The following is a 72,089-nucleotide window of genomic DNA, read 5'->3' as shown; positions in this document are numbered from 1 at the left end:
CCAAATCCTGTTTCATAAATGGAATTTGTTTTAGTTATTCTACTTTTCGAAAACAACAAAAAAACAATCCAATATGTATATTTCCTCTTAACAAATAACAAATACTCTGGAAACTTTGATTACCGTATATATCCTTTTATTTTTCTGGTCTTGTTTTTCATACGCACAAGTATAAAACAGTAAAATCTGTCAAATGTCAGGCAGAAGGTCAGGAAGTCAAATTTAAATAGTGCTCTAAAGAGGTGAAGGAACAACAGGGCAATCTAAGGGGAAGCTCTCTAGTGACACTTGCTGGACAGGTGGGGAACAGCAGAAAAGTCAAGTAAAAGTAAACCACTCTGCTTGTGATTTATTTCCTGTTTTTAGATGTGAGTTTTTTGCGGCAGCAGCAGGACATTTACATTGGCATCTAAAAAAATAAATAAATAAATAAAAACTCCAGTGCTTTCATTTACAAAGCTTCAACAATTTTATTTTCCAAGGAAGACGTTCGTCCGATTGAAGGGGCGAAAACATACGCCGTGTGTAGCAAACAGGTAGTTGTGGAATGTAAAAGTTAGGATCTGTTTGCATGTGGTCGAAAATTTGCACTGCTTTGTCTGTCAGTGAGTGTCACAAGGCGACAGCGCTCCCATTCCTCCGTCTGTGAAAACTGTCAAAGGAGCGTAAAATTATCCCGCGGAGGCATTGACAGGTTCGGGCTGCATTCGCGTGAGTTCGAAGCCTGCAGAAAACATTTTGGATGAGGTAAATAATTGGGCTTTCACTCTGGGAATTTGAGTGTCATTATATCTTTTGAATTCTTGTCAAAGCCACTTGTTGCTGTGTGTGTTTGTGTGTGTGTGTGTGTGTTGAGAACATCTGTTTATCGCAGTGCATTTTTGCTTTCAGACTAAACGTGTACGCCCGCTTGTCACATCACACTTGTAAACTACATGTAATCTCCTCCCCGTTGTGAATATGATGGCGGTTTTGCTCCTTTTGTGCGCCCATCACATCTTATTCTCACACTGATGTGCGGATGTCGTGTGTGTGTCTGTTCAGTTTGAAGTTGCGTGGCCTTGTTTAAGCCTCACTTTGTGTGTCCTCAAGTGAAAGACATTGCACGTTTCTTTGTGTCGCCGCTTGCTGTGTGCCCAATTCTGACGCGTCTTTCTTCACTCCTACGTTTTGCCCAATTCTCCCGTTCTCTCTCTCGTGTCAAACTTACACTACCAGTCAAAAGTTTGGACACACTTTGTGTCCTAACTTTTGACTGGTGGTTTGTACAGTGATTTGTGTCTTTCAAGAAGCGGTTTTGCTTTTCCTTCCTCCGTCATTACAATCCAACGCGTTGCAAACGTGACCCCATTCTTTGGAGCTTGCGTGTTGACATGTTTGCCGTCGACAAAAAAAAAAATTGGCTCTCGGTGTTGTGACATTTCTGACAGTCTGACTGAACGTGCGAGTGGTTTTGTGACTATTTGCCTGTCGTCTGACTGCGTGACTGATTCGTGGACGGACTGAATGACTGGCTAGTTTTCAGACGGCGTGACGGACTGATTGACGGACTCGACAGAGGGATTGACTGGATGTGGTCTTGTCAGACGCGTGGCGTCTACAGCCTGACCAGGTAGACAAGTTAATGTTGCAATCTCAGCCTTCACTTAAAAGAAGGATGTCTACATAAGTCAGAGGTGTTTGATGTGAGGAGTTGGAAAAGCAAGGTCCAAAAAAAAACATAATAAAAACCACCACTTGTATAGTTAAAGGCTTAATCTGCCAAATCTGCCAAATACTTCTTTTGAATGTTTTTTTAACTGGGTGCAACCTTTATAAAACAAAAAAATAAAAAATGTCTCTTTTTGTCAAAAAATGGAGAAAAAAATCGTCGAAGGTCTTTCCCACTGTCCTACCGCATCAACGGGACGACTGGTAAAAAATGGAGAAGAATTCACATCAATTCAGCGTCCAGAGTTTTAACAAACCCAGACGAGAAAGAAAAGATTAAGGCACGGGTAAGAGTGGTTCGCTGGATACTTATGGACTCGAATAGTTTCCCTTTTCAGTAGTGCAGTGCAATGCCAAATGTTTAAAGCCATGTCTGTGTCTTCCGTGTCTCTGATCTCCTCATGCTTTTGCTCATTTTTTCTGACCATACTTCCTAACCTGCGCTAAGGGCAGGTTAATGATCGCCAATAATGATCCAGCTATACGTCAGAATGACCCGATGACAATAGTTTGTCTTCACAGGACCACTCTCTGGAGCAAACTCTGACCTCTGGGATAAAATTAATTAATAAATTAAATATGAAATGGAAATAATAGAAAATAATGCTTAGTGAAAGGAATATATTTCTACATAATATAACAGTCAGCTTGTTGTTTTGTTTTTTTTGTTTAGGTTACACGCACAAAATCGGTTTAAGAACAACTCATCTCATCTGCACTAGAGTCGTGGGGATTGCTGAAGCCCATGCGAGTGATGGGGTTCACCCTGGACAGGTCACCAATCTTATTGTTGGGCTAACACAGAGGCAAACAGCTATTCGCACTCACAGTCACGGCCAATTCAGAATCACCAATCAACCTCACGAGCATGTATTTGGAGGGTGGGAGGGATCTGGAGTACCTGGAGAAAACCCACGCAGACACAGGGGGTAGATGCAGACTACACACAGAAAGGCCCAAGGAGTCAAATATGGACATTTACATTGGGAGGCATCAGTACTAACCAGTACCAGAACTACTCAGCATAAAAAAAGTATAAAAAAAACAACACAAGGTGTTGACCTGGTCTCCAAATTCACTAGATCCCAAACTGATCAACTGGGATGGAACAGGTCTGATCCACAAAGGCCCCAAAGGCCCCATAGGACCCGAAGGCCCATGTCCATTCTCTGATGACTGTTTGGGAGGCGCAAGGGAGACCTACACAGCATTAGCAAGTGGTCATAATGTTATGCCTGATCTGCATATCGTGCAAGGCTTCAAGCTATGCAGCATGTTCTCCTGTTGTTTATTGATCTCACTGGCAGGAGTCAGCCCATGTAGCCGTGTTATAACGGTTCTAGTATTGGACAGATGGTTCCTCCAATCACCTGCTAACTACTGCTTTAAAGTACCTGCCTTCAGCCAAACTGTTTCCAAGGATGACTTTCCAGATGGACTAAACCGCTCCGCAGACTAGAAAACACTGCGTGCGTTGGAGCAAACCCCCCCGAGTGCCCTCAGACTTCGAAATTAAAGTTCGCTAAGCCTCGGCTGCTGCACGGAGGTGCATCAAAACGTAAGTGTGCCGCACCCATTTCAAATCAATGAGGAGAGTGCAGTGAAAGTCAGATTTGCGGAGTTTATGCGTCAATCACAGAAAGAACTAAGTGAGAAAAAAATAGTTTTTAGCGCCTTGAAAGGCTCGCGTTAGAGCTGTTTGTGACACCCGGGCTCACCCAGGTCAAAGCAGCAGGAGTAACACCTTCACTTAAGCCAAAGAAAGCTAGCAATCAACTTCATCGTCTCCCCTCACCTCTACAGTCAAAGTCAAGCTGCTTCTCCCATCCTTTTATCCTCACCCACCCTCCCTCCCTCCCTCCCATCATCTCCCCTCGCTCTCCGAAGCCCCATCCTCTTGACTCTTTATACTTTATTCCCTATACCTTATTTATTTTCTCACTGCACTCTCCCCTTTATTGAGTCTGTTGTATCCTTTATTCATTCAATCATCTGCCCATTTTTTCTATTTTTATGTTTCCGCTCCAGTCTCCGTGGTTCACGTGGTTATTTTTTCCAGTCACTCTCTTACACTCTTCACCAGACTTCTGCTTTTAGTGGAGGACTGGGAGAGACAGAGAAGGTCACTGTAGAGATAAGTGCAGCGTGCATCAGTCTGGCATCTTTCCCCCCCAGATTGGTTTCATCTTGCCCTCCATTCACACCGATGCATAATTCATCCCTCTCTCTTTGCCTTTAATTGTTGATTTTCATTGGCCCGCCTTCATTCTTGGCGGAGTCGGCTTCTTTTCCGCTCTCTCTTTCGACCGGTTTTCTTTTTAAATCACTTCTGATCTTATACTTTTAAGTTTTTCCTTCCCTTTAAGTGCCTTCACATTGTTTTCTCAGCTGGAAGTTGTTCGGTTGCAGATAACTTGTATTAACTGCTGTTGTTTATCTACTCTCGCCTGCAGGATACGTTTTTAATTACAATGCTTTAACCGAATATATACAAAATTAATTCCCACGGCCTCAGCTGCACTTTCTGCACGTCCCGCAACAACTTATGGAGCTTTAAAAGCTACTGAACTGTCAGTGTAAGTTGATGGCAGTCCATCCATTTTAATGAAAATGGATTTGTCGTCACATTTAAAAACCCCCATAGCTGCCATACCTAGTTCCTCTTTGGAGGAACACAATAACACAATAAACGGGTGAGCTTGGTAATCAGATGGACTGCACATGACGATGGACAACGATTCAATGGCTCCAGTGGGTTCAACCATCACCATCTTCCAGTTAATTTAAAAAGGGCAGAGAGATGGAGGGTGAGAGTGGAGCTGAGGTGGTTGGGTGTCACTCAAAGCAAACGCCTCCTTAATTACGGATAACGTTAAGCCTTAATATAATTTAAAGGTTTGCAGGTTAATTAGACTTTGAGACATATATTTGGAAGGCATAACATTATGACCGCCTTCCTAAGAGGTCTCCCTGGTGTCTCTAAAACTGCTGAGACAGTTGTTACTAAGGGTTGATAAAGGTGTCCCGCAAGGATCCACATTGGGCCCCTTGCCGTCTACTCTATAGATATACGTATGTATATATATTTATAAAACTAAGATTAAAATCACCTTATGAATATTGTGTGGGTCTCCCTTGTGGGTGTCCCTGTGGTGGAGAATATTGTTGACTTTGGGTCCTATGGGTTGAGAGGAGGGGCCTCTGTGGATTAAAATCGCTGCATCCTGCGGGGGATGGCTGCTCCCATCAAGCAGTGTCTTTGCTATGGGGTGAAGGTGGCAACATCCACGTGAACGACGGGTCCAAGCAGAACATTGAATAGTCTCAAGATGGTCAATTTTATTTACTTCTCCTGCCAGTGGTCATAATGTTATGCATGATCGGTGTATACTGGGCATTTTAACATGGAGGTCTATGGGGAAAGGCCGAGATTGATTCACTTTTGGAGGCAGACTAAAGCAGTCATTCGAGGACCTGCAGTTTTTTTATCTTCATCTATCATAGTTACTCTGAGCATCTTCAAGTATGACAGTAAACTCTTCGTCTCTTCTCCTACGCGTGGTCCGACCTCAGATTTATACTCTGTCCCGACACTCCCATAACTCTCATCCACCGCACTCTAATTCTGAGCTAAACTCTGTTCATCACAACACTAATGTTTGGTTCTGTTGTAAAAACAAAAGTGACACGAGCACTTTCTCATCCGCGGAAGCCGCAACTGTACGGTATACGCACATTACGCACACACATCGCAACTATAAATGTTTCACCTCCTGAATTGGTTCAAACAAATGAGTGTAAATAAGGCCATTTAGGTGTAAGTGCGGTACTTCATCATTTTCCTGCCGCAATAATTATTGGACTCCTATTTTCTTTTCTTTTTTTTTTTTGCTCATTTCCACTCAGTGCAGAACGGCTGGCTGCTTGAATTATGCATGTTTGTTTGCTGGTTTCATTACAGAAGCAGATGTCTCCGTTGGAATAATGGTGGATTTTAGAGTGTTATTATGTTCTCTCGCTCTCTCCTCTGCTCTCTGGTTGGAGAGATGATGAGCACTTTGGGCCTTTCGGCTCGGTGTGAATGAAATCTTCAGACGCTGCCGCATGTGTTCTCAAACGTGCCGAGCGGCAGTGAAGGGGTCACGGGTGGGTCTGCTGCCGTGAACTTTATCCATCATGCGTGAGTGCGGAGCCATAACGCTGTTTCATCCAGACTTTAATATCTGCATTGTCGTCCTCATTTCTCTAACAACGGGAAGAAGGCTGAAAACGCAATTACTGTACATCATGCAACTCCGAATCCCACACGCTATTTTCCCGGCACCCACGAGCATTACGCAAACTAACCGCTTTCACACACAAATCATGCGACTTCCTCTAGTATATTAGTCTTTGCATTGCCGAGTAGCTCATTTACATCCTAGTTTACTGGCCCTGCAGGTTTCGCCCACTTCCCTCAAACTGATGCAATACAGCCTCTGTGACTTTTTAAATCTCACTCGAACTCCTTCAAACCTTGTAAAGCCTTCACCCAAAGACATCGCTGCGTGCGTGTTGTGCGAATAAATCGCCTGTAGATAGAATGTACAAAAATCTCTTCGCATCCCAATCGGCTCAAAGCAGAAATACGCCTCTCAAACTTATCTGCTTTTCTTATCTCCATCTGCAGTCGGCAACTCTGAGTTGCCTCAGAGCTCGAGCGAACTTCTTGAACCTGACCGCTTCATCGCCATCATCATCGTCATCGTCCTCGGGCATGAGCTTGTGTTATCTTATCGAAAGGTGTGAATGCACAATTTATAAACCTTAACCCTGGGAATAAAAGCAAAATTATACGCTGTGATCCTAAAAGATTGTGTTGCAGAAGAAAAAACTGATCACATCTGCTTGGTTTCCTTTCCCCTTAGAGCTGGTCAGGTTCCCATTCCAGCACCTGCTCCTTGTCTTTTTGAAAAGTGTCTGACTTGAAGTAGTAGAAAGAATCGTCCGAGGTCAAACTGAGGCTGCAGCCCAGTCTCATGGGAGCTCTCATTGAAAACTGTCAAGTGATTCTCTCTGTTGAAAAAGAACACGGCCACATTCAAACCCACGCCGCATATTTGAAAGTGTCCACTTTGACTCAAACACTGATCCTTTCCTAAAGCCAGTTTTCAGGAGAAAATAAGAGACCGATCACAAACGTCGCAGCCGTTTAAAGGCTAAACAATCAAACTAATTATATCCAACAATATTCTCCCATCAGCTCTACCTGTGTTTGACAGAAAGTCCATTAAGACAGTTAGCATGGCTCTGCCTTAAGCCGTAGAAGGCGCTGCATCCCAACTAGTGTCTGTTTACAGTGTCAATTAGAATTAGGAAGTTAAGCCCATGCACCAGCTAAAGACACTTACCTCACCGCCGCAAGGCCAGTCGGTGTGAGGAGGGATTTAAAACCAAAAGATGGTAGAATTTTAGATTTTTAATCCTGAAAAATGCAGCGTTATTTACTGCATAATATATCCTACATATTTATTTTTTGTATTCTTCCATTGATCTCACAAGCGAAACCTAATTTCACAAGAGTGCTGCTGCTTGGAACACACTGAAAACAGTTTAAGCTAAAACAAAGCCGGGTTAAGCTGCAGTGTGAGAGTGGTGTTCAAAACGTGTGCAAACTGTCCCCTGAAATGCACAGTCAGCAGTTTGAGGCTGACGGGCAGCAGACATTATACCCAGCGGGACCTGGATCGGGTCAGCTCCTCCACCCCGCGGTCTTCCCTCGCGCTTGGGTCAGGGACTTCTCCAGCTGCCGACTCCTCAGTTGTTGGAGGCCAAGGGGGGCGCCCTGGAGACCTGTAATGAGCTGCAGAGTCAGCGCCGGCTGCACACACCAAAGTAGGGAGATGTGGACGCGTGCTGATGCGCACCCACGTTTGAGGCATGAACAAACACATCATGCTCATCATTATGTCTGAGCAAAAAGACATGCACATGGATGACCTTAAGAAAACACCATGCATGCATGTTTGTGCACAAGTGGTGAAGAGCGGCAACAATGATGAAGCAGGCCCCACTAGACCTCCTGTTCTGCTTTTTTTATTCTACATATCAATAATCTGCTCCCTTTTAAGTTACCACTAGCAAAGGAAAGACTTCAAATATATATTTGCCAATTTGCTGAAACCAAGCACAGTTGTTATGCTCATCCACCACCTCTCTCCCTTTCCTTCTTTCTGTGACACAGTGACACCTGCTGACCAGATGAGGAACTACATACAGGGGTTTTTCAGGTCAGGGACCCCCTATCTACTATATGGGTTCTATATTAAACTCAGCCTAGTGCTGTTTATAAATATACAGTCCCTTATCTCCTTACATATATGTATACACAGACTCAGTTCATGGAGAAATCACACTTTACAGAAAGCAGTTAAAACGAAGACAACTGGATTTGTTGAGTTCTCATAAAACGCCATGTGACGGTTGTTTAGTTTCCGCACTGTAGGACTGTGCATCCCTTCATCCACTGGACTGCATAAACTCCTGCACAAACCGGATGTTCACTTGCTGTTTCATGTGTTTTTTGTCCTTCGTCCTCCCCTCCTGTCTCCGTGGGTACGCTCTGCCCTCGATGCCGTTGTGACGACCCCCACCCACCAGGTGACTTTCAAATGTTCACAACCCACGGATGTTCTGCTAAAACCCTGCTTGGATGAGTGGTGAAGGCTTCAAAGAAACTAACCAGGCTGTGCTCCTTCCTGCAGGTGACAGGGCAGGCAGGGTGAGGGCATAAATGAAGAGCATCAGGTGTGTGTCTTTGTGAATTGCTGACCAGAGGTCTGTGAAATGTCAACTCTGGAAAAACTTCAGTGAAGAGATATTACTGGTATTCACTTAGAAAGACAGAAGGAAAAATAAAATCAGACATACACAGTTACCATTCATGTAGCTACTCGCGTATCTATTGACGGAGAAACTGCACGTACAGATAAAATGCAATGAGTAAATAATTTCCGTTGTAGAGCACCGGGCACATTTTAAAGGTAGAGCTTGCAATACAGGTATTAGACAGAGCCAGAGCTTAGCATGGCTGCATGATACACATAATGACACAGGCATGAAGCTAAACAGTTAATAGCTTACCAACATGTTTTACATGTACTTTTAAATATGTTAACTATTTCAAGTGAATAAACATTACTGTACTTGTGCTGGGTAATTTTCATTTCGCGTTGGTCCTATAAAAGATGCGAAGTGAATAAAATATAAATATACGGCCCAAAATGTTTGTGGGATTGCGAGAAACTTTTTCTCTGAACGAATAAGTTGCAATAAATGATGCACTACTGGGTTAGTTTGGCTAAAATTTTCTACTCACTTATGTATTTATTTTTTTAATTCAGAGACTTGATCAAAAAGTGAATGTGGATATAAATAAAACAAAATTAAAGTTTGTTTTTCTTTTTATGCAAACTTTTTGCGATGTTTTGCAGAGATTTCTTGAAATAAGACTTTGATAGTCTTGATGGAAACTCTTGAAACCCACTATTAAAAAATAAAATTTGGTGTAAGATGGTTAAGAAACTAAAATTAAATGTATATGCTGAAATAAATAAAAGAGACTAACTGAAACAGTAACTACAAAGAAATTTATCGAAAAAGTTGACACTTGACCATGCATCAACATTATATTAACTACCTAAAATGACAGAAACCATCCTCCAAAGAAAACAATATTTGACATGTATTTTAGTGTTTTAGTTTGGCCCAAGTCCCGTCCACCAATATGGAGGAGGTGGAGCTTATGACCTATACTGCAGCCAGACACCAGGGGGAGCTGTACTTGCTTTGACTCCACCATCCATTATTATACTGTCTATGACATAAGTCTTCAACAGTGGGTCCGTAACCCCTAGGGGGTCTGCAGGGGTACTGCAGGCAGGTCGCAAAATCTTTGGTTGATTAGACATTTTTTTTATATTTTATATATTTTTTCCCCCCACAAATTTAAAGAGAGCCTGTTCAGTCCCGAGGTGAAATCTCATGTATGTTTATGTCAGGTATGTTTATGCTTACGGCAGTTGCACGGCCACCTACTGTTGCACATGTTTGAAATAAAAAAATATATATATTTGAATATCTTAATATTGAATGCAAAATTACAATAATCATGTACATTTATGAATAGCACTAAGCCGAGTTTAATATAGAACAAATATAGCAGGTAAGGGGTCCCTATTTAACCCCATATGACAGTAATGTACGACTGATATAGTTGATATAGCTGTTACCAAAAGACAGAAATGTTAAACGTGACAATTAGCTACAACAGTGCACACAAAAAGAAACGTGGGAGGAGTTGTAACGATAACAGCCCTGGAAAACCAACTCATCATCTGACCGAAAGAGGTTTCAAACATTATTAGAGCACCTGAAAACCCTCGGAGAACAAAAGCTTGTCTCCTGAATTCACTTATACCACACTTAGCTGCTCTCTATAACGCACCACTTTCCATTGATTTGTACTCTGCTTTCAGTGCCATCCAGAGCCATCGGATGATTAAGCTCCTTCAAGCACTTCAGAGTTTTCTGCGGTTTCCTTTAGCGCACACCGATAACACAGTGTCAGCCGCCAAAGCCACCGTCATTACCAGGACTCTGCACTGCCCGTTTCTTTTCACTCTCACTGCCCGTCAGCCGCACACCCTTCTGACACGTAGTAATGCATGTCAGCGGTCGATCTCTTACCTCACTAAAAAGGTGCCATTTTCTTGGCCATGCAAATATCAGCTCGTGTCAGTCAGGCTGTTTTCTTGCATTTTCTTTTTCTTTTTTGACCCCTTTCTGATTGACATATAATTTAAAACTCTAAAAGTGTACAAAAGCTCCACCAGTTAACCAAGCATCAAGGAGGTTTTAGGGGAGAAATCCTGTCCACGATCTGTTTAGAGCTACTCCTTACTCAGAAGGAAAGGCTGCTTTAATAAAAAATAAAAATAAATAAAGTCTACCAAGTTGCATTAAGTGCATATTATTCAAGAGGTGATGGATGCGTTTGTGGCCTAAGGAGGAGGCAGATGAGTCTTTGTTGAACACGTGCAGTTCAAATCTTTGGGCGTAGTAAGCAGAAGTTTCCACGTTGATAACCTTTGTTGTGTATTTCTGTTCCGGGTAGGTAAAAATGTCAAGTCAGCACCGTCTGAAGATGGATGACGGTCGGCTTTGGTGCATTTATTCGCTCCTGCCTTATCGTTGCAAGGAGCCCGCGGGGTGGCGACGTCTCACAGCGTGGCGGAGAACTGGGACAGAACCTATGAGCGTGTCATTCGTCTTCATAGTGAGTTGCTATTGTTGCTATTGTTGCTATTTCTGGCTGCGTCGGTGGTCGGTCTGGATGAGAGCGAGATCAACGCAGGATAAAAACTCACAGACAAGAGGCTCCGTCTGTCTGTCTGTCCACAAATCAGTCCCCCGTCCATCTGACTGTCTACTTATCTACCAGTCATCTGTCTGTCTGTGTATCTATCTCCATCTGTATCATTTGTCTATGACGCGGCTGTAAATGTGTCAGTTGATTAAACACGAGGTCAAGAAGTCAACCGCCGCCTCTCGCCTCTCCACGAGGCCCACTCATCCACTCACGGCGCGTCGGCATCAGCAGCCACGAGGAGAGACAATTTACTATAATCGCATCTCTGCAAGGACCATTTACTGCAATCATATAGCGGAGTTAGCTTTAGCTAATGTCGCAATCCCTCGTGGCTGTGAGAGGACGCTTTTCTGTGCCTGTGTGTCGTTAAATGTTAGTGTGTGGAGATGTGAGTGTGAGGCTTCCATCAGTTATGCCCAGGAATATTTAGACAGCGACACGATCTTTATGAGTTGGGCTCTGCAATACGACACAATGCAAGCTCACCCAATACAGTGGAAGAGCAGCCTTAACTCAGGTTTAATTCAAGTGGTTCAACAAAACTATCCTCTGAATTGTTAAGGAATAGCAACCAGTAATTAACCTCAAAAGTAATTGGACAAATTAACGTTACCATGAATAAAATGTTCATTTATTTCCAGTGTTGAGAATCTTTTACAGGCAATGACTGCCTGAAGTTTAGGACGCATGGACATCACCAAACGCTGGGTTTCCTCCTTTGTGATGCTTTGCCAGGCCTTTACTGCAGCTGTCTTCAGTCATTTCTGGTTTGTGGGTTTTTCCACTGTAAGTTTTTTCTTAAGCAAGTGAGATGCTTACTCGATTGGCTTGCGATCTGGTGATTGACGCAGACATTCCACTTTTTTGTCTTGAAAAACTCCTGGGTTGCTTCTGCTGATGTTTCAGGTCACTGTGCATCTGTACTGGGAAGTGCCGTCCAATTAACCTGGATGAAAGTGATCAGAAAATACATCTCTATACGCTTTGGAATTCATACAGTTGCTTCTTTCTTCCGGCACATCATCAGTAAACACTAATGACCCAGTGCCGTACTGCCTCCACCATGTTTTACAGAAGATGTGGTGTTCTTTGGATCATCAGCTGTTCCGAGCCTTTTGCATACTTTCTTTGTCCCATCACTCTCATACAGGTTGATCTTAGTTTCATCTATCCAAAGAATGCTGTTCCAGGACTTTTACAAAGTCTATTTTTGAGGTTGATTAATGGTTTGCACCTTGTGGTGAACCCTCTGTATTTGCTCTCACACAGTCTTTTGTTCATTGTAGACTTGGATGCTGATACGCCTACTTCCTGGAGAGTGTTCTTCTCTTGGTCGGATGTTGTGAAGGGGTTATTCTTCACCCTTTACCTGCTTATATAATGAAGGATTAATGAGGGAATAGGCCGTAGCTTTTGAGTCAACTGTCCAGTTACCTTTGGTCCCTTGGGAAAGAGGCGGCTACATATTTAAGAGATTTAATTCCTAAACTCTTCCTCCATTTGGTTGTAAATACCCACAAATTGCAGCCCAGAGTCTGCACTTTAATCCCATATTATAGATATTATATAATAATATTATATTATAAAACTGTATCTTTAACGTGTTTTAATATACAGCTATTTCCCCTCTTTTTTATCCACATACAATTATTACTATGAATGCTTAATAAGATCTCCACCTAATGGAAGATTAATTACATTCTCAGTCAAAAGAAATGGTGCAAAAACAACAAAAAAGTAAGAGGCAGAATTGAGAAAGAGGGCAATTCTGGGGGATAAAAGGAAGAAGAAAAGGAAAATTGAGGGATGCTATAGATAAAAGAAATGATTGACACCAAGAAATGAGAATATACAGTCAGACAAAGTATATATAATTAAAAGCATCAGTGATTTTTTTTTTTTTTTGCTCCATTCCCTTACGGTTAAAAACTTTTTTAAATTTCGCCTGTTTTGATGCTATTCTGTGCAAGACCACCAGATGGCAGCAAGCGCATCTACGATTTTATCCAGACTACAGCTTTGCAGGAATCATCACCTCTCCTGTGATGTGCTGAAGTTCATACTCTACATCATGGGAGTACAGTGGAAACATAAATCCATACGTTACATGCTGAATAATTGCTATGACTCTTTTTTCCCCTGCAAAGTCAGTAAAAGACTCCTCTGGCCACACTTCACGAAGACAGTTTTACAGTTCGGTAATTACAGCTAGAGGCTAACAGACTAATAAAAAGATCCACCATCCCACTGATTTATTTGGAGGAATAACGTCTGCAGACGAAACCACGGGGAAGTCGAAAAGTGTGAATAATTCACACGAGCGCGTGAGAATGAAAGTGTTTACTCTCCGGAACTTCTGAACCACGATCAAACTGAACCAAACTGAACGCTTCTATAATTCATTAGGCGCCCGTGCTCGTGGGCTTGTCTTTGTCGGTTTTGTTTAGCACGTGTGAACGCAACTCGTGGGGTGTCCGTGTGTGTCTCCTACTCGTCTTCGTTTGGCGCTTGTGTGTGTTTGTATAATTTATTCCGCGCACAACCCGCAGTGGAATCCATGAAATCTTCATGGCCCCTGCACGTTCCTCCTTTGCCGACTTCACGCCCTACTACACTCAAGACTCTTCCCTGCGCGAGCGCTGCGCGTCCTGCTGCGCCCTCGCTCTCTCTTATTTGTGTTTCATGTGTGTACTCGCCCGGCGCGTGCCCCTTAACACCCCTCTGTGTCTGCGCCGTGCCGCGTTTCCGCGCGTGACTACATCCGCGAGAGCACCTCTCCCGCGTTATCTCCACCCACACACGCCGACTCGCGGGGTCTCTGCGGACCACGCGCACAATAGACATGATAATTACATGTGAAGTGTTGCCCCGCGCCTTCCAGCCGATTAAAGCGGTGCCACAAGTTGCCGTGGCGGTGTTCTCAAGGTCACGCAGCGTGATGCGGAATGTTGAACTTGCAAAGCCCGTCAGATGCTGAGCGTTTACTGTGCGACTGGCTCTGCTCGCATCCGGCAGACAAACGGAAGAATCCAACGTTTCTGTTAATTAAAACGCGCCCATGCGTGACTCGCTGGACACGTGCAGCCTGCAAAGAAGACGCTAAAAGTTGATGAGAGATCCTCGCCTCTCCTTCAATCCGCTGCTACATCCCTTTGAGCAAATCACATTTATTATTTTTACTCCCTTTCGCCACAGGGATTATTAAACAGCCGCTGCATCCAAATTAGCTGCCGCGCACATGTTAAACTTTTTTCTTTCAAGTCACGTCAAGGTCAGATGAAGATGCTGGCACGAGAGGCTCAGTCTTCTGCACCCGCCGCCCCCCTGGTGAAACTTGGCCACGTGTGATGTGTGTGTACGGTGTGCGAGCGCGTTTGTGTTTGCGTGCTCCCCCTGACTGAAATTGGCTCCAGTCACCTATTTGATGTAGAAGGTCACCGGCTAGATGTCCACCGCGTCTGCCAAATCACGCTCCCCTCTCTCGGCCTCTCCCACAGTCCACATATGGTTCTTGGTCTGGGAAAACACACACACACACACACACACACACAGAAAGACAAATGAAGATAGACTGCAGGTGGTGTAAGTCATGTGAGTATCCGTGTGGAAGGTACACGTGTGCAAGCCTCCTAATAGACCCCTTCATGACATACATCACTGTGACGTCACGGCGTTAGCTGGAGGCAAACCAGAGGGGAGCTTGAGGCGAACATGGTCACTTGAAAAAATAAATGATGTCTTGCTGTATTTTTTGGTGCCAAAACCGAAAAACTTGAAATTTTATGGCATACCAGCCACTGCCAGTCGTAGACAACTTTGGTTTGGCTTTGGTGATTAAAAGAAAGGATTAGAGTGAGACAATCAACAACACGCACCCTTCACATCAGATAAGATTAATATGCAATGCATCATCAGTTTCAGCCTGGAAAATGTTATGGCTTAGACTAAATTGTGACTGAAATTACATTAAGCTAATCATTCGTTAGGGGATTCTTTTTACATGTTAATGCTAATGCTAACTGCCGGCTAACACAACATTAGTTGTGTGTTTCAGGGGTGTCCAAGTAGAAGTTACATTTACTACGTTACCCTTCGCAGTGGTTCCACTTACTTACTTCTTGTAAGTGTCTTTGTTGAAGAGGCTTCACTTGATAAAGACAGACCAGATTTTGTCCCCTCTCAGTCCTCCTTTGGTCAAATTGTCCACCCAGTGAGTGGGAAGTGTAGGGATCGTGAATATTGTCCCATCAGACAGTCACCTTTCTAAAATAACACTCACAGAGAGTAGGTGTATTTGTATATTTTCTAAAATATGCGTTTTCCTCATCCATTCGTGCCAAAACAGTACATTGAAATATGCTAACTGGTGTTTACAGGCTACAGTGTTTGAGGTGTTTTGCATCCAGTTAAGCCCTGCCCCTCAAAAAACGTCACATTGTTTACAAACCGTGAAGGGGTTTATGTCTAAATTTATTTCACCTTTGCAGATAAGTGTCTACTCAACTTCCAGTCATGTTGTTTGGCTATATGTGCGTTCTGTCATGTCGGTTAGATTTTCCCACAAGGGTGCAGTATGTGGTGATATGAGTCTCCAGCGGCGAAGAGTGGGTCCATTTACAGTACTCAAAGCGCTTGAGAGATAATATGCTCATTTCATTTAGTCCCGAGAGTCTCTTGAATTATTGACCGAGCCACTGGACATACTTACTCAAGGGTTGTGGGTATGTGTGTGCGCGTGCATTTAATCACCATTGTCACATATCCTTGAATATACCATTAGCAGTCTGTTCGTCAGGTGTACGACCTCAGCCCTTTCACATGAACTATTTTAAGTTCATTTTTACAGTGGTCGAAATTCAGATTCTTTACTCAAGTAGTAAAGGTACAGCAGTGTAAAACCACTGCTTGCAAGTAACAGCCAAGCATAAAAAATCCTTACTGTACATAAAAGTCAACAGGAACATAGAATTAAAGCGCTGGTTTAACATTAGCACGTTAGCATTGTAGCTGCTGCAGTTTAGGCTAGTTTAAACTGCTTTATGTGCAGTTTTTTTTTTTAAACAGAGACAGCTGATAACTCTGAGTGTGGAAAGGAGAAAAGTTCTGCACAACTGTGTTTCAGTTTGGGGATTCTTCCTGTGCTTTTTGATTGATTTAGAAACCTTTAGTGAAAAGAAGCCACATAAAAGGGGAAAATCACAATTTAGCGGAGCTGTTGTCAGCTCAGTGACATCTGAAATGTGACCCTGACTAAACACTACTTTTTGTAAATAGCTGGAAAAGTAGGAAACTTTTTAATCTTAAACAATATGTTGTAATTTTATATATTGGAAGCACGTAGAATAATGAAACTGTCAGAATTTTTTTTTCATCATATCTGCCTGTTTGCTGACTCACGTTGTAATCTCTCTGTTTTCAGATTAGTTAATCCCCTGCATTAGTATCTACCCCCTCCGGGTAGGATTACTGCGGACTTGATCACTTCTGTATATGGTCGCAATACTTTTTAGAAGTCTGTCATTATCTAGAAATCACAGTAAGATACTGGGACACACAGACATGTTGTATAGATATATAGTTGAAGGCACAGTTAAGCTAAAGCTTAGGCTAATTAAAGTGCATTAACCTCAAGGTCTCAGCAAATTTTACATTAATCTCTACAATTCAAGTGTTTCATTCAGAAGTGGCGCTTGCAGCCGGCCACAATCTCTGACAAAAGAGGAACTTTACAGAGGAACTTTTTACAGAGTTAACTTTCCAAAACTATTAACAGTTAAAATGCAGCAAGTGTGTTAAGTTTAATGGTTAGTCTGGAGACGTTGGTTTAACATAAATAAAAATGTGCCTGCGGGGAAATAAATTGATTTATTAATGCAGCTTTTCGGTTGACCTGCAGATCACATGAAGATATCTCAGACTTTTCCCTGAGAGTTTATGATCTTCCCCCCAATGACAATTTCGATCCTGCTGAAATATATTAGACTGGATGGTATGTGTCTGAGTGCTAATATCACAGCGCCGCCTGTGCGTAAAAATTAAACACTGGCTAATGTGTTTATTTGTACGTATTGTCGGGCGTGGCAGGCTCTTCTGCCGGGGGGGCTCTAGCCGTAGTCTGCTCCGGGGCTGCAGGATGCTCCATGATGGATGAGGAGTGACAGATCGGGGTTAGCCGCCAGGGGAGTCCATTTTCTTCCAGTGCACGGTCATACACGAGGAGGGGAAAAAAAAGGCGAAGGAGGAGAAAGAGACAGAGAGAGAGAGGAGACCGATTTCCACCCCTCCTCTTTCCCTCTCTTTCACTCTCTCTCTCTACTCCCGTGCATCACACCCTAGTGGGCTTTACCCGGACTGCACCGCATTGACGCTGCTGCTGCCGACCCAGCCCAAAGAACTAATACACCAGCACGCACACACACGCACACATACGGGGGATCTGTTTCACGCCAATGCCCGCTGCTGGAAACTGGATGCTGTGCAGATTGCGTGCGTGGATGTGCAACAAATACCTCTCTTTCGCTTCTGCCACAGCCCGGAATCGGACACTGATTCTCTGTCCTGCGTGGTGATGTGAAGACTTTGAAGACGGGAGTGACGGAGAGGATTATTGCAGCTGCAGCGCAGAGTGCACAACAAGACGCCGGGATATTACTCCCCAAGTTTGCGGGGCTCGCGACGCGAATGTGGCTTTACACTTGCAAGCCTGCGCTCTCTCCACTGCGCTGCGTGCAACATGGGTGTTGACTGAAGGGGAAGAGTGTCTCGGCGCTGCCACTGAGGTATGAGGATGCACTCGTGAGCATTAAAAAAAACTGCGCTCAGTAATTCCCGGACCATGCAGATTTTGCCGCCTAGGACGTTGTTTGTGTTGTTGGCCCACACGCACGTACTACTGTCTCTGAGAGATAATGGGGAAAGTAAAGAGGACAACAGCAGCAGCTCGCACTCTGGAAGGACTTTCCACGGGTCGCTCCGGGAGAGTCATCAAAACAAAGCCCGGGACCGCGCGCTCTTGCCGGGGTACGCCACAGGTGCGTCCTCGGCGGAACTGCATGCGCAGCGGGCAATTATCCGAGGGTTCCTTAACTCCACTCACCCCTGGAAGAGGGTAATTGGGGGAGAATTGAAGCGCATTGGACACAACAAACGCGACTTCAATAGGACTGTGACACCCATGGAGGATCCCAACGCCGTCTCACATTGGGACCTGACGCGCCACCACAATAAGAGGATAAAGTTGAATGGCGGTCTTAGTAGTACGGGGACGCCAGCAGGTGGACACTACAATGTGGATAAGCCCCCTTCAATGGGTCGGGGAGATGGAGGAGGGGGGCAAGAGGAGGGCGACAGGCACAAGAGAGGCACAAAAGACGAGCAGAAGAAAGCCTGGAAGAGGGGGAGAAACCGGCCGAACAAAAGCTCATTGGTGTTGGCTCAACCTCACGCATCGCCGTGGGAACCCATCCCCAAGCCGCTGGCCCTCACCTCCACCGACCTGCCCTTTGACCTCTTCACCAGGAGGACCGAGTTTTTCACTTTCCGAGAGGAGAACCCGTGGGACGCCACGCCGATCACGCCCCCGAGCTCGCAGGACTTCGGGGACGAGATCAAGAACCCTTTTTACCCGGTGACAAGTGAGACTTACGGTGCGTACGCGATCACGTGCGTGTCCGGGGTCATTTTCCTGGTGGGGATAGCGGGAAACATCGCCATCCTGTGCATCGTGTGCCAGAACTACTACATGAAGAGCATCTCCAACTCTCTGCTGGCCAATCTGGCAGTATGGGATTTTGTGCTCATCTTCTTCTGCCTACCCATGGTGGTTTTCCATGAACTGACAAAGTCCTGGCTGCTGGGAGAATTCACCTGCAAAGTGGTTCCCTATGTGGAGGTAAATCTAAAGCTGTCCTTTCATTCATTCTACTCTGTATGGCTTGGGGACAATCGTTTCATATTGGAGCGAGTTCGAAGCAGTGCCTGTAGCACCGTCTTCTGCAGAGATTACAGTCACGTACCTTGTCTGAATGTGATCGCGCCTCTATAGTGACAACACCTTCTGGTCTTTGGGTTGTGACAGTAAGGTTTCACACTGTCGTTACATGCGCGTGGAGCTGTGAGTTGCGTTTCAGTCTTAAAGCCCAGCAGGCCGGAAAGCGCGCAGCCACAGCTCCGGCATGTCAGCCAGTCAATATCAAGGCCACTCTGTTTGTCACTTGTTCACCTGCTGCAACTGGAGAGAGTCTCACCTCGCCCTCGAGGCATCTGACACGCACATACGTACACAAACAGACACCAGGATGTTTGACAGTAACTCGCACAACACCGCTTCTCTTTCATTTTCATTACACACACAGCTGGTAAAATGTTAGCATGCAGGCGCTCCTCGTCTTGCTTTTTTATTTTCATTTGAATGCTAATGTTCTCGAGTGGAAGAGGTGATGCTAAACAGGCGGTTTAGACCACGTCGATACCGTCCCTTTGTGCGCTTACTGCAATTACACCAGTGTCAGGTGAATGTCTTTTGTGCGATACAGGGGCTTCCAGCTCACAGGTCTTAAGCTTGTTTTGAATTGGCCATTGTCCCAACCTGTCTCAAGGAGGGACTAAGAGAAGAGAGAGCCTGTGGGTTAAATACATTTGAACTGACAGCAGAGAAGTTATCTGAGATACCTAAGTAAGAAATACATTTTAAAGATTAAATATTTTTTTAATTATTACAGCAGCAGATTTTGTAAATTAGTAGCATACAGAAGTAAAGATTTGAACAGGTTTCAGTGGGTAAGTAGACTCATTTCACATAGGGTATATTGGTATAGTTCTTATTTCATAATGTTGATGTTACCGTAGAAACGGAAAGAAAAAGAAGACTACACGTAAGGAGAAACGAGGTCAGACTTTCACCAGCTCATAAACCGGGGACCAGAGACTACAGAGCCTGCAGACATCATGAAGTAATCATTTGAACAGGTTAACTGTATGCTGTCATCCTTATATTGTCTTCTTGAAGTGTTTTGCATGATTAGTTTTCATTGTTGAATTCAAGGCGCAGAGTTATAAATCAAAATACAATAGAAAAAGTGCCACTTCAGACAGATGTGGCGGCCCGTTTCTCCATTTTGCACTTGAACAAACCCCAAAGACTGCGGCCCACTGCGAGCTGCCGAATACGCTGATCAGGCGTAACATTATGACCACCTTCCTGACATTGTTACCGAACAGTTGTGACTCATCGGGGCGTCTTGTGGTGTCTGGAAACAGATTCTTGTTAGTGGAGATCTCTGGGTCCTATGGCTTGAGGGGAGGGTGTATCCACAGATGCTTGATCAGTTTGGGATCTAGTGAATTTGGAGACCAGGTCAACACCTTGTGCTGTTCTTCATGTTTTTTATTGAGTTGGTTTGTGTGTGTGCCTGTGTCAGGCTGAATCCTAGAGTGTCATTGCTATGGGGTGCGGGTTCCTGGTCCGGTCTAGGTGGGTGGTACCTGTCTAAGTAACACCCACACGTTTACGTTTCCCAGCAGAACACTGAGTTTTCACAATATGGTCGATGTTACTCACTTCTCCTGTCCGTGGTTTTAATGTTGTGGCCGATCGGCGTATGTTCTCCACCTGCATGAAAGGGAAATACCTCTTTACGCCAGCAGGCGGCTCTAGTCTGTGTTTGTCATTCATGAGGGGAAACTGGAGGAGCTGCTATTAGCTGGAAGGCAAGGCAGCTAGAAAGAGCCCACTGACCAAGACTAGGGCCACAGATACTGATGACAGCCTTTCAGATTGGTGACAGCCTTCAGGCGTATAAGTCCACCACTTAGCAAAGCCTGGTTGTTTGAAATGCAGGTGTGTTGCCTCTCAGTTGAAGAATCCTTTGGAGGAACTGTGGGGTCAGGGCCTAACAGCTAAATCTTGCCCGTCTCATCACTGAGACAAAGTTTCAGTCGATAGTCAGCATTATTAACGCAAAGGTCCCCCGACAATTTCATCTGCGTGCATTTATTTGACGCAGCCTATTATTACAAATCAGTACTAAGTAGAGATTACGTTGCACCCTTCACGGCGGTAGCATATATTACACAGTATATGTGCTGCTATTAGTTATTGCTCTGCTTTACAGTACATTGCAATCACCCCATGGCTGCATATGCTTTAATTACAGAGGGATCGGAGGGAAACAGAACCCCTACCTGTGTTATTGCTTATGAGTGACCGTGGGATATTATTTAATAACCTGACTAACACACTTCCGGTGCATAGACCATGTGGCTATTTTTAATACAGAGAATGTGTTTGTGAAGTAGTGGTACACACTCGCCTCCATATTATTTCATGCGAAGCTGCATTTTATAGAGCGTATCTGAGAGGACATGTGTGCAGCGTCCTGTCTGTGTCTATAAGGCCCTCAGTGTGTGCGTGTGTGTGCACAAAACAGGCCGTGAGTAATGCAGCCCGTGGCTCGCTGTGGAACATTCAGTCAAACAAACACACACACACACACACACCCTATGGAGTGACTTCATTCCCCACTTAACCCAAATCATTTCACAGGGGATATTAGCATTTGAAATAAAGACCCCGGGTCGCATGTGCGTGCACACAACATCCAAGCCCGACATCAGGTGCGTATGCATAATCAAAACGATGGCATAGATAATGCATGTATGTCCTCCGAGTCTGAGAAGCCTCCCCTGGCGCTGCCTTCAGTAGGCCTTGTTTCATTCGGTGTTTACTGGAGTACAGAGGTTCCCAAACCACAAAGAGATAGCGGCTGTCGGCGTGAGATGTGAGCAAACGCTTAAAATAAATAAATAAAGAAATAAAGAGGAAGTAGAGCTAACGCCAGGCTGCATTAGTCCAGACGTGCTCTAGTTTTGTAGCGCTGTTAGCGCAGACGACCCCTCTTGGCAGTGAGCGGCAAAGTCAGGCAAAAGTAATGGGCAGCGATTGCACCTGGCAGTTGATTGGGATGAGGCTTGAAACTAGGCTAAAATAACAAGTAACTGGCACAGCAAGCGTTTTGAAAAGCCAGAGGGGGGAATTAATCATTTGTCAAGGTCCATTCAAACCGTAACGTCTTTAATACTCATTAACCTAGTAAAAAAAAAAAGAAAAAGATGATTATGAATCTTCTGAAAACAGCATTACAAGATGTAACCTACAACAATTGTAGATGCATCTCTTTCAAGCTCGTTACTTTTGAACATACAACATATTTATAATGACAATACTATATACACTGCTGTATAATGGGTTAATGGAAAAAGTGTGCAGAATTTGTGTATATGAGCAACTTTGAAAAGAAGTAATTAGATCTGTGTTTGCCTTGCAATTACTGCACATCTATTTACATGTGCAACAGCCTAACTGCCAGTCCTGTTACTAGACAGACGTGAATGCGTTCACGCTTTCTCTTTTTCTTTTTTTTCTTTTTAAACTCATCTACAGCTAATTGGCAGTCATCATCGTCATGGGACATAAATCTAGCAACTCCCTAAAGAGATATTCTCGTTAGTCTCATTAGTGTTATATTGGCAATTCCAGTAACAGCAACTGTATAGGTTGAACCGTTATAGTCTGCATTGATTGACAGTATATATGCATTTTTAGATAGTAATGCTTTTAGATGTCAACACTTCGTAGCTTAAAGTGTCTTTATTTGAACATTTTAGCTCAATCTATTCAAATGTCCCTTTTTTTTTTATAGAAATGAGCTCGGTTTCTAAAAATCTATACGGTCAATAGCGTACTTTAGTTTGTGCCTCGTACATTTGGCCTCCTCTGTGTGCGCTGTACAATACCCTATAGTGAGAGACTGTAGGCTGTCTTTGCTATGGTACAGTGGGCTTCAGCATGCAGGGAGAAAGGGAGCGAGAGAGAATCGGTTTATTGAAGTAGTGGAGGAAACGGGGAAAGAGAGCAGGGCTGAACATAACCTCAGAGGACCAGACCTAGACCGATGTGTAGCATCTGAATTGGTGTTAATGGTAGGATGCTAACACACACTTTTAAGTAGTTAAATATAGGACTAATCTACATGTTTTTTCAGAAACCTACGGGAGTCGCCATGACAGAATTCTAGTATTCAGGTTCAACTTGTGGGTTTATTGGAAACCGTTTGAATCAACAGCTATAATGAGAATGTCCATGCCCTGAGCCCTACGCCCTGCACTCCATGTTAACATGGAGTGCAACGAGGAACGAAAGCTAGCGTCACTTGCAGCTTTAAAACTAAAATATCCTCTGAAGAGAGTGTGTGTTTGCTCCTACCATTTTGCCAATAAACATCCAACAGAAATGCACCGCGCTCCAGAGAATTCACCTTAAAATGATTCACTGTTTTGACGTTACAGGTCTTAATCTCAGATAAACTTGTAACTGTATGGACATTAATATCATAAATGACAGTTGTACTACATTTACTATTGCCATTTTATGTATACTTTCTGCTTGTGGTCCACTCCATTTCAGAGGCCAATATTGTACTGCCAATGTCAATGTAGCTATCAGCCATAGCTTCAATCTAACCAGTCCGTGAGAAATGGTGGTCGAGGCCCTGGCACAGAACTATCCCCATGACTTTTTAAAAACATCCTGTGCTATCCAAAGCTAAATGCCAACATTTACCGCGATGTTGACAGCTACTTAAACTGTAGAAATGTAGCCCTACCGACTTACGCTATGAATCATGGGTAACATTCAGAATTTAGGAAAAACATGAACATGAGGCAAACAAAAATGAATTCGACTGACAAGAAGAGCACCGACTAGCATTTGGGTGGCATTTTAACAGAGCGAGCCAGACTGATGAGCACACAAGTATAAGTTGCTCGCACCGGCGTAGTCTAGGTGCATAGGTTACACCGTCCAGTCCCGCAGAACTTATATGAGCCTTAACTAGGGATGGGCATCAATTTTATTGATATTTTATTGATTTTTGGTTTAGAGAAAGTAGGCGTTTATGGTTTTATTGAGTTTCTAAAGGAGAGATAAGAGCTTGTGTAAGAAACAAATAGGAAATTGGTCACTGGATCCTCACTAGCACTGTTCTGCTGAGACTTAGCGATAACTGCACTCGTTGACCGGAGATTGTCCAACACACGGTACTTTTGGTATTTAATACCATGCGTACTATCAACACATGTTTCAGTATGGTGGTGGTGTTGCCACCCTGAGCTTCAAATTATGGTGCCATGGAAGTTGCACATTGCAGTGTTACAGTCCTTTCTGGTGAAGTAAAGTCACAATCCAAAACTAGACTTGTAGAACCTCTTCAAGACATTTCCTCGTAGTAGCTTCTTGAGGTTTTTCAGAACTGAAGAAGCTACTCGGATGAGTGGCAAAACATCTTCAAGAAATTCTGCAAGTACAGTTGCCTTATTTCAACGATTCACGATTCAACGATTATTTCAATTTTCATGATGAAAATCTTCACAGACAAAGTGAAGTCACACTTTCGTTTCAGTCTTTCCGCCATCGCGTCTTCTTTGTCGTCACGTAATGTCAATGACGTGCTTCGCCGACTTGGATTATTCTTCTTACTGTGTTTTGCAAACAACATTTAGCCGCATTACCACCACCATCTGGACTAGGACGTAAAGATTTGTCACGAAAAGAATTGATAAGTGGAATCGATAAGCATGAAGGCTAACGATATCGATTAATCGGTTCTTTCAGAGAGCCGGTTCTCAATGCCCATCCCTAGCCTCAACCCTTTACAGATATCGCCTTGTATCCAGAAAGCAGATGAAAATAGGTCAGGTCTGTCACTGTGTACAGTTTTATGTATCCATCCCTGTGTCCGTTTGACTTTTTGTTCGAATATCTATCTAACAATCTCGCCTCTAGACAAACACATACACACAAAGTCAGTAGGGTGTGCTGATCCTCCAGATGGGTGGGATGGCCTTCTCTCTACTGATCAGTGCCCACGGCTGTTCTCCCTCTTTCACCCCATTTCTCTCTCTCTCTTCTCGCTCTCTCTCTGCATCAGCTAGCTGTGATTAGAAACAGGCCTCAGGGGGAAGACACACACACACACACACACACACACACACACACACACACACTATCTTGCAGACAGTATAAAAGCATTCAGGCACACCCACAGACCCGATTGTCCTTATACACTGAATGCACTCATACAGTTACAGTGTGTGCCGTGAAGCAACACAAATTAAGTACATAAACACACTCTGGATCTCGTGCCCTCTTAATTCCCAGCCTATCCATTAGGCACGCCAATGATAGTTAATTGGTATATGTGTAAATTATTCAGGGTATGTAATTAGTAGCTCTACATTATGCATCATGGTGAGTCCATTCAATCAGCTCTTTGTCCGTGCATGAGTAGATATTGTGTATCACACAACAGCATCAAACAAAGATTGGGGTTGCTTTCGGATGCAATTAACCAAATTGATAATTAGGCATGTAAATATGAAATATTCATCAGGTGAAATGCGGAAGAACAGTTTATCGGTTTTAGATCAACATGTCAGCATCGGAGTCAGCTTTAGAAGAGGAAAATAATGCGAGAGCTGTTGTAGTTTGTATCCAGCACTAGAAGGCATGAATCAATGACCTGGAATGGGACTTTTCCAGCGTGGCACTGAGCACTGAGAGCAGAATAAAATGTTTAATGTCCAGGGGAAATCTGCCACGGGTCAGGGTGTAATTTAATGGAGGAGAAATTTATTGTCTGGAAAAGAAACAGCCTTTTACACTGTAAAAGGCTGAGACAAGAAAGCAATCACACAGAGCATTGTTATAAATGTAATGAAAGAAAGAAAGGAGCACTTATAGCAGTTGCGAATTCCACGGATCTTTGTGCAGATACAAGAGGAGTATTGATCTCGTCATCTGACTCAAGAAAGAAAATGTCAGTCATTGAAGGATTTAAGAATTGGAAAAGGAAATTGGTGAAATGAAAGCCCCATCTTCCGAGGAAGCTTTAAGGTTTATCCTTAAACAAATCTCTTCTTCTCCACAGATGCAGTTTATCTTTAAACTGCTACTTTAAGAACTTTTCTTTTTTTTTTTTCTTTTTTTTTACCACAAGGCCACGGAGTAACTGCAACCTGCTTAAAAATGGGCGAACACTCATAAGGAGACAAGAGATCTCAGCTTCATGATGACATGATTGAGGCGACGACCACGACCATGTGCGACTGATGCCAACAGTTGATTGAGACACAATGCAAAAACATTGAGGAATTCCCTAAAAGTTAAACACAAAGAAACACCGTCCACAACTGTAGTTCCAGTCACCAAATACGTTCACGATGCTGATAGCAGGTTTGAAGAGCTAACTAATATATTTTACTCTGCTTGTTTCAGTTGGAAACGTTTGACGTGGGAAACATACAAAAGGGTTACCATGGCAACCAAAGCCTGGAACAGCTAACGCTGTAAAACGGTGGATGATGAGAGAACTTTATGTCATTTGATGACAACTAAGCCATGTGCGCAATAACTGAGTGACCCCATCCACAGAGCAAGGTCTCAAGATTTACATTGGAACCACAAGAGGAGCATGCGTCGAGAATGTTTTTGCTAATCGACAACAGAATAGGTTTTCAAACAAAAGAAATACACATGCAGACACACATGCGCTCACAAATGGGCTTGCATTCTAACCCTCATCACTTCTCCGCCTCTCTTGGACGTGGAGCCCGGCTGACGGATGGCTGCTGTCAGAGGCAGGGTCTCTGGTTAGAGTTATGGTCTGCTGGAGCCTGCACTGGGTCACACACTCAGCCTAGACAGAGAGCTGCAGCTGGAGTAACCCTTTGTCTCCCAGGCTCGTCGCTGTAAGCAACAGTGTACGTGTGTGGCTGCGTTTGTGCATTGTTGGGTTTGGACAGGGGTCTATTCATCACCTGATAACACCCATTACCCCCTGACGGTGTCTGCAGTCACAGGACGACTGCACATGGTCCACCAGCCCTTGTTAAAACCCAATTAATAACTCGAGCCTTTGTGCCGCCATCTCACTGAACCTTTAATCGAGAGGTTAATGGGCCGTTATTAAAAACAGCATCAAGGGAGAACGTCTTTCTCACCTGCTGCGCCGATAGACTCCCAGACTTCGAGGCACCCAGAAGCCAGCCTTTTCATGTTTGGGGTTTTATTTTCTGAGCTTTTGAAGTCCAAGGTTAATGGGAAATGGGTGATATATAACGGACAAAAGTTACTTTACATTATCCATTCATGTGGTTTTGACATACATACTTGATAACAAATGAGTAGTCAATAGATAATAATAGTTAGATAGATAATCCATAACAATGTGTAATGAAGTAATGCTCTACACACATTTTAGCTTTGTAGCGTGTTGGTGCCATGTTGGTTGTTTGGGGTTTTTTTTAAGGTAACCAAATGTCCCGTTTTGTCCCTCAGCTAAAGCTGTCTCTAAAAATGTCCCCAATTTTAGCTTTATGAATGAAAAAAATAAAGAAAAATGTTGCACGCAGACTACAGTTATTATGGTAGCCAGTCGTGCTCGTGTTGGTGTTGCAGACATAGCAGTTATATATGGATAAATATGTCAAAACAAATGAAACCCTAATTGTTCCTGTTTCTTCATTTTATCTTGGCAATATTAGTCTTTCATCCCTGGGTCCATGCAAACCTGTTTTACTACTAGTGTGGGATTACTCTACAATATTTACTCATCATCACAGTAAAATAGTCCATCTTTAGTCAATCTACTGCATTAAATTCTCTCTCAACCAGTAGAAAATGTTGTGAACACGTGATTATGTACAGAAAAAAAAAACAATACCGTGATATACATTTTGGGTCATACTGCCCAGCCCTAAGTTAATCATATAATGTGTTAATTTGTGACATTCAATTGTGCTGGTAGAGGGGTTTTCTATCTGTTTCTACAGAGAGTTGCTACATGAGAAGGGTAGCAGTCTTCTCATATAACTAAATTAAATTCCCAAAATGTCCAACCAGTCCATTAAAGGGAATTTAGAGGCACGGAAACCTCTAAAAGTCTGTCTGGTTTACTTTGAGGTTTCCGGATTATTGCATTACTGTTTTAAATAATAAGATTTCCTGGCCCGAAGATAACAGGTCTGCGTTTATGGCTGCAGGTAAAGTGAACATGACAGGGTCAAGGCTGAGAAAAAAAAAAAAAGAAAAAAAAAATGCCACATTACCATAGTTAATCATACTGAAGATGTTGTAGTTGTTTCATCATCTCGTCACTTTAGGCTGTCTCTGGGGGCTGCGTTCACTTTCTTTTCCATTCTTCTTCTGTCTGTTATTTCACCCCCTCATTTGCATAACCCCCGTCCACAAACACAGCTCCATTCCCCCACCAGCCATGACTCTTTGACTCGCTCTCTCTCTCATCTGCCCTCCGGTACAAAGCAATGCTTGTTCGCCCTGCCCTTTCTCTCCGCCCTGACACGCTGATCAAAGCTGGGGTTTCCTGGTCCTCCATGACAGCCTTTAAAGCCATCACGGCCCTGTTGTTTAAACCATGAAATATTCACCAGGCTCAAGCACCTGTCCGTGTGTAGTGAATGGGTATTCGTGTGAGCCAAAAGTGGGTCACGTATAGAGCTGATATGATGCTTCATTAACTATTAAAAATAAGAAGAAATGCCTTGTTTTCAGGGGATGTAGGACCAGTCAATATGAACGTAATTGTGATTTGCAAGGCTTTCAAAAACACCTTGTTGTTCGGTGTTGAAACACTTGACGTGCTGTAGCCTTTTAAGTGCACACTGCATGGGGGCAATAGCAGGCAGCAATTTCACTGAATCTTCTTTACACTGACAGGTGAGTCAGAGAATGCTTTGTATATGTCGGCGACATGTGGCATTTGGGCCTTTTTTTTGTTTGTATTGTGTTCACACCAGGGATGAGCAAAGGCTGTCAAACTCCCATTTAAACTTAAGTGCCGTAACAACTCCAGACTGACGATCATCTTGTCGTGGATAGTAAACAAAACACAAAATGGAAGGAGAGATGGAAAGGTGGTTTGGTGCGGCTGCTGGAGTAATGTGGGCATTATACTGAACCATTACAGTAAAGAGGGAGCTAAGTTGTAAGTGGCAACGCGTTCAGTTTACCAGTCAGACTTAATCTCACCAAGGATCAGTTACTTTGACTTAATGAAGGCGGGTACAACAAGCTGAAAACTGGTTCCTCCATAGGTTGGCTTGGTGTAGCCTCAGAAATAGGGAAGGAATGTTCAAAAGCACCTTAAAGAAGAGCTGCTGCAGCTTCGTGTTGAAAGGTCCATTTGAGGCTTAAGCCCGTTTCACATCGCACGAAAAACCCGGCAGTCGACCCAGGATTTTATAGACTTGACTTCGATATGTGAACAGGAATGCTGCGTCGACCCATTAATTTACACCATGATGTTGATGTACCTGCCTGTCACATTCTGATTTTGTCACTGAACGGCCTGTCAGACTGTGCCATTGTAGAAGCTCCAGGGCTGCGAGCAGCTCAAAAACAGAGCAAAGTTTTCATCTCCGCCTATAAGAGACCGATCTCTGAAGGCCAGAGATTTTTGTCCATTTTTTTTATTCAAACAAATCATATGTGTTGTCACACGATTGTTAATGGAAGCGCATGGGTGAGTTAGTCCTAGCCAAGCTGTTCAGCATCTGTGGAGAAGAAGAGATTTGGCGCACTTAAATGTGTAATGATGAGATTGTCGACATGATTACGTATGAGGGGGAGGAAAAAACAGGCACGCAGCTCTCACAGTGGGTCAGCCCGGGACTGCTGGCAATGTGAAAGCGCACCAAAGGCAGGTCGACCCAGGTCTGAAAATCCTGTGTCAACGTGGTATTTTTGATGTGAAAGGGGTATTACTGGGTGCCTCCTGCTGGGAGGAGGTCCCAGAGTAGACCCAGAATACGCTGGAGAGATAATAAATCTCCAAAGGCTTAGGAAAACAATGGGGTTCCTCACAAGGAATTAGAATGTGTTTACCAAGTTCAAGTGGAACCCTGTCTTTGGATAAGTAGATGGAAAAAGTGGAATTGTAAAATATCTACCAAGTACAGAAGTACTGAATATTGAATAACATAAAACAGATTTTGAATAAATCACTTACGGAGATGTGGCTGTGTAGGTCTCCCTTATGCCTCCAAACCAGTTGTAACTCATCAGAGAATAGACATGGGCCTTCTGGGGGCGTCCTGTGGTGTCAGGCAACATAATGTTGTCAGTGGGGGTCTTTGGGTCTATTAGCTTGAGGGGAGGGGCTTCTGTGGATCAGGCTTGTTCGAATGGATCCCACAGATATGGAATTTAGTGAATTTGGAGGCTTTTGTGTTGTAACCATTTTTGTGTGTCTGTGTTAGGCTGCATCCTACTAGGGGGTGGCTGCTGTCATGAAGGAATGTCATTGCTATAGGGTGGGGGGTGTCTGATCCGGTCTTTACATGTCTAAATAACATCCACACGAATACCAGGTCTAAAAAGACAGTCAGTGTTATTTACTAAGTGGTCGTAATGTTATGCCTGATCAGTGTATCACCTAATTCTAAACAATTAATTTTTTCGGTTCTGGCTGCATTTCAAAACCACTCACTGCAAACACAGCTTGGCGCCAGGTTATAAACCGTCTTGGTCCAAAAGTGCAGTCACATTGATCACAGTTACTGGTCAGAGCGCTACAGCCTGTGGGTGGTTTGTCTCCTCCACTTACCCCCTCGCAGTTCCGTATCGTCACCCTTCATTAGCCTGCTTAGGACCTCCGTGTGCATCAGGGTCAGTGCGTGTGTGTGTGTGTGTGGGTCAGGCCTGCATACACTGAACCGTGTGTTTGTACATCTATATCTGTCTCGGAAGTATGTGTTTACAGCTCTAAGGCCGTGGCTCACTGGGGCCATCTGGGAAGCGGGTTGCTGTAATTAAATTGGAAATGAAAGGAGGAAGGGAAGAATAAAGAGAAACAGAGGAGAGTGGAAAAAATGAGAAAGTAAACTGGAGTCAGGGAGAAAAATGTGGGCAAGGTGAGGCCAGATGGGGGAATAGGAGGGATCGGGGGAGGTTTGAGCAGATGTGGTGCTGGAAGGAACCGGTTCATGTCAGGACAGAAAGACAATCGCACACACGCTCATAGGCAACACGCTCCAGCTGCAGAGCAACATTTTGTCGAGCGTCCACCGTTAGTCCAACAAATGCTGAGGAAATTTGTCCACACGCCGACAATTTGTAGACTTTTGTATTTGGAGAATGTGACGGCAGTGCCAGGTAATTAGCCGAAACATGGTTTTGAGAGAGGGATTAACGGGAAAAATGTTGAGGGACTTTGTTAATTAGTAAGGCTGTCATTGAACAGGAGGTGTGAAAATATATCTGAATGAGTGAAGGAAGCGATGACAGCTTTTAATCCGCCCTCTGCGCTTTCATGTGTCTCTCACTCGCAGTAACGCACATTCAGGGATACTACAGAGTGTTAATAGCAGCTTAGGGGCTTCCATTGTGCTTCTGCTGCTCCACCATTTGTAAGTGTCAGGTGGACCTAAAGGCCGGAGCCATCTCTGTGTGTCCGGCTGTTAATGTATGTGGCAGTGGGAGACGCGAGCTACTAGAAAGACATTTATTTTTGAGAGTTACAAAAGGATTTACTCGTTTATTTCAGCCCTTTTGAAAAGTAACGACACTTTCTGCATTGTAGTTAACGCAGTTAATTTCTGTGATGCTTTATAGCTTTCTTTACAACTTTTAATACTGTCATAGAAGTGTTTTAATTGCTCGAAACTACCTCCAGCTGTAAGCACTTTGTCTTCTGTAATTCAGCCATTTGTATGCCGAAGAATAGTTTTAAGATATGAACAGTTCATGTGAGGCAACGTGGTGCCTCTGCAGTCCATGAAGACTCATCCCTTTACATTCAGTGCACTTAATGACTTCAGTTATGTTATTTTTTTTATGATCCATGTTAAGAACTTCCCTTTTCTCTTCACTCAGGTGGCCTCCCTGGGCGTGACCACGTTCACCCTGTGCGCCCTGTGCATTGACCGCTTCCGTGCCGCGACCAACGTCCAGATGTACTACGAGATGATCGAGAACTGCACGTCCACCACTGCCAAGCTAGCCGTCATCTGGATCGGCGCCCTCCTCTTGGCCCTCCCGGAGCTCCTCATTCGACAGCTGGTGACGGAGGACACGGGCATCCCGGACGAGCCTCCGGTCGAACGCTGCATTATCAGGATATCCACCTCGCTCCCCGACATGCTCTACGTTCTGGGCCTGACGTACGAGGGAGCTCGGCTGTGGTGGTGCTTCGGCTGCTACTTCTGCCTGCCGACCCTCTTCACCATCGGCTGCTCGCTGGTCACGGCGCGCAAGATCCGCCGAGCCGAGCAGGCCAGCGTGCGCAGCAACAAGAAGCAGATCCGGTTAGAGAGCCAGATGAACTGCACCGTCGTGGCGCTGGCGATCGTCTACGGTGCGTGCGTGGTGCCCGAGAACATCTGCAACATAGTTTCGGCCTACATGGCGGCCGGCGTTCCCGAGCACACCATGTCAGTCCTCCATCTCCTCTCCCAGCTGCTGCTCTTCTGCCGGGCCGCCGTGACGCCAGCGCTGCTGCTTCTGCTTTGCCGCCCGCTGGGCAGGGCCTTCCTGGACTGCTGCTGTTGCTGCTGCTGCAACCACGCTCCCTCCTCGGCCACGGCCAGTGACGATAACGAACACGAGTGCACCACCGAGCTGGAGCTGTCGCCGTTCAGCACCATCCGCAGGGAGCTGAGTAACTACACACCTGCTGGCTCCAACTGCTAAACTGACGTTCCTCATCAGGGAAGGAGGTTTCGCTAGCCCGCTATCTGCCCGTGGCTAGTATGTCTCAGATCCGGCTAGGAGAGATTTGCCTTACCCAGTCCTCTCGAATTTTTACATGGGTGCATGAAGAAGGGCAACACTGAGAAATCATATTCACCCAGTGGTCCTCAACTTACCAGTAACTATATAACCATTATTTTCCAGTACAGCTAACACTCACGCCCTGGGGTGCTCTTCAAACAGGGTCACAACATGTTTTTAGCAATCCTGCCTGAAACCCTTAAAACTTACAAACCTCCCTCCTGTAGGCCTTGTATGCCTAAATATCTTTTGGCAGCGAATGAACTCTTAACCTGTCGAATGCCTGGTCCTCTCAAGAGAGAAGAAAATTAACCAGATTCTAAAAAAAAAAAACTAAAGGCAACAACATTTATTCTGTAAAGTGATCATACAGAGCATTAGTTGGCCAACAGTTTGTGACGATAAACCACCACTAATTACATTTATGTATGGGGGAACTCTGTACTATAAAGCTTAAGGGACAAATGATCAATCAAGTTCCAAATGTATCACTGTATCAATGGGGCCTAATCAATCCTAAAGTGCACCTTGTCTAATGACTCAGTTTTAGCACCCAGCTAAACATGTAGGCTGACACTGCCTATAGAGGTACACCACTAAGTTTACAGACTACATCTGCTGTAAATGTACAGCTCGTCTAATGGTGCACATATGGGACCAAGGCTTACGATAATTAAAGCTAGCGCAGGGCATCTTGGTTGTAATATCAGTTTGTAAAAGGCAAACAAAGAGAAGAGAGGGGGACTGCATTGGAGAATCCAAATGTACACTTACACTGTATATTGAAAAACATCCAATTGACTCAGATGTAACTGGGCTGGTCTCAGAGTACAACAAACACGGACATGTGTGGAATTAAAGGGTTTGGAAAAGGGACAAATTGAAATCAAATTGGAGGCGAACGAAGGGGAGTGGAATCGAATCAGACTATACGGATCAAATTGAATGGAGGTGATGGATCTCAACACCGTGGAATAAAACTGAAAAGGGACGGACTCAGCACGGACTGAAGTATCTGCACTACACTGTTGTATCATGTTACGCCTTACACATTGGGCTGTATATATACTGTACACTTTATTTGGTGCTCTTATGATGAATGCGCTGTAAACAACAAATCCATAGGTTCGACTTAGAATCACAAGGAACTGAGCTGCGTACTTTGTTTTGGGTCAAGAAGACGACAGATTACAGTTACATGTGAGTATGTGGAATACGTGAACAATGGCAGTGGTAGAAGATAACAACAAAACACTGAAGAGTTTCACTGAGCTGTTTTGGAAAATTTCTCCTAAATCTTTAGACGTATGCAAGAGTTGCTTGACAGAAGCGTGGTGGCACTTTATTTTACAGTACAGTCGTGACTTCTGTTTACTTGATCACTGATAAATACGGAAATGTTCGTTACTGTAACTAACGTTGTACAGTTCAGTAGATGCAATAATTAACTTTTATCCACATTTTATTTATATGTTGGTACAGAAATATAATTTCCGGTAGTCAGTTCTATTATGCGGCATTTACAGGGCAATAATTATCAATCATTTATTTAACAATGAAGCCACATTATTAACCTATTTTTTAAAATAGTGCCAATACTGCATAAACAAAGTGTAAATACTAGATAACTGCTAGAGGATTGTAAATATACAAGGGATTATAGATTTGTACCAATAAACACTCGAAAAATCATATTTATTTTATTTTATTTATTTACGCTCTCTGAACTGTAAAACAAAGTGCTACAATTAACCTTAAGGCAAGACCATGAAGGACCATTCGCTAAACCCCTCCCCTCGACCAGTGATTGTTCAGTCATACTTTAGCTATCGCGGCTAAGCGCAACAGATTTGTCAACTTTTGTACTGCTGCTTGGTACTTAGCATTTAAACACAGCTGACATTTAATAAAATAAAATAAAATAAAATAAAACAAATACACAAGCCCCGAAGTGCAAATTTGTTTGCATCTTTGCCCAACTAGCTTCTTCCCTACAGGGTACATGCTATGCTAATGTTAACTGCTTTCTTTGATATTTTATCTGGAAAGTTTACACAACCCCAAACATTGTTACTCGAGATACTGTTTAGCGAAATGCAAGTCCTCATTTTGAAAACTTTTCTCTAATAAGCGTAAAAGTGAAAACAAACAAGAATACAAACAAGTAGCCTTTGCAAGCTAAGCAGCCAAGAACGTTAATATTAGAAAATAAACAGATGCAGTTTTCCCTGAACATGTAGCTTTAGCTTTTATTTAGCGTGGTCATACTGCATGTAGCTTTTAAGCTCATATTTAAGACGGAGGACTATCATCGAGTCAGCTGAGGACAGCATTTTCAACCAACGTGAGCTACTACCATTAGCTTCGTTAGCTAGCTAAAGCTGGGTAGTGGCTAGCTATAAATGGATAGCTTGTTTTTTCCTACCTATGTCTGAAATCAAGGACTATTTTGATGGTAAATCTGCCACCATTATTGCTACAAACTGTACGTATGTGTCATGTCATACTAAAAAAACACGACAAGTGTAGCATCTATAACTATTGAGGGCGGGGCCTAGCAAACAGTCAGTTTTACAGTGTAAAAAAAAAACTCTTGACCTCAACAGAGAGAGGAAGTCCCGTCACTTTGGGTGGACGACCATGTGACTTTATTTCAAAAAGGACATTATATATATAATTCAGGTATAAAACTGAAAGATGTGGCACCTTCAAAACTACCTAACTTCAGAAGTTAGCGAGAGCCACTGAATTTTAAGATAGGTAGCTCAAACATAGAAGTGTGTTTCAACTATTTTAATACATTTTTCTTCCTATTTCACAAAGAACCAAGTGAAATGTGCCAAGGTTATGGCAATGTAGGCTACAATGTGCAAGATTACAGTGTAGCTCCACAGTTTCACGTAAAAAAACTGAATTTAAATCGCCAAAATCGAGGAGCAATTCAATGTATGAAACACATATATTTGGCTGTCATACATTCTTCTTTTTACTGAAATAAGGTTCCACATTGTCCACCAGAAGGGATTTCATCTCTCTATTAAACTTTGCAGTTTCATTACTTGAGCTTTTAAGGAGAACCAATGAAATGTTATTCACAGTGTATAAATTTACAAGTGTATTGTACTGTAAATCTGTTTTCTTAATCCTACTAATCAGACCTGGGTCAAATCAAGTTTCAAATCATTAATTCTCTTCAGACTTCAGTCTAAAAAATTCTTAAAAATGAAAATGACTAAACACTCATTATATAAGCTCTCACAGGAGATTTTTAGTTAAGGTTAGAAGGTGCAGTCGCTTATGGCTAAAAATATTTTTTTGTGTGTGAAATTTCAAAATATCAATGTTTTTAAGATTTAAATGCAGGATTAATAATGGTGAACCTGGTTTTGACCCAGGTGTGATGTTCATCGGTATACTGTATATTGCGATGAATCTTTTGCATATGATTCTGCACTGCCAAACACCCTCTCTTTCTGTCTGTCTCTTGTGCTCTTGTGGTAGTAGCACTATCTCTGGGTGTCTCTCTCAGCATGGTGGTCAGTTTACATTTAGACCCATCGCTACAGGAGGAATATTACTTCCAGAGAACAGGAATCAGCTGTGGCCCCTTTTGCATCTAATGAACTCTGGTAGAACCTGGTGGGTGTAGCCTCTGGTTGGCGTTGCCTGTAGTTCAAGTTAATAGAGGATATGAGGAGGAGGTCTGCAACACAATCCCCTGCAGCCTGTTTGACATCTTGTTTTATTATCATCGCTGTCAGCGTATTGTTGGCAAATATGTAAACCTGTCCAGGGATCTTAGTTTTGCGGACTTGCACAGTTTTTCACCTGGAAAAACTTGGGCTTTTTATATGTAATCCAGTCAGTGAGTTCATCTAAAGCCTTCCTTCTGATGATGATGGGACCTCCGTGTAAACTGACCTCTAAATCTGATTTTTTGCATATTTCTGGAAGTATAGCTCATAAATGGCTCAGTGTGTAGTAACGTGGTTGAATCTATTGATGAAGTGATTCTTGTAAATCAGTCAGTGAGACGTTTATTCTGAACTTTGTGAGTATCCTCTTCACTCTGAGCGAAATGTGTCTGTATTTGATACCTGAAAATGTAAGCACACAACCACTATTGTCTCTAAGTCTAGTCACTGGTTTCTAAATAGCTTTTTATATAGCCAAAAAACTGTCCCTTTGTTTATCAAAGACCTTTATCTTGAAAACTGTATATTAAAATCCTAAATGTACCATTACTGTGGTGTTGATTTACTAGATGTATTAAGGTTATTACCTTTGGACTGGTTACAAGATCACCTCTTTCCCAATGTCAGCAGGGAGCAGCTCCAATGCCTCCGCAGCCCGGTTTCATGATGAGAGTAAAGTTACGTGCAGGTGGGCCATCATCTTTCACTGTTTCACGTCAATCAATCGCTGAATTGAAGAACTCTTTTAATCTAAACAAAAGAAAAATTAATCCACTCTCGTCTCCATGCCAGCGAGTTGTTGCCATGGATATAACTATTGTTAAAGGGATACTGCAGTAATTAAATATTGCTTTTGAGAGACTTGGCAAAGGCAGAATAGCTATACTCAATGCAGCAGAGGTTGGTAGATACTGAATATTTGCATATGTAAAGACATCTAATCTTACAATTTAAAGGTGCAGTGCAGAACTTTTGATTCCCCCTTGTGGCAGTGAGAGTAATTACACAAGCACTGTTACGTCTTCTGTCCACAGTCCTGCAGCCGCATTCCCATCTCGTCTTTCAGTGCTCTGCGATGCAAAGCAACACGCCATCAATTGCATATTTGCTGAGACTATAATCCTTCCTTTACTCCTTTACCAGAGATTAAATTCATAGAACCATAGCTACAAATCATTAGCCTAATAGCGTAATAAGTCATATTTGAATGTTTTTGGAAATCAAGAAAAAACACAATTATTTGCAAGCACATTGTATTTTTTATTGATATTGTAACAGTGTGTCAAAAAATGACTCAGGCAATTATGCTAAGATTACTTATAGACTACCCAGTGCAGCTATTCTCAGGGGCTCCTTGACAACCTCTGTTTTATGTGCACAATTCATTCAACAAAAAATTTCAAAATGACAGAATACTGGGTCATTTTAAACATCACATTCAAATAAATATTATTTGAATGAACCAATATTCGGTATATGTGAGGATGGTAACAAAATGTACACAAAACAGGTGTTCGTAGTTGACATCAGAAATGATCTTTGTCAATACACTGCTCATACCACTTAAGTCACATGGACTGATGGACAACACAGTAAGAGGACAGTGTTGATGACCTGCCAACCCCTGTCATATCATGTCTGTCATTCAGTCTTAAGAAGGAAATAATGAGTTATGATACATAAATGTGATGAGATGGGAGATCTGTCATAAATACAGGACAACTAGACACACTAGACAGTGATACCGCAGAGTATTTTTAAACGTGGGGTCAAATATGTGATACAGAATGTGCTAATTGTGCACTGTGCAAAAAACAAAGTGCACAATCTTAACTACAGAAGATTTCTTTGCACATGATATAAACACTGTTAAACCTGTTTCTCTTTGGGAATAAGTCTCAGAGCATGTCTTTGTGTCCTAATTTTCATAAGATCCTTTTACTACAGACACAGTATAGAAAAAAAAGTGTCTTCATTTTTCTTCGTGTAACCAGGGACTGTTTAAAATATTCATCAGTGATGTATCGCCGCTCTCTGTTCTCCCAACACATCCTACACACCCTCTCCCTGTCGTTCTCTTCCCTCCTTTGCCTTTCCTTTGTCTGTTGCATCCAAAGTGTTATACAACGATGACGATAGCAGCCGACGTCCTGGGTCTGTGTTTGCGATAAGAACAGAACTGTTTATGCCTCCTGTAACAGAATTAGCTGTCGCGTTGAAACACTGTGCAGATGCCAGAAAAGCTCCCTCAACCACCAAAGACGTCTTACTCAGCCCCCCAGAGGACGGAGCTCACTCCCACTGCTGTGAGGAGGTGGCGGCCTCTTTCATTTTCCCTTTCAGCCTTTACACAGGCTCCCATGGAGGCAGAAGGTGAGGCCTGAAGAGATGTAGGAAAGGTGAGAGAAAAAGAAGGAAGGGAGGGAGAGGAGAGATGTCACAGACTTAGTCTCTAAAAACAGCATTTGTGCTGCGACTCCTTGAACTGACATTCAAAGGGAAGAAAGCGGTGAAAAGCATCACTTACCCGTACAAATCTGACTGGAATAAATTATTCTCTTGGTGCACACACAAATTATTAAAATGACTCATGCACTTTTACGTTATTTTAAAATGAATTTGTTTTTTTATTGTTTGTGTTTTTTTTCCATCTCCACATTTTGCACTTTGAATCAAATTCTCCAACAATCTGTAATTTATCTTTCAAGGCAGAATGAGCGAGGGCCCAATTACTAAGTGTTTGATGGAAAATGAAGAATTGTTCACTTTGAAATGTGCCACAATTCAGGCTTTTATGTGTTGTCTCTCCATCTCTGTCTATTGCCTCCCTGCTGTCATAGAAGAAGCACTGCTTGTGTGTGTGTGTGTGTGTGTTACAGGGGATCTCGTCCCAGAAAAGCTGACAGGCGATGTGCCACTCATCGCTGTAATTTCCCAAAAACAGTTGGCCTCCTGCCAGTGCACTTGCTCTCGCTCAATCAGCCTCAATCAGCAACATACTTGCTACAGTGTGTGCTGTGGGTGGGTGTGGGCGTGAGCGGGTGTCTGGCTGTTTATCCGTCTTTAGCTTGTTTCATTGTGAGATCGTCTTCAAACGCCACTTTCTCCCCTCAATTCCTTTTGTGGAAAAGTCTTTTCGTGATCAAACGCCAACAAGTTCTGATGCAGTTTTAATCTCCTTCATTGTGCTTCTTCTATTTTGGGCTCTGATGGACCAATTCTAGGTCTTGATTATACAACAGTGTACAGCAGCGTAGTTGCATTGCTCAGCTTGATGGGACAGCTGTGTGACCCCCAACTTTGGTGACACAAGATTATACACAGATCAGGATCATGTATAACATTATGACCATCTTCCTAACATTGTGTTGGTCTTCCTTGTGCATTCAAAACAGTTGTGACTCGTCAGAGAATGGACACGGACCTGAGGGTGTCCTGTGGTGTCTGGCAACACAATGTCTTCCAAAGAGGGTCCTCTTTAGATCAGGCTTGCTCCAGTATATCCCACAGATACTTGATCAGTTTGGGATCTAGTGAATTTGGAGGTAATGTTTTTTTTTTTCATGTTTTTTTGAGTTGTTCCTTAACCGTTTGTGTGTGTGTGTGTGTGTGTGTGTGTTAGGTTGCATCCTGCTGAGGATGGATGCTGCCATCAAGGGGTGTCATTGCTATGGGATGGTGGAGCCTTGAGGTGAGCGATACATATCATATATTTTTTGAGGGGCGGGGCTTAGCCGGAGGCAAAATACCCCAAACACTGTAGCTTGTAAACACCAGTTAGCATATTTCAACTTACTGTTTTGTCAAGAATGGACGAGGAAAACACATATTCAGAGAATATATGAATACACTCACTCTCCAAGACCGTTAGTGTTATTTTAAAAAGTTGACTCACTACATTCACTGTCCCCTACACTCTCACTCACTAGATGGACAATTTGACCAAAGGAAACAGAGAGGACGAAGTCTGGTCTGTCTTTACCAAGTGAAGCCTCTCCAACAAAGATATTACAAGTACTGTAAGTGGTACTGCTGTGGAGGGTAACGTAGCAAATGCAATTAATGCCTGGACACCCATGAAACACACAACTAACATTGCATTAGCTAGCACAGCATTAGCATCTAACACTTAATGTGATTTCAGAATTTCACAATTTAGTCTAACACATAAGGTTATCCAGGTTTAAACTGATGGTTGTCCTTCTCCAATCCTTTCTTTTTTGCGCATTCAAAGTCGTCGTTGAAAATGAAACTGTTCGCCTTAAGCTTCCCTGTTTTGCCTCCAGCTAAGGTTGCGACGTCATTGTGACATAGGCCATGCAGTGTCTAGTTTCATTGGAACATTGGATTGTCCCAACAATTAATGTCATTTATCACTCTTGTCAGTAATGTTGTTGCTGTTCAGTGAATATACTGCACCGTCACCACCAACACATTCTCTCAGCAAAATTAGCCAATATGAGTCAAGCGATTAAATTTCAGTATGACAGAATTTAAATATCATCAGTGACACCGATGTCAGTACATCGCTGACGTGGTCACCACCCTTTTCTTCCAGTAAGTGACAAGCTCTGTTTACTTGGCCTTGGGTGACATCAGACGCCATCTGATATGATGACCAAATAATTACATTGTCAATTCATCGACATGTGCTGAGATGCATATATTGAACCTATTGGCGAAGATGTAGTCAACAGATAGCTAGCAGAATAAATCTAATGGAATACACCTCCTGGTGCTAAGAGGATGTGGGTGGAGAAAAAATGGCTACCAGTGATTCTGACAAGATGTACGTATCTATCCCGGTTTGTTTGAGCAGAACGCAGAGACTATTTTGAGAGCAGCGATTCTTCATCTTCTTCTAGCAGCAGGTCTTGGTGTTTCATCAGACACCCTCCTACCTTGCAAGTGTAATTGGGCATTCATTACAGACAGAAAGTTTCAGCCAAGCAATCTGCCTGGGCCAAGTTGCGTTTTTGTTTTGTTTTGTGTTTTTTTATGGCTGTGGGGTTTGTTTGTTTTTTAACGGTTTCTAAAGTAACCCAGGAATTACCATCTTTTCTAACTTTTCTGTTCCCCCTTTTCTATTTTGTGAAAAGACCAACCATTCAGGTGCAACGCTTGAATCACTAATGCAAATTCTTACAAGGATAGTTAAGCTACAGCTTACTTCTAAATGTATTATTTAAGTGATGTGGTATTACAGTATTAAAGTACCAATGGTGAGTATATTTATATTAACAACAGCTGGTAAGTATGCTGGAACATTTAGCTGCTAAGGCAAGTGAGCTTTTTCTCAGTGGATGTGGGGGAGACCAAAAAAACGCTGCTCCAGTTTTATAACAGCTTTTTTTATACTGAGTTAATAACATTTTAGTGTTAATTATATAAATGTATTATCTTACACAAGTAAAGGCACAATTCACGTTAGCTGCATGTTTGCATTCAGAGGCAGACGGACATAGGATCACATATGGTAAATCAGACAGTTAGCAGGTACACATGTGTATGCCTTGGTTTATGTGCACACACACAAACACACACAACAACACAGTAAGTGGAGCTTTAAACTACTATTTCATTGCACCATTTCCCTTGAAGATACCTTTGTGTTGCAAATATATTTAGTGTGTCCATTGGGCTCAATAATAACTATCCTCTCCATTTGCCTCACATCGTCCCTTGCTATACCTTTCCATCTCCAGCCGTCCCTGTCTCATCTTCTCTGAGCTCCATCCTGCCCTCTCATACATTTTAATGGCAGCAGTGTGATCCGGCCGGTCAAAAAAAAAAAACATTCAAATGTGACTGCTGCCGTTGAATAAATACATAATTTAGCAACACAAGTCAACTGCTGTTCAGCGTTGTGGAAAAGACAAGATAAATATTTCACTTTTTGAAGAGTGGGCAAGATGAGATTTAGTGAGATGAGATGCTGTGTTGTGTGCGGTTATAACTGTAATTTAGGAAGTGTTTCTGGTAGAGTCATTGCACGTTCATAGTCAATTTTAAATGCTGCTGGCGGACACTGTTAGATGACTGTTCATCACAGGCCTCATGCATATAAATCTGCCAAGCAGATTGGAGAAAATTGCTTTGACAAATATAAACATTGAGCATATGACTGCTGATATTACACTATTAATTTAGTTACTGCAATACCTACATGTCTAAAAACTCAGATCGTATGGAGGAATAGACAGTAGGTTAGTTTGACCCTGATGGCAGAGTAGCCCAGATGTCCTTCGTCCTTCTCCTCCTCTTGGGGTATTCCAAGGCATCCCCGGGCCAGATGCTGACATACACAGTATAATTCCTAAAATGTGTTCTGGCTTTGCTCCGAGTACGTGCTTTGAATACTTCCATGGAGAAGTGTTCAGAGGCATCATGACGTTATGCACAAACCACCTTAAAGGGCTCTATTTAAAACAAATGTGTAGTTGTTCTACTACAGGCTCTGTCCATATCAAAAGTGAAACAATTATGAAGTCCACTAATCTGTATTACAAATGTGATTTTTGTTATACGTGTGTGTGTGTGTGTGTGTACACATATATATATATATAATATTTTATTTGCATTTATAAAGTGCAGAACTTTGGTATTTTCTGTTCAAATACAGGGAGGTGAGTAAATGACACGCAGGTAGCATGTGACTGTTCCTATCTCTATGTACATCACAATAGTATCTGTAGACATTTTTTTTGTATGTTCTCACTTTCTGTCTTGGTAATGCATATCATGTATGTGTAATTAGTATGGAATACCCATCTATGAAACATTACCAGTAGTCAATATGCAAGGAACCAAGGGAATGGTTAATTTAAGCTACTATTAAGGTCATATATTCAAGTTACACACATATTCAAGTCAGTGTGTCAGCTGAGAACCTGACTCTGCTTATGATGTATGCAATTCATATCCACCTCAGGTCTTGTATTGATTTTGTTAATCAATTTTTTCCACCGGTTTGACTGTGATAAGGTCAACAATTCAACTGTGCTTCTTCTGGTGCTTGTATTGAGCGCTACCTAGCAAATATTAGCATGATAACATGCTAAGCTAATATGTATGATGGGGTAATTATGACTTTCTGAATCATCATCATCAGCATGACACCGACACGGTTGCCAACACCCTGAAAAATAAATAAGGGACACCGGTTATTATCTTGGATTCTCTGATAAACAGACACACAGCTGCATGGGCACAACATTGGCAATGAAGAAAATTGTTGAAAAGTGTGATTTTCTTTCACTGTAGCCTACCTTGTCTTCAGCCACCTGGGCTACACAAAAACTGACCCACTCACTTATTTTCCAGGCCTAAAAAGTACATTACTCTTGGTCTACTACTTAAACAATTAATAGTCTAATAATGAAACTAACTTTTCATGTTTCTGAGTGGTGGCTTTACATTTACAAATATGCGTAGAATTATTGGATTCTCCTGTAAAGAGGCACACAGCTGTACTGGTATAACATAGGCAACAACAAAATTATGTAATTTTTACAAGTGTGTCATTTCTGTACATTGTTACGGAGGCCCTGAAGGGTCATACATATATACAAACGTTTTATTCCACCCATTTTCTCGTGATAACGAGATATTTTTCTTCGTTTTCCCGTGATAACGAGATAATTTTTCTTCCGTTTTCTCGTGATGAGATATTTTTCTTCGTTTCCCCATGATAACGAGATCATTTTTCTTCCGTTTTCTCGTGATAACGAGATATTTTTCTTCGTTTCCCGTGATAACGAGATTATTTTTCTTCCGTTTTCCCGTGATAACGAGATATTTTTCTTCGTTTTCCCGTGATAACGAGATCATTTTTCTTCCGTTTTCTCGTGATAACGAGATATTTTTCTTCGTTTCCCGTGATAACAAGATCATTTTTCTTCCGTTTTCTCGTGATAATGAGATCTTTTTCTCCGAGATCTCAAGAAAAGAAAATGATAGTCTAGTACATTAAATCATTGCAGGGAACGTCATTTAGTATCGCAATGTAGAATTATTGGATTCTTCTGTAAAGAGGCACACGGCTGCACTGGTATAACATAGGCAACATACAAAATGATGTCATTTTTACAAGTGTGTCATTTCTGTACATTGTTACAGAGGCCCTCATACATATATACAAACGTTTTATTCCACCCGTTTTCCCGTGATAACGAGATAATTTTTCTTCCGTTTTCTCGTGATAACGAGATATTTTTCTTCGTTTTCCCGTGATAACGAGATCATTTTTCTTCCGTTTTCTCGTGATAACGAGATATTTTTCTTCGTTTTCCCGTGATAACGAGATCATTTTTCTTCCGTTTTCTCGTGATAACGAGATATTTTTCTTCGTTTCCCGTGATAACGAGATAATTTTCTTCGTTTTCCCGTGATAACGAGATCATTTTTCTTCCGTTTTCTCGTGATAACGAGATATTTTTCTTCGTTTCCCGTGATAACGAGATCATTTTTCTTCCGTTTTCTCGTGATAACGAGATATTTTTCTTCGTTTTCCCGTGATAACGAGATCATTTTTCTTCCGTTTTCTCGTGATAACGAGATATTTTTCTTCGTTTTCCCGTGATAACGAGATCATTTTTCTTCCGTTTTCTCGTGATAACGAGATATTTTTCTTCGTTTTCCCGTGATAACGAGATCATTTTTCTTCCGTTTTCTCGTGATAATGAGATCTTTTTCTCCGAGATACTTAATTCGAGATCTCGAGAAAAGAAAATGATAGTCTAGTACATTAAATCATTGCAGGGAACGTCATTTAGTATCGCAATGTCAGAAGAGCAGGAGAATATCGATCACCACATCACATATCTCTATTTGTGTCCAGTTTCTCCTGAGTGAGAGGAGCAGACACACTGCACGCAAATGAATTATGACGTTATTAAGAGAAAACGGTGGAAAAAATATCTCGTTATCATGAGAAAACTAAAATGTATGTATGTATGACCCTTTAGGACTTCTGTACATTGTCCCGAACCGCCCACATAAAAATAAAATAAATAAATAAATAAATAGAAATAAAATTAAAAAACTGACTAACACATTTTTCCAGGGCCAAGACGCAGCAGAGCCTTAGGCTAGCCTACAACATGGGGATTTGAACCCAGGAGAATATCGACTATGAGTTACTATGAGTCATCAGCACTATCCACCTTGCACACATTATCATCCTCTTTCTCCAACCACATGTTGTCTTTTTGCCATTCTAATCTGTATTTTTGAAGTCTTTTCTTTTTTTCCTGGGAGGAGAAACATTAATGTTACCGCTTGTTGAAATATGGGACGATTCCATTTTTCAAGGGACAGTTGGCAACTCTAGTCACAGAGACTCTTTGTCTTGTTGGGGAAATGACTATAGCTTAAGAAGAAAAAATGCCTCCCAATAATTAACTATTACACTCACATCACTGCAAACACATCTATTTATCTCAAATGCCAATTTACCTGTAATGTTCTGCTCTCCAGTCCATTTGTTAATAAGTCTTGGCACATTAGCTCACACACTAAAACTATTTTTTCTTTCTGTCGAGAGAGAGACACAGAACAGACACTAGGTATAGAATCAGTGTGTTAGCCTGTCTTGTTCTCTGTTGTATTGTTTAGTAGTCAAAGCCATTAACATTATTTCTACATAATGTAATATTTTATCATCACTACATCATCTGAAAGCTTTGTTAATTCCCACACAGTTAGCAAAAATACAGGTTTATGAGAGAAGCGGTGCCGATGAAAGGGACGATGAAATCTGCATAATTGCCTCCTTTTCTGAAAAATACAATGAAAACATTAATTCTCACACTTGCACATCGCATACATTTCATGCAACACATTTGAGGTGCCTAGAAACCCGTCACTCTTTAGTGTGCCGTGCAGCAACACCCTCACACAGATGATCGCACACAAGAACAGATTACAGCACACACACACACACAGCGGCTGATCATGTTTATGTATGGGACAGAACCCGTCAAGATGTGACTCAGTGGGTTGAAACCTCATCTCCTACCCACTCCCAGTCTCTGCGAGCTAACGTTGTCAGCTAGATGTAAGTTAACATGGGTGAGAGGGAGGGCGCGCCGTGTCGCTCTCCGTACTCTGACTTTTGATTGTCTTTTTTGTTCGGCTAAACACATTCTTTCTGTCCCTTTCTGAGCTGAAAAGGAAACACTTCAGGCAGCTAAACTAGACCCTTCACTTTAGCTGTATTATGAACATCTAAATGACTGTAATATAACTGGTCCACATTTCTTTGAAACGGGAAGTGTTTAAGATTATTTAAGATGTTTTAACCTTGGTTAATATATCTTAACCTTGCACCATTAACGCACTTTGTCTAAAAGCTGCCGTAGAAAAAAAAAGTAGAACAAAGGGTTCTGCTGTAGCCATTAATATAAAATACTATAAGGGTCATTATTTCTTCTTTTCTTTTGTGTGCACATCCACCTACCTTTCCCAGGGCACCTGCATGCTCCTGTTGCTATGGAAACCAATGCTAACTGCCTCATCTCGAGGCAATTAAGGATATATTCTAGTCAACAGGACTCAAAGCATCCAAAATCTTCTGTGTCGTTGCATGGGTATACAATGGGTATATTACATTAAAATACCCAATGTACAGGTTAGTGTTGTTTTCTCAAAAAAGAAAAAAAAACTCTCTAGCGCCACATGTGACATGTGTATGACATGTACATAAATTTAGTAAAATCGTGCTGACCAATGATTCCATCATTTAGTTATGACTCTATGTTCCCATTCATTTAGATAAAGGCTTGGTCACGCTTATTGGAAATAACAGCTAATAGACGCTGCCAAGATGGCTGCAGAGTAGCTAGACTTGCATAAGTGCAACTTTGAACTTTAATATGCACCTCTTTTCTAAGATGTGATTTTGGTCTTTTTTTCAGGGAGCACCAAGCTTTCAACTTTTCCATGTTCGTGCACCATCAACATTTCAACTAAACAATCTGAAAACGCGACTAACTGCGTTTGTTAATATCAGTGGATTCCTGGACACTTGGTCGCTGTGAATGTAACATTACTCAACACTATTCTTCCAACGCAAAGACCTGCTTCTTATAGATCCAGACTTTCTGCTTGATGACAGAATTCACGAACCTCAGGGAGAGCCGTGGTGGGTTATTTCAGCTTTTGTTTGCCTTGTCACTCATTTCTAGGTCACTGGGAGAACTGAATGCTTGGCTGAGCTTGAGACGTGCTCAATGAAGTATCTTCACATCACCATCTCCCATGTGTGCGTGCGAGTGTATGTGCGCGCATGTGTGTGTGCAGCGAAGCAACAGACCTCCACCCTGAAACCCAAAGGACACGCACGAAGCTCTCGGAACACACGTTCAGCCTTTTAGGTTTTGTTTCTCGAGCTCGGCGAATATACAGCATGTGCCTACTCACACATCACCTATCAGTGGAGCAATAAAAAAAAAAAAAAAAAGAAAAGTAGCCTTTCTTTACCTGCAGCCTCTTTCCATCTCGGAGCTTTGAGCCGCAGCTTTGTTAAAGCTGGCAGAGATCTGCTTCGCTTCAAAGACCTTTTTCTCTTTTCTTCTCCTCCAGGGCCACGTCTGAACTGCGGGTCAGGACATTAGGGAAGGTCTGCAAGCATGATGATGAAATGATTACATACGGTATAGCTTATATAATGCACAGGATATGCACAGCGTTCGTCTCGACTAGATCATGTTAAAAAAAGGAGGAAATTAGGCAATTCGTGCATGCATATCAATGTAAAGCAAGAGTAAGACCTCTCTCGACGCTAATTACATCTGCTTCTCTGCCACGTCAAGTAAATCGAGTCCAGCCTTTTCAGGGTGATGCCATGCAACCTAATTTTTGACAAAGTTACAATTTGCGGTACTACTACACTTAGTAAACCACGTCTACTGACCACATACCAAGTCTTTCTAACCATTTCGCATTATCTTTAAACAGTTTCTTTCAAACATTGTACAATTCGAACTAAACCGAAGAAAAATATTTGTCTCTTGTCATGAACTACTAATACATACAGTAATTGCTTTTTACCACAATTGGTTGTGTTAAAAAGTGGCTGTTAGTGTGCTAGTTAGCTGTGGTCCACTGCAAAGTGCAGGATAAGACAAAGTGCACAGGGGCTACAAAAGCCTCAAAGCTGAAATAAACGTATGAATCTCATCGAACAGGAACTACGTCTAATTTAAGCTAAGCTAAGTAGCTAATGTCACTTGTTAGCTACCACTTTTGGAGAAGAGCAAACTGCATCATCTACCACAGTGTGCTGTTCCGTGTGTTTGAATTATAAAACAGTTCAAAATGAAGACGTTAAATATTTGAACAAATAACAGTAGTTTCCGGCAGGTTTCGGACAGCAAGTCATTCATTTTAATTCACACTGGAGCATAAAGAAGCTAACATCGCTGCTTTAGGGCGTTCATGTCAAGGTTCTTACAGGACCCTTTACGACCCAGATTTTTAAGGTATGGTATAAAACAGGTCTTCAAAAGGGGGTCTGCGGAGGTACTGCAGGGGGGTCGCAAAATCTTGGTTGATTAGACATTTTTATATATTTTTTTTTTTCAATTTTCCCCCTCACACACCCTACTGTTGTTTGAAATAATAATAATAAAAAAACAATGAATATTTCAACCTGTGTATTATTTGAAAATGTTAATACTGAATGCAAAATAATAAAGGTGTATATGTACAAATAGCACTAGGCCGAGTTTAATATAACACATATAATAAGTAGGGGGTCCCTACTTAATCTCTCCATCAGTTTGGGGATAATTGGCCTAAAAATGTTGAAGACTCCTGGTATAAAGTCTATTACTTCAATATATCCACAAATCTGACAACAACAATTACATTCATGGGTCCAAGTGTCCAGATTTATTTATTTTAGAGGAAAAATTACATTTATGGTTGTGGCAATTATATTTTTCTACAATTCATACACCGGTTTATCTAACATTATATGAGATGACCTCATTAACTTCATCGATGTTAAGTTAAGAATGATTTGTGGGAAAATGCACGTAGTCTGTGCTGATTCTGAGCTGATCTAGGTCCGTTATGATATTTTTGAAGGAAGAAAAATTTCATTCACTTTAATTTATATAACGAACATGTGACCTATACGGTTTAAGATGCTTAAATGTGTTTCAGTCCTCCAGCAAAGCAAAAAATATCACATTTAAATTGCGACAGCCAGTGGGCAAGTTAGATATGAAACCATTCAGCAGACTATAATGATTTGGCTTAGAGTACAAACACAGTGAGATACTTGATTTTCCACTCAGTCATGTTATGATGGATTCTAATGATGTAGGAAAACCTCAGTCCAAAATGAGACACCTACTGAATAACAAAAACAATAGTTTAAGGCGATTGATACAACAAACCAATTACGGCAAATCATCATCTGAGGGAAAAACTGACTATTACCTCACCTTCCCACAGTAACTTCTCTTCACCCTCATTTTATTTCTTATGAAAAACGCTGCATTTTCTCTTGCAAGAATATCGCAAGACATGTGCACAGTTTGTATGAAACACTTCCTTCTCGTGATGAAAATAGCTCAGGAAATGCTTCGAGTTACAGTGAAGACAAAAATGCAAATGAGCAGCTGATTACACACTAGGGTAGCCCGCTGAAAATGGAAAAAAAAAAGTAAATATGGCTAAACCTAATGGGTTCTGTGCCCTTCAGATGATTCTTGTTTGCATATTTGAATTTCAGTTGTTTTTTTGTGTCATTTTAATATTCAAAATATGTCCAAATAATAAAACTGACTTAACCTGAGCCCCATTTAAATGACAATTGAACCATTTGTGAGTGGGTCCTGTACATTTTAAAGATGCAAAACATTATTTTGACCATACATTTGAGCAAATGAGGACAGTTGCAAGGCAACATGAGATACATAATCTCACAAATATTTTCTGGATCAGTCTGGCAGCTAGCTAAGATTTTTGCTAACAGTGTTCCCTGGCGTTACTCTGGATGAGTGAGCTCCTTAGCTTATCTCTGATGCTGTGTTCACACTAACTAGTAAAAAGCATAGACTGTAAATAAATATGGACAACACGTCGCTACTTCCTTGCGTCCTTGTTTTTAGTGTCAAATAACTAAAAAGAAACTTATCTGAAAAATGGGCACTTGAATATCCATGCTATCCATGCTATCCGTATTTTAGTGGCTAGTATTCAATTAATAGCCGGGTCTTCTATCAAATAACACCCAGGGCGTGGTTTATACGAACAAATAAAGGCCTCAAACACAGACCGCATGCGCTAGCCAGCCAATTATAGATGTAGTGACATACAGGTACCACAGATGGCAGTAGCTACATTTGACATGAACCCAGATTTTCCACGAAACACAGAGACAGACCGAAAGAAAGAGTTAAACTTTTGAAATATGCAAAGCAAAATACGGGAAAAGATGCTAGAAACTGCAAAACACTTTAATATTGTCCTGCGAAGAATAAGTTGTTCTGACATCGGGGCAATTACCCTCTGGTACGCTATGGCCATTTATGTTGCCGTAAATTTTTCGTGTGTGCACAACCATTTTAAAACTATGCCAATTTGCTTAATAAATGGAACCTGTTTATTTTTCAGTTCAAACTGATACATAAGTATAATTTATTCGCTCGTCCATTCCAATAACCCGTGACCAAGCGCTTATTAATCCTGCCCGGCTGTTGCGTCTACAGTGTACCTGCTAAAGTGAAAATAAATTTAAAAAAATAAAATTGCAGAGCAATTGGTAGGAAAACTTTGAGCAAATATACTGACATGCACCAGTATGAAACAAGACCTATACTGCAGCCAGTCAGCAGGGGGAGCACTTCTTGCTTTGGCTTCACTTTTGAGGAGCTATTCAACAGGCTACAAGTCATTTTCGATGGACACCAGTGATATTTAGGTACAAAATTTACAGCCGACACTTAATTGTGTGTCACTGGATGTGAGGCGCTACAAACTGAAGTCGAGTCTTTTTACAGCACTTCAATAAGACTGTGACACATCAGTCAATTTTATTTTTTTAGTTTCACCAGCTCATTCTTAAGCAGGTGTTTCAACAGGACTTCAGTGGGACCAAAATATGAAGCTGGCTTTGCAATGCAGTTTTGTGATTGTATTGCTTGTAGTGTGTGAAGCTGGCACGAGAATGGGCCCAGTCACCCGACAGGGAAAACTCAGCACTCACAATAAGAATCTTTCAGCAACAGAGAGTTGAAACATACTGTAGCTCAATTTGAACTGACAGCTTCGCCTTCCAGGTCTCTTCTCTGCTGATGCCTGTCAATGAGACGCACTCATAAAGAAGGCAGCGGAGTCCAACCACTTCACTATAGACCAGGTTGCTCAAAATTGTGAAAGTTGTAAAATTACAGCAGAAGAAAAAGGAATAATTAGACAGATATCTAACTGGATGGCATCAGGAAAGGATGGTCTCTTGGAGTTTTTAATCATTCTCACTAGCAGAACTTCCTCCTCAGGCTAACCAGAAATCTGTACTCGGAGAGAAGGTTTGACAACATCCTCGCCTCTGCTGCTACAAGCAGATTGTCCAGGATAACCTGCAGGATGGAGGCAGCCTCCTGAATATGTTAGTTGAGGGATTTTATAACAAGCCAGACAAAAATAAAATACCTTGAAATGTTCATTCCTTCTACAGATTATCCTTATTTAGCTCCGAGGGTAGGCGCTATGAAAGCTTTGTCTGGGTTTAGCTCCAATTAGGCTGTCCTATTCAAGATTAAGAGATCAGAGGGGAAAAACTCCCCCAGGTTTTATGTCGGAGGCTGTCTAGGTTGTATGTTGAACCTCTCAAGACAAAAGGAAAAGATTGCGAAAATCCTCTTAGAAGCAAATGACTGTCAAGTTTTAGTCTGGCTGAAGAAACCCTGAATCGATTTAGTGTTGGTAAACTCTTGTGGTTGCTTTCATAGATGAACTGTCAAACAAATGAGGACCTGCAAGGCTTTAATTTAAAGCCCTGCATGTTGTTCCAGTGGCAGTATAACTAAATTAATGTTATGAATTCAACCCGTGCTATGATAACTCACAGTGATGTGAAACAGGCGCAGTTGGCAGCTTGGTAGAGCAATGCTAGTAGACAAGATATAAAAGTTCCTTTTTCTCTGCTAGTCAGATTTTAAAGAGGCAACTCAGACGTAACCTTATCAGTTCACCACAGTGAGCTTCAGTTTCGTACCCACTAAAGATATGAAGTGGCTGTGCAGGCCACAATTACTGCAAAAAGCCTTGTGTAGCAAAACCAAAGCCAAAGACTGCGGTGAGGCTGCAAAACTTAAGTGTTTATCTCATTATCTCTAGTTACAGTCACAGTAGGTTGCCATCCAAGGCTGTCAGACTATTTTCGCTGCACAATTAGAGGGAATTCTCCGGGGAAATCAATGGATGCAATGCTTAAAGATACAAATAAATAGCATTGTGGAAAGGATTGGATACAGCGGGAGCGAGGAATGGTGGATTAAAATGGTTCAACGTGTCATACCCATACTGCAGCATCACCACTCGCTTTCACAAACATGATCTTAAGCAGCAGATGTACGCGCAGCCCTGCCGTCGCTGACATGGTAATTTTCACTGATGCTTGCTCCTGTCCAGCTGTTGTTTGACATGCTGATGTTCAGTTTCTTTCTGCTGCATCCACTCTTCCTCTAACAAGGAGGGATACTCGCATGCGCTGTAAAGTAGACATGCATGCTGAAAGAACACTGATGTTACAAAGCACAGCACACGTACACATCCTGGAGCAGAGTCCCAGGAGTAACAATTACCAACACTGTCAGAAAACGCAAACTCATCTGTGAGAGGTAATTACTTTACTCGCCACAGTCATCTTACCCTTTGAGCCTTAATATAAAACTTCACACTGTGACAAACTGCTCTATTTATAGTTTAAGGCAACCCTGCTCAGTTATGTAGGGAACATATGAGAGGCTTCAAATGCTCAGCCACTGCAATAACATTCTACGTTGCAGAATGAAACTTGCTGTACGGTTATGGAGAGGCTTTCTCATCCCCAAAGACATGCACGCTACTAAATCAATACCGCCTCATTGTGACTTCAGAGAAACCATAATTGTTGTAACTCTTGAAGAATCATCCTTCAGCTTTGTGAGATGTGAGCAGAATATTTTTCTGCTGTTCGCTCATTCAAAGAGGGTATCCTCTCAAGTGTCATGCATTTATATGTAAGACACAGAGCGTTTATAATCACAATCATCTGACACATCCTTAAAGACCATACATAGACCGTTTACATAGACGGTAATCAAAGTTATTTGCTTACAAGCCCCTACAGGTGTGTCTGTGACAAAAGTTTTTGACACAGTTAATCACAGTACACTTAAAACTAAAAAAATGCGATTTTCAAGGAGTTGCTTTAAAATGGCTGCTTAATTATTTACAGGACAGAGATTAGTATGTATCATTTAATGGGTTTTTTTCATGCAGCGCGAAGTGGCATTCCCCAAGGTTCTATCCTTGGACCTCTCTTATTTTTGATTTATATAAATGATTTGCCAGGGGTTTGCAATTCCTTTTTACCATTTTTATTTGCTGATGACACATGTCTATTGTATAACATAGAAATGTTGATCCTCTGATTTAATGAGGAACTATAATCAGTTTCAAATTGGTTTCATAACAAACTCGCTCTTAATCTAAGCAAATCTAATTTTGTGCTCTTTTGTGCCAAAAATAAGAAATATTCAAGGAAAATATCCAAATTGTATTGCACAATAAGTAATTAATTACTAATAATCAAATTATTAGGAGCCATCGCTGATGAGAAGTTAACATGGAAACTCCATACAGATCATGTATATAAAAAGACAATGCACTCAATTGGTATCCTGAATAGAGTTCGTTCACTGATCAATCATTCTTGTCATTTAACCTTGTACTACAGTTTAATTCATCCTTACATTAAGTATATAGTGTTAATTTACTTCTATTTCTTGTATCTTTGTACATATGCATTTCTCATCTATATATTCTGTATCTATATCTATCTATATATTCTAAATTATTTTTACTAGCGGTTTTCAAGAGTGTTTTTCGATGTGCAGCTGAGCTACTGTGACCAAGTATTCTCCCTTTCTGGCTCAGTGAAGTCTATCTAAATCTTTGTCTAACTTTCTGCTAGAAAACATGACAGAAGACAGATTTCTTTTCCTTCCATCGACTATTGGAAACCTCATTCAATAGAACAAGAAGACCTAGACGGCCCCACGTTCTCAGCAGTGCTGCCCACATCGATTCCGAACACAGCTTGAACAAATTGTTGTTTTGCTACCACCATGTTTCTGTCACTCGTGTAGAGTTGTTCATTTTTAGTATAAAATATCAATATTAATAGAACACTGGGGAGTTTTTGCTACTTACCTAAATGTTTTTATTCAATGCCATCCACTAATTCATTAATTTAAATATTGCTGTGAAAGCAGTGTGTCACTACAAGGTTCAGTAAAGCCTTGTAGGACTTGGAGCATCTTTAATTACATTTGTGTATGCACTAGCAGCTGGCACACACAGATATTGGTTTTAAATAGTTTGAATCTTGGGCAAACACGCATTGTTGTTCTTGGCCTGTTTTCAGAATTAGATTTCTGAGAGTCTAATATGGTCGCCGTACACGAAGGCTTAAACGGATAAAAATGACAGGAGCAAGAAAAAAAAATAACACAATAACTCACTTCACAATAACACAGGAGATACAGCTGCTGTTTGTTATGGCTTAGAGTTGAGCCGGTCTGATATTGTCTGAAAGGAGCATTTCAGAGCAAATAGCTCAACCACCCATTCAATAACTGCCAAAATAATTGGATGTGTTTGACGAAAAAAAACGAGGTATTGTGGCGAGTTTACTGGGTTGTGATTTTGTCTGAAGTCCAGTCTGCCCAATTTGATTTGAAACGAAGGAAAAACGGAAAGAAATAAGTCGGGCTGACAGGATGAGGAGTAGCTGGAGATGTAATGGTTTATTTCTGCTTACACTTTGGCAGAGTCCTCCAAACAAGATCACGTTTGGCACATTCTCAGACTTCCAATAATACTGTGGCATCCTGGTCAGATTAAGGCTGGCAGCGTGCTTTACACCAAATCAGATTTGGACTGCTGGCATTGTCCACCAAGATCAATAGTTACTAGATTTGTCTTGATAGGCAATAAAACACCCGAGGAACTTGATTATGTGGAATAAAACCGACAACTGAATCCAAAAGAAACACATTCCTCTAATCCCACAAAGCCTTTGTGCTATATTTAATTGTATGTATTGACGCTGGACTCTGGCATTGGACATTTGCTTTAAAACCACTATTAATAACTTATTCAAGAGAGCCAAAGCCATGAACGTGTGACAGAGAGCCAACATGCAACCACACTAGCAAGACCATAAATCTGAAGCAGCTGAATGATTTGACATATGCTGCCAACATATTTAAAAAAAAAAAAAAAAAAAAAAGAGGTGGTTTAGTTTCTGTGTAGTGGAGTTGCATTAAATATCGTTTAATTTTACGTATTTCACATACAGTACGCTTCACAGCCACTTTATCTTGCCATCAGACTGACTTTTTCAAGAGGAAACTGAAGCAGTCATATCGCCACGATGCACCAAAAAGACTGACATTTGTATCCGAACTCATGTATTAATGCAATAAAACAACCTAACGATCGACACAGCGGTGAAAGCGCAGCTCTTGTGATGTGTGAGGAAAAACGACTGTTTTTGTCAATGGAGTCTGGTGGCTTTGAAGAGAGCATAAATCAATACTGCACCAATCTGATTCTCAGAACTCAGGGCGCGCCAACCACCATCTACTGCATGTAAAAGACTGACTATGGACAAGCACCTCAAACAACCCCACATTAAACACCAATCAGTCATAACACTGTGACCACTAACAGGAGAAGTAACACAATAACATTGTGACATTGACATTGACCGTCTTGTGATAATTCAATATTCCTCTGAGTAACTTTTGAACCTGGCATTCATGTGGATGTTATCATAATGTTAATAACGTTATGTCTGATCTGATCGGCGTACTTCTGTCTTGTCCCTGTTGTCCTTGTCTGTAGTGACAGAATATATAACATTCGTTCATTACGTAACCTGTAATGTATAAGCCACTAAGTTAGCCAGATAAATACTGTATCCTGGTTCAAATCAAGAAACGAGGGAAGGCAATTATAATTCAAGTCTGCCAAAGTCTATTTAATGCACAGGCTACCCGGGTAAGTGTGTATGTGTGCGGTATGTTGTTCAGGTCTTATCTGATCCAGGTGTGACTCTTCACAAATATGAGGAAGATGGAGGATTATGCAGCCTCCTTGCCTCAGACGGGAGCCCCTGGTCAATATCAACAGTGTCCGAATCGATGAAGATCCAGCAACAACAAAAAAAAAAAATACAATCTGCATAGCAGAATATAAATCAATCAATTTCAGTGCAGAACTATATTTCTTTTATCTCTCATACTCAAATGCAACCTGTAAACAACTGTAATATGAGACACATCAAAAAAAAATAAAAAACAAGTCACCATTAATGTGAGTCTTTAACAGTATTACATAAACCATGTTGCACAATTCATCATCTCTTATCTATGAATTATCATATTTCAACCATCTCAAAATTAATTAATCTAATGTCCACATTAGAAAATCCAAGGAAAACCCTGTTAGCACACATATCACAAGCCTTATCAGACAATTTAACTCATCAACCTTGAACATGGCGTCCCCAAATCGCCCAGCAAAAATTACGGTGGTCAGTGAACAATTGGATTTACAACTCAAACTCAGCATACTAACTCATTTAATCATCTTTGCAACATTTACGGTCAATCTCCGACTGTTTTTGTAACATAAGCATGTTCGATATTAGCATTCACAATGACTAAAAATGTAGCATGTAACATTATCGATTAGCATATTAGCACGTAGCAAACAACCAGAAAACTCACCCGAGTCCTCGGTAAAGAAAATCACAGTAGTTTCTCCGGTCGCATCCGTCATGGACCTCTCAAAACAACTCGGAAAAACATGCAACTCGTGTCCATGAAAATAAAACAATATTCCTCTTGTAAAACGTTAATAATCTCGTTCGTAACTGACCGTTATGGCATCAGTCAGTACTTTACATGCACGTGGGGGAAAAATATGAATTAATCGGACTATTACTGGAGAACTTAAGTGCATGTAAACGCGTTACTCCGTCTAAAAACGGACTTCTCTTTATCCGATTAAGACAACCAGATCTGGAGTGCGTTTGGAATTCGTGTTTCTCCGCTTAGTCGAACAGGATAATGCGTGTGCGCATGCTCCACAACCGCAGCGCTGGCTTGTGACCGGAAGAAAGCCGGTCGCAGAAGAAGAAGGTAAACTGAGCCGGTAGAAGAACCTTCTGAGGGATAGTACGCATCTTCTGCACCAGACGTAGCACGCACATTACGCGAGAGATTAAAATATATATATATATATATTATATATATTGTTTGTAATGCCTGTCTGTAAACGACCCTTGTTTATTATATGACGTAATAGGTCAACCAGAAAGCGACCAGTATTAACATGGTATTAACCCGCTGAAAAGATATATATTGCCCCCTAGTGTGGAGGATGAGGAGGACATGTTCCCGTCAGTTATTCGATTTTCTCCGCTGCATGTAAGCTGGGACAAGGACTGTAGTCAGAAAGTCGAATTTCGAGCTTTGCTCGATTAATCTGTGCATGTAAACGCACTGAGTGTCGGGGCTTGACTAACATATCTAGCTCCCAGCATGCAAAGCACGCCCTGCTGAATTTCCCGTATTGATTGTACATGAAGCGCACCCTTGTGGCTACTCAAAGCAACTACAAACACAGCTCTCTTAATGAATTCACACATAATGAAAATGAATGAATATGAAGCCAACAATAAAATACACATAATAAACCCAACTATATTTTCATGAGGTTACAATTATTATTACGCAGGATAAAATGTTACCATCCCTTGTGCCAAAATCCCAGGCAAAACACATTTAGAAACCCGTTCCAATTAGTCCACATATGAGTGTAATGTCAGCGTAGCACTCTCTCTGTGCCCGGCCCTTTGTGATGCTTGCTGCTGTGCGTCCACCAGCGCGTTTCTTTTGTCCCCACCTTTATGTTTTTCACCATCGCTTTCAAAGAAAAAAGACAAGTACAGGTAACGCCAATAAACTGCCTCTGACCAATTACAGATTGATTGCTGGGTGTATTTGTGTGTGGAGGAGGGCAGCAGACGGTCACCTGCTGCTGACTACTTGATGGACTGTCTCTAACAAGCGCCACTTATTGCCATGGCAACTCCCCCACACCCGCACTCACCCACACACACCCACACACACACACAGTGGCCTGCAGACTGATCATTAGAGAGTCTAGTGATCTTTCTCCTCTGTGTCCTCTTCCTGTCCCATCACCCTTTTTTTTTGAGATTCAAGCAAACTGCCCTCCTCCCTTTATTGCATCCTTCATATCTACCTCCCCCTACGTCCCTCTGTCCCAATTGCCCATAACGGTTCCCTTATCTACCTCACGGTCATCATTTTATCTTTTTTCACACATCTTCCTTGTGTCATTTTATATAATCTTTCCCTTCATGTGTCTGTGGCTCCCTCAATTACTGCCACTATCTCAATCATCTATCCACCTCCCATCCTCCACCTGTAGTCCATCCCTTCATATGCCCCCCCCTCGCTTCCATCCATCCATCCATCTCCTCCAATTACTACCCGGTTGGAGGTTTTAATTAGCGAGAGAGGGAGAACCATTTGCTGCGACAGAGCTCTAATTGAAACCCCAATTAGTCTCCTCTGGTCGCCAGTCTGCCGAGGGAGCCGCCGCCCGGCCCGGAATCAGATTTTCATCATGCGGTGAATTTTCTGAAGTGATTGCTTTGACTTTTAATAAAACGTATCACCACAGTGAATCACCAAGTGCACACAAGGAATGGTCTCCCTCATTGCTAATGCTCATAATTGCTTTCCAGCAATCTGCCTGAATCTCCCCCCACGAATTAACAGCAGGAAGTTGTGGCAATTGCGCGAGACAAACAAAACAACAAAAAAAAACAAAAAAAGTCACCAAGGTAACTTGTTGCCTTGGTGATTTCCATAGTGACGGCAAAGTCACGAGAGGAACAGCCTGTGTTGTTTTTGAGGAGGGAGGGAAATGTGTTGCAAATGCGCTCGGTGCGCTTCGGATTTACAATTAGCTGGATGACCCAGTGGAACGCATTCACTCCTCAAAATAATCACTGCATCCCTTTCTTTGGGGACGCATGCACACAAATAACATTTGCAAAAACACCCCTCCCATGATTTGTCCAATCGTAGCTTGGCATCCGTAACTAGGCACCAGTTTCTCCAGAACTGTTGCACTTTTTTATCCATAAACTGCACGACATCCACCACTCCAAAAAAAAAAAAAACACAATACAGATCACAACAAAAGGCCCTCCACACACGTTCCGCCTCATTGACATGATGACGACCGCCTCATCTCGCACACAAATGCACACACTCCATAAGCCTTTCCCTCTTCCCAGCCCAGACAGACCCCGGCTCAGTCCTATCTGCCTCCGGATTCGTCTGCAGACAGCCACAGAGCGGAGAACATCCTGATAAGCTCCCACTGATTGGCCTCAGACTAGGCTGAACACATTGTCACCTCTCTCCCTCTCAGCGCGCACACGTACACACCGGCACAGGGAGAGGAGAGGGAGAGGTGATGGAAAAGAAACAGAATTCAGAATGACAAAAGCGAGACAAATCAAGAATAAAGGGGAGGCTGAACTGTTTGGGCGGACGGAGGAAGGGAAAGAAGGGCGGATGGATTCAAATCTGCAGGTGTAAGCAGCAGAGGATGAGACGAGAATTTTTACTGAGACAGAAAGACAGGGAGACGTGGGGAAAACGGGGCTGATGGACAGCTAATCAGAGCCAGAGCCGGTGATAAGATGTCAAAGAACAGGAGTTGGAAAAAACCCTATTAACCAGTGACAGAATCAAATGAAATGAACACGTCAACATTCACTAATAATTCCGTTAAACCTCAGGCTAATTAATAATCCACCCTCAGTCTAAATTCATAGCTATTAAAATTTGCAGTCGTCGCCATTAATTATGTCTCCACTGGACGTCTGTGATGTCACACTGAATAACATGTTGTGAGCGTCGATTTGCATATCCCAGTTCTGAGTGATCTCTTTCGGCTCTCGTCAAAAAGTGAGAGCCCTTCAAGGCGGCCGCCGCGGCACGAGAGGGGGAACGGAATCGAACGAGACGAAGCCCGATTCAAATCCTCAACCTTGGGAAGAAACGCGCTCCTCGGTGCGACCCGCTGCGTCACAAGGACGCCTCCGACTGGAAAGATGGGTTTGTGTCGAGGGGGGTGTGGTGGGGGGGGGGGGAGAGAGTGGGCCCCTTCTGTTATTGAGGTGTGACTGCGTGATTGCTCCACTCGGCTGCAAGCTGTGGCAGACGGAGTCCTCCTGGGGAGACGGCAGCTGATGGAGAGGCGGAGTGCATTGTTGCACCGGCGGGAGAGTACAAGGGCGGGATCGTGGGGAGAGGGGGAGAATATTGAGATTTACAGGTCTCTGCAAAAAAAAAAATGAGAATTTTTTGTGGCTCAGACGGCTCCAGGGTTCATTAGTTTAAACCAGTTTTCTCAAAGCTTGCAGTATTAGTAGTTTAAACGTAGTCACGAAAAGAGCACGGTTTAAACGTACTTTAACTGCAGCGGCTAATGTTGTGCATTAACAGCGGATCAAATGATTCCAGTATGTAATATAACCAAGGTCGCCCATAGCGAAATTCCCTCCTTTCAGCGGCGTACGCTGTTGTAAGCATTTATACTTGTGCCCCTGAAAACGCCAGCTGGCTGTGTGATTTTTATGCCACTGTGCAGATCTTGGCAGCTAATTTATACCGAGCAGCAGTCGCTTTCATTGATATCGCTGCAAAACAGAAAACAGAAAAAGTCGTCTGAATAAAGGGCGTGTGTGATTGCTGAACTGACTGAGTCAAAAAAAAAAGCTGGTGCCCAACCGCTGAGAAACAGGGACGAGGAGGAAATGCGTTTCAGACCAATCATGGCTGTTGGACTCTGTGTCGCCGTGACATGTATTTTTATTCCTGGGGAAGTGGATGTCAGGCTACGGTGTCGGGTATGGAACCAACGTACCACAGTAGTGCGGTGCAGCCAGGTTGCGTTTAAGTGAAGCTTTAAAGAAATACACATTTTGCTGCTTTAAAAGCGACGAATTGCCACATGGGCCGACGGTCCGTTGAAGCTCGCGTTTTTTTAATTACCGTAACTTGTAGTAAATTGCGCTACCCACAACATTCAAAGTGTGACTGAACACTGGGAAGCTGTGCTTTTGTCTGGAAGACCTTCATGACATCTCAACTTATAACTTTTTACCAACAAATTCCTTCAAACAACTAACCTGCAGCCAACAGCAGCAGTGCATTATAATTACCGTAATGGCAGCTTTTTTTTTTTTTTTAAGAAAGACCAATTTCCCAGTGTTCAGCCACGCTTTGAATTTTGTCCATCCGTTAATGTAATTCAACTACCGCAAGCTTTTTTGTTGTTGTTTAGGTCTTAAAGGGTTAATCTCGAGTGTATTATAAAGCACAATGACGTTCAATAAAATCAAAAATAACGTAAAACACAAAAATAAGCTTAAATCTGTGTCTGCTGGATGTGTGAACAGGCTACTATGCTAATAACTCTGCCCTATCAGCTCTATATGGTGATAAAATGTAAATACCGCATGCACCGTGCCTTATCTCGGGCTAGTGAACTCCTTCTAGTTCTCCTCGAAGCCGGGATAAGGCCTCCTCCGCTTATCGGAGACCAGGACGTGATGTTGACCTGTGCAAACACAAAAAAAAAAACACAATCCTGCATAGTGGTGTGTGCGCTTCCCTTCACTTAGAGTAAGAAAACTCAGTCATATTTCTCCATTGTGTTCGTTTATAGTCGGTGATTCGGGCTACCGTAGCTTCTGGGGGAATACTGTTCAAAGCGTGTGTGTCTCATACAGAGAGGAAATGTTGCTGTGCCCTGTAGTCAGAGAGAAAACAGCAGGGTACCTTGGCATCACCTCTCTTCCTTGCTTTCTCCCTCCTCCCACAAGACTTCCTCTCTCCTCGTGTTCTTCCTTATCCTCCAATCCTTTTCTTCTCGCTCCCCTACTCCTGTGTTCCCTCCAAAACTAACTTTTTTTTTTCTCGTTGTTTTTCCTGGCGCACGGCACCTCCTGCAAAGAAAGGCTAACCTGCCAAAAGGTAGGAAGGAGAAAAAAAAAATCCCCCAGCACACTGTTGATGAAGCTGCGATCGCTCCAAATGCCGCACGGCGCTGTGCTGTTTCTCTTTCAGAACGCAGTAGGAAGGTTACACTGATTCGCCCTTGGCTGTCCCCTGCATCGGTTCCAGCTCCTCTTTTCATATAGTAATACATTTGGTCAGGTTGTGCCAGGACATTACCCTGAAGGTTTGATGGTTTTTACATTGCAGGTGTTGGAGGAAAAGCCTGTCTACTGTTTTCACACTCGTCCCAGAATGCCTTGTGGCCGCCCCCTGCAGCACTATACCGCAAATGTAATGTGCTATATGCAGCGTCATGCATCGTGGGACATGAAGCAACCGCTCAACCTCAATTTTGATAAGAGCTTTTTAATCCACTAAAACGTAAAAAGGCATCATAAAACTGGATATTTGGAGCCGTCCTTTTGACTTGGCCGCGCTGTTGCCTCTTCTGCCGGCTCGTAATTTGTTTAAGGAGGTGACTGGGATTCTGTGTTCCCCTGTAAAAGGTGACTCTAACCCCCGTTTCCCTTTCTGACGTTTGTCGCACTTTGGAATTGATCCATTTGAGGTAATGTCGATGTCCTCCGTCTTGCACTGTCACAACTTCCAGACGTTTTGTTGACCTCATTACAAAAGTGACTGGTCAGTCTGAATAGCTGATATATTGCCAGAAGTGACCATGAGATGGAATTGCTTATAATCAATGATCTCATCAAAATGGCCCAGACTTAACAGGACTTGGTGAACAACAAGATCAATAAATATATCTATCCTTATGGCCGTCTGCTCATCTTGCAAACTTACACGTTCCAGTTCTGAATTATCACCATGTTGTGTTCTTTTCCAAATACTAAAAAATTATTCATTTAAAAGTATGTGGTTGGGTATGAGTTTGGTTGAAAATGGACTGATTGTAGAACTAATAAGGCATAGGGCTTCAACAGGGGTTCCATGACCCCTAAGGGGTCCGCAAAACCTTTGGTTGATTAGACATTTTTTATAATTTTTTTTAAAAAAAATTCCTCACAATTTTAACCTACAAATTTAAAAGTCTTTAAATATACATCAACATGAATCCAACATGTTTTAATAAAGGGATAAATTGAGGCAGAAAACGTTATCTTTCAGTCATTCGGCGACACAGGAGCTGCCTCAACCTAGACCTGTCAATCTATGCATCTATGCCTCCTGTACACAGTAGGCCCCTCCCCTATCATTGATGAGCCAATCACTAGGCCGCATATTACACTCAGCCCAATACTTTAACACTAGAACAAAATGATAATGCTGTGTATTTATAAATAGCAATAGGCTGAGATTAATATAGAACACATATAGTAGGTAGGGGGTCCCTACTTAATCTCTCAATCAGTTTCGGGGGCCTTGGCCTGAAAAGACCCCTGTCCTAAGGAATAGCTTTGAAGCTCAGTGCAGGTAGAACCAACCGTCATCATCTGGGTGTATAATTCAAATGTGGGTACAACAGTGGAGTGGGAATGGACTGAAGTAGGGGACAACTCGGCTAAGATGGCATCCAGCTGGTGCGCCCTAAATTATGTACACTTTCAAGTCAAAAAGCTGACTTCCAGCTATACAGTTGTCATGAATGATGAAATAAGCCATTGAAACCAAAACAGTGTTTTGAACCAGGCTCTAAAATTCTGCTGCACAGTCTCACAATAAAAGTCTCTGGGATTGCCTCACTTTTGGAGCCCTGAATGGCCATTTTCAAATTAGCTTAATTTTTTAAGCCCTGGAGGCCGAACTAGCTAACTAAAAAAGGGTTATCAATCAGGTTTATCTTATTTTGCTGTCCTAATGCTATATGTAATATGAAACTGCTGTACTGCTGCATTTGTCACAGTTGTATTTCCTCACACTGGAACAAAATAACGGTTCACGAGACCAATCTCATAGGTCACATGATGATTACAGGGATACGAAAGGACTGGAGGAAAACATTTCTGTTGCACACAATCATAATTATTTTGTCAGACAAATATTTGCCCTGATTTTATGGTCAAACACATTACTGTGGAGACAACATAAGTCCTACTGATAATGCCTTAGTTTCCAAGTGAGCCAGTGGACCATGAACACGGCAAGTAACCTCTTAAATTGCCCAGTACGTGTGTGTAAAGTGGGACGATAACTACATCTTTCAGACGGCACGCAGGGTTTCTAGTCTGCTGCATTTTCGCCTTTTCTTCTTCATTGCTCCCAGGCTTGTGTCTCACATAACTGTCTTCGCATGTGCACGCAAGGACACACACTCGCGCTAGCACAGAATGTCAGCCAATATTTCACATTCTCTTCCCCAAAATGTCAACCCTTTGCACAAAGCAAGTCTGCCTTCTTCCCTGCCTTTCTGGCCGTCGGCCCACGTGCATCCCACCTAAGTCTGTCGTTGCCGCCTGGCATTTCACATGCTCGGGGTCACGGGACTAACCAAATATTCCTAAGGTGTGTCAGGAAAGGTTAGACTGGGCAGACTGTGGCACGTACTGAATGCATAAACTACAGTATGCCATATCTACTGGAGTCATGACGACGCACATGTGGTGAATCCTTAAGCCTTAGCTTTTCTAAATCCATAGCACTCACAGATAAAGAAAGATGTGCGCTGTGGGAAGGGACTGACTTTTACTCCATTACATCTAATAAGCTAACATGACAGAAAACTGCCTGATTGATCTAGAGTCTACCTGAGTGGGCAGAAAAACAGACTTGGCTCCAAGCTGTGCAGGATTTTGTGTCATGGGATTGATGCAGCAGTTTCACAGAGGATCATTAAAATTCATAAAGAAAGACTGTGCAGTACAGCATTTATTGTAAATCCACGACGTAGTGTGCCCTGTGTATTATGGTGAAGACAAAAGAGATAGATTGTCTTTGACAGTGGAGATCTGAAAAGTTACAGTATTATTTCTTTTTTTACAGTAAGACAAGCCTAAACCAAAGGATCATGTCATGTCTCACCACTAGATGTCACTAAATTGTACACACATGGGTCCTTTAAGCTATGTAAAGGTTCTTTAATGTAACTTAAGGAACTATATGGTCCTACGTAAGTTATTGATACTGATCCATTTCAGTTTTTGTTGTTTCTTTTTATTCAAGTATATCCTAAAAATATTTAGAAGAATGAATATAATCTTGTGTCATGATATGCAGATTTAGTGGCTCAGCTCCAAGACAGGTTAAGGTCAGGGTTATAGGCTCAATGTACAGATGTAAACAAAAGCTCCAAGCTCATCAATTGATCAATATGTTGTGTGCCATTTCCTGTACATAGTGTATTAATAAGATTAGACAAAATGTGCTTCCCATAATCCTGTATATTTTTTTTATTTTTTTATTTTTGAAAGCCATGAGCGATTGTCTAATCACACGCTTGATTGATTTTCCTCTCAGATCATGACGAATGGTTATTTTTGCACTAAGCAAGATTTCACAGGTCTAGATGAGTCAAACCTGCTGTGACAGAAAAAGGAGAAAGGATTAGATTCTTCTCTTTATTCTCTCATTTCGTTTCAGCCTCTCCGCATGCCCACATCCCACTTCCTCCCAGTGCAGTGTCTGTGTGCTGCAGTTTCTCCTCCAGATTTAGACACAGATTTCTACTCGATTACTTCTCTGTTTGATTTAAATTTAGCTAAGAGACGCATGACCCCGCTGCAGTTCCTGCGGATGATGTTTGGTCCCGGCTGGGATTTTACAGGCTCCTTGTTTCCACTCCTTGTCTGAATCTCGTAGTGCTTATTTTGCTTCTCACTTCATTTCCTCTTACAGCGTTTTTTAGGCAGTAGAAATGACAATTCAAAGCAGGAGTCGGTGCAAGCAAACAACGCTTCATTTCAGTGCAGTCTCGGCACAAAAATGAACTCATGTGGAAAAAAATACAAATATTGCACATTATAAACAGCATGAAGGGTTCAAATAAGAGGCTGACCATTATGCTGACGCTAATTCGACTATCATGGGCGTTGTCAACGTCCATTCTGAAACAATTTGGATAATCAGAACTACTCAAAGGCGCTGGCAGAGCCAGGAAATGACCAGTTTAACTGGAGCGAGGATCTTCATTAAACATGGGGGTAGCAAGGCCCAAGTCTGAGTACAAAACAAGTAAAATCCCCAAATATTCTTTGCTTCAAGCAGGTACACTTCTTTATGCAAATAACGAGTAAACATCATGTTGGCAAGCTCAGCACAAACTGCTTCCACCTAGAAGCTCTAAAGGATCTTGAACCTAGTCCTCATTATGCACTTATTTCCATGTACATGATGAGCAGGGATAAAAAACCTTTGCTTTGTTGATCCAGTATTGAGGAACTGTGTACTCTTGAACTATGAAATGTAATCCTGCAGGTTAGCTAGCCAGATAATCACTAAAAGATTATCATTATGAGGCCTTGACAAAGTCATGAGAAGTATAGCTAGAGATGTAAATGTGTCTAACCTACAGAAATCAAGTGGAAATTAATTATATATATATATTTTTTTTTTCTGTGTTAGTACAGTAAATATTAAATATACAAGGGGTTACCTAGGCAACCAGAGCCTTCTCTTCATGTAGCATGTCCGTATGGCTGCTCTAATCCTATCAATCTGGTTTGCAACCCACCTATAGATTTATTTTTATTTTTTATCATTACTTTGTCCCTCCTGACCCCATTTCCAAAAAAAAAAAAAAACCTATTAACACGGCTCATCCTCTGTTTAATTTCTCAAGTTCTCTTCCCCTGCCTTGAAGTCACAATTTGAACAGATTAGTGCAATCCACACACACTTTAAAGCGTCATCTTGCACACACAGAGAAACAGGTTCACTCACAGCCACACTTTAGTCTAATCTGTTCGTACCTGCCAATGACTCACCCAAAACGGATCAGGGAATGAGGGACTTGGCTTTTCTTCATTTCCTCAGTGGCAGCCCAATAAAAAAAAATATATATATATAAAATATTTCATAGCAGCACCCCAGCAAGTCAAATGGTTATCCATTTTTAATGACCCGTGGACAGCTTGACCTAGTATTGCCGGGCTCTGTGTGTGGTTCTGTGGCGGTAAGAGGCAGTCGGAGGACGCACAAGTAAGCGTGGACGTCTGGCCTCGCCAAGCGTGTGCATCGCGCAGAACAAATGGCCATGATAAATGCGAGTCATTCGCCCACAAGCTTGCAAGCAGTCATAAGAAATCAAACACACACACCGGTGGTCAAAAAACACACAAACAAAAAAAAAACACGGAGGGTAATAATCCATTCGGCACATACTTCCTTGCCTGTTTAGGCCAGATAGCGAGGCATAGTCGCTGCAACGCGTCCAGATAGAGGTCACACTTCCATAAATGTGTTAGTCATTCATCCATACATGTGCACACACACACACACACACACACACACACACTTTTTCTCTCTGTGCCCTCTGTGCGACCTCGGTGCCTGTCCTCCCTCTGGACCCTCTGTGTCGGTGTCTCTTCATAGTACATGCCCGCTGCAGTTCCAGAGAGGTTTCAGCCTTATACAGAGTTTCTTCTTCGCATATTTTCTTCTAGTGAGTTTTAGGGCCCCTCCTTAAAAGGAGAGTGGGATAAATTAAAGGATCATCTTAAAGGATTATCTCAATTCATTGCAGACTAGGTGCAAAAGCAAAAAAAAAAAAAAAAAGTGTGCCATTCCTTTAAAATTTTAATGTAACATTAACGGTAACTACGACAGATGTTGTTGCTCATAAAACTTTAACTTGCAACTCTGAAGCGGGAGCCATCGCGGAGGAATCTATCACAGCAGCACTGAACTTTTAAACCATTCTTAACAGAGCACACACACGCAGTGCACAAGCCTGCATATTCAATCTTGATCTCAGATACGTGCACGGGGATGAAAATGCATTTAAATGTCGTGTCAGATTACAAGGTTATTTGGTTGTTCAGCCTCTATGGACAAAAAAAAAATTACTTATTTACACAAAGATCATGTGTGTGTGTGGGGAAAAAAACACGACTCACTGTTGTCATGGGGAAAGCAAAGCGCTGAGACTGGAGGGATTTACTGAACCGTGCAAAAACACACAGCAAACACGCGACTTGAATCGAGCGTTTAGGTCTTTTGCTGAAACCGCTCCACCATTAATTCCCGCTGTGGAGCAGGTAAATGGGGAAACGTGCATGGATACACACGAATTTGAAATTTGAAGAAAAAAAAAAAAAAGCAACATTCACGGACCTGTAGATAACGCACACAATGATGCACGCGGTTGGATCTGCGCCAGGTTGTTTGGAATAGCAGCGAGTGTAACACAGATGAGTAAACACGCGACCACGCGCGCACACATACACATCCGTGAGAACATTTTCCCATCATGCAACATAAAAAACTCCCATGCAGCAGCGTGGAGAAAACCTCATTACACCGGGCTGCCGGTCACACACGCTGGAGAGAACCCACAATAATTCCAGTGTTTTTCCAGTGTCTTTCATGAACTTGACGATCCAGTCGGGGTGTGAGGATGAGCTTGAAACAAACACAACATATGAGTGCACTTTAACCTGGGTCAAGCAGAACAGACTTAAACATTTGCCTTCTTTTTGTCTCTTGAATGTCAGATATCATCACCGAACACTTGTAATCTTTCCTATTTTCCCGTGAGTCCACTCATTACGTCGTCCAAGGAACATTTCTGTCTTCCAGAGAGAGAAGGGGTGGGGTGGGGGGGACAGATGGCTGGAGACAGACTGGGAGGCCGCGGAGAGCACGCGTAGCCTTGTGATTTGATGTGAACATTGATTCACGAGCGGTAGATGGAAAGGGAACAAAGAAGGAGGGGGGGGGGGATAAAGAGATCATTGTCATACACTTTGATGTGAACATAGATGCAGAGGAGGGGCGGATGACAAAAGGAGAAAGAAAAGGCGCGGTGAGGAAGCCCATTGTGAGAAACAGTGACGGGAGGCAGGGGGGTATCTGAACCGTAAAGCAGGCATTTTAAAACTCTTTCTGGGTGCCCGAGCTTCTCCAGTTTTGCGCGGTTTCAGCAAAAGTGGCGAGACCCCCGCGTCATAAATCTCTGGAAATGGCCCTCAGAGGGGTAACACACTTCTGCTACAGCAGGAAGGATGGAGCAGCCGCACGGAAAGATGTGTGGCGATGGCGAGAGACAAAAGCGCTGCAGTACAATGCGGACGTAGGCTTCCCTCCGTCACAGGGCGCTCATTGTACGGCTCTGTGCGAACTGTTTGTGGCCAAAGACTAACAGAGGAAGGAGGAGGGGATGGAGGGGACAGAAATAAGAGAGAACGGGAGGGTCGCCGTTCTCTGCCGTCTCCCTGCTGTTTGCATTGGCTGCGCGTGCACTACTGTACATGGTTCAGCTGTGTGTGTGAATGGGCTACTGGGTGGACTAAAGAAAGGGCGTGGCCAGGGTTTGTGTGTGCATGAAAGGAAGTAAACGGTGGGTCTCATCACTTCTTACAACAGGGGTCTTCAACATTTTTCAGGCCAAGGACTCAGCCTAGTGCTATTTATAAATATACGTCATCATTTCAAGCAACAGTGGGGCGGCCATGCAACTTTTTGGCCTCGTTAGTTGGCTGACAGGAGCGAGCTGCGCTGTTAGCTTCTCTTCTGCTAATTTTCCAGTGTGTTTCTAGATTTCACCTGGGGACTGAATAGGGTCTCGGCCAATTGCTGAGAACCTGACAGAGTCAGTTTGTAATATGCGGTCTGTAGTGATTGGCTCGGCAGCGAAAGGGGCGGGTCCTACTGTGTACAGGACACTTAGATTGACAGGTCTCAACTAGTGTGCCGCCCTGTGTGGAGCTGCGCTGTTGAGACATCTCCTGTATCTCTGAAAGAGTGAAGTGCTGACTGAAAGACGACGTTTTCTGCCTCCATTTATCCCTTTAGTAAAAGTAGAATAAACAAAATTTAAATTTGTGGGGTAAAATTAAAACAAATATATATATATATATATACAAAAAAGGTGTAGTCAACCAAAGATTTTGCGACCTCTCTGCAGTACCTCCACGGACCCCCTAGGGGTTGCGGACCCCCTGTTGAAGACCTATGGGACGAAAAGCGGTTAAACTCTTCAGAAACCAGTACAGCTAAAAGCCGGATGTACAACAGCGACGCTTCTCCATTACCTCCATTACCGATGTCTTCATGTCTCCGACTGACGTGTGAAGTGCGCAGGCGCTGACGCCACGTGCTGAAATAAAACAGTCCGTTCGGGAACGCCGCATGAATCGACATTAGATAAATAATGGATAGAATAGCAGGTGTGATAGAGAGCGGGCCATAAATGATTCAATGATCGTGTGATCAAAACTGCTGGGGAGCGAATTATGAACTGATGAAATTTTCACTGACTTTTATAAGATTGTGAATCTCCCTGCTGGGGGAAAGCCCAGGGAAACAAAAAATAACAGGAGCACACGGTAAGGCTCGGATTTGTGTGTGCATATTTCATGCAATTAAAAAAAAAATATATATATATATATACTATTTTTCCAAGACTGATGTTATTATTTCCTAACAATCATGCTGAGGTAGCTCTGGTGCATATATTTGTCAGAAAAAATCCAAGTGCACTTTAGTTCAAAACTGACTCTGACACTTCTAAGGTCAGAAGGGATAAATACTGAAAACAGAAAAGAAATAAAACCAGGAAAGCGCATTTATCACACAGTCTCTGATGCAGATGGAGAAAAGAGCCTGGACATGAAGCTGGATCAAAATTAGAGTATTAACAGACAAACGTCTTTCTTGCCCTTCATGACCGTGAGGCGTCGTAATCGTGACAGAGGAACAATTTTAAATGTCACAAATGCGCACAACGACGTTTTGCATGCCTTAAAAGACAAGAATTGGACTCGAGTTATTTAGCCTCATGTCCTACGATGTATGAGTGTGAACAAAATGTAGAAATGTAGACATGGCCTGGTGTGAATTCACACTCCCTCCTTTAGGCGTCATTTCCCCAGTCGCATGGGCGAGCTGGAACAAAAGTTGTTGTGTGCACGCAC

The 72,089-nt window shown here is 42.3% G+C and overlaps 1 protein-coding gene and 1 long non-coding RNA gene across 3 annotated transcripts; one reads left to right on the top strand and one right to left on the bottom strand.

Moving 5' to 3' along the window:
- The first annotated feature begins 17,299 nt into the window (after positions 1-17,299).
- Positions 17,300-37,207, top strand: gpr37b (G protein-coupled receptor 37b). Its single transcript, XM_047575741.1, has 2 exons — positions 17,300-19,010; positions 32,067-37,207. The coding sequence occupies exons 1-2, from the start codon at positions 17,955-17,957 to the stop codon at positions 32,880-32,882; spliced, it is 1,872 nt and encodes a 623-aa protein (XP_047431697.1). The 5' UTR covers positions 17,300-17,954; the 3' UTR covers positions 32,883-37,207.
- A 714-nt stretch (positions 37,208-37,921) lies between these two features.
- Positions 37,922-57,997, bottom strand: LOC125000176. Of its 2 annotated transcripts, none has more exons than XR_007111283.1 (3): positions 57,676-57,997; positions 48,140-48,280; positions 37,922-39,038 (listed from the first exon to the last, which is right to left on the bottom strand). It is a non-coding gene; the product is annotated as an uncharacterized LOC125000176 (long non-coding RNA). The 2 variants fall into 2 exon arrangements; XR_007111282.1 differs by lacking the exon at positions 37,922-39,038 and adding an exon at positions 46,211-46,435.
- Positions 57,998-72,089: the final 14,092 nt, after the last annotated feature.

This window comes from Mugil cephalus, chromosome 22 (assembly GCF_022458985.1).
Source record: "Mugil cephalus isolate CIBA_MC_2020 chromosome 22, CIBA_Mcephalus_1.1, whole genome shotgun sequence".
NCBI lineage: Eukaryota > Metazoa > Chordata > Actinopteri > Mugiliformes > Mugilidae > Mugil > Mugil cephalus.
The sequence above is the reverse complement of the archived record's forward strand: the minus strand, read 5'-3'. Positions and strand labels throughout refer to the sequence as shown.

Excerpts from the sequence above, each read along its gene's own strand:
- gpr37b (XM_047575741.1), top strand. The coding sequence starts at position 17,955 with ATGCAGATTTTGCCGCCTAGGACGTTGTTTGTGTTGTTGGCCCACACG. Across the intron at positions 19,011-32,066 it reads AAGTGGTTCCCTATGTGGAG|GTGGCCTCCCTGGGCGTGAC; the intron begins GTAAATCTAAAG and ends CTCTTCACTCAG.